The sequence below is a fragment of the Haemaphysalis longicornis genome, unplaced genomic scaffold (assembly GCF_048455015.1).
Source record: "Haemaphysalis longicornis isolate Haplotype H1 unplaced genomic scaffold, Haemaphysalis longicornis Haplotype H1 scaffold_1, whole genome shotgun sequence".
Taxonomy (NCBI): Eukaryota; Metazoa; Arthropoda; class Arachnida; order Ixodida; family Ixodidae; genus Haemaphysalis; species Haemaphysalis longicornis.
The window spans coordinates 347028015-347091145 of NW_027526203.1; the positions used below are offsets into that span (position 1 = coordinate 347028015).

The 63131-nt window shown below is 46.0% G+C and overlaps 1 protein-coding gene and 1 long non-coding RNA gene across 3 annotated transcripts; both read right to left on the reverse strand.

Moving 5' to 3' along the window:
• Positions 1-2702: 2702 nt before the first annotated feature.
• LOC144159823 (carnitine O-acetyltransferase-like) lies at positions 2703-56335 on the reverse strand. Its single transcript, XM_077691500.1, has 13 exons — positions 56186-56335; positions 53237-53323; positions 44301-44419; positions 37890-37943; positions 34033-34198; positions 29769-29943; positions 27143-27309; positions 25909-26009; positions 24218-24343; positions 22184-22306; positions 19116-19314; positions 17738-17875; positions 2703-3621 (listed from the first exon to the last, which is right to left on the reverse strand). Exons 1-13 carry the CDS (start codon positions 56333-56335, stop codon positions 3406-3408), a joined length of 1821 nt encoding a protein of 606 aa, XP_077547626.1. The 3' UTR covers positions 2703-3405.
• LOC144153671 (uncharacterized) lies at positions 5899-10155 on the reverse strand. 2 transcript variants are annotated; one of them, XR_013319353.1, is made up of 5 exons: positions 10043-10155; positions 8663-8804; positions 8325-8473; positions 8115-8237; positions 5899-7626 (listed from the first exon to the last, which is right to left on the reverse strand). It is a non-coding gene; the product is annotated as an uncharacterized LOC144153671 (long non-coding RNA). The 2 variants fall into 2 exon arrangements; XR_013319352.1 differs by having other exon boundaries at positions 8663-10121.
• Positions 56336-63131: the final 6796 nt, after the last annotated feature.

Consider the following 63131-nt stretch of genomic DNA (forward strand, 5'->3'; position numbering starts at 1 on the left):
AACAGGTCAATTCACTTACAGAATTTCACAAACATATAGCGGACAGAGAGAGAGAGAGAATAAACGTTCATTTAAATCAACAGGGGGGATTGTACTGAAGCTTGAAGGAGGCGTCCTCAGTCCAGGATGTCTTGAGTGCGGGCAGCATCGACAGCCCTTTGAGCCAGGCGAAGCTGGTCGTCCAGGCCGGTGCCCGCCAAGGCGCTTTCCCAAAGCTCGGCACTAGAAAGTTGCAGGTTGGGGGGAATCAGTGGGGATTTGTCACACCCTCCGACCATAGGGCGTAGCGTTCCGGGTTCTCCGCAAAATCGGCAAAGCGGGGAGTTCTGTCGGTTGAAAAGGTGAAGCCGGATAGGATGGGGGAATGTATTCGTCTGGAGAGCACGTAAATGACGTTCATGCTCTCGGGGTAGAGATTTGTGATATAGCGGAACAACGAGCCCTTGAGGCATGCTACCAAGATGTAAACATTTCAAGCAATTAAGACAATAGTGCGGCATGTGATAGAGCCAGAAAAAATAAGTTATAATATAGTATTAAATGCCATAGCATTTTAGATGGAACACTTTCAAACGTGTATAGTGGGTTATGTAAGGAAGTAGGCAAAAATGTAACGTTAAAATTCAATAACTTCAGTAGCATTCACGATGTGGTTAGGCTTCTCTCAGAGATGTGAAAGTTTAGGCGTCATAGAAAGTGCTTATAACGTAGTGCTAAATGTGATACCATAATTGCATGGTACTCCTCAGTGAAAAAGTGAGGCGTGTGAGCGAGTAACGGAGAACGTATACCATTCCCTGCGTCGGTGGCTGTTCCGATACGCGGAGCATGAGGCTTTGGAGGGAGTAGACATCAACGTGAACTTGTGCCCGTTAAATGCAATACTGGGTGTCCTCCTGGGCGTCTCAGGCAGTCCCGAGCTCACCCGAATTGTCTTTGGGATTGACCGATAAGTAATTTGTATATTTGAGCAGCACATGTTATGACCATGGGTGACATCCTGCGCGCACGATGGCTGTACATGAAAACTGCAACTATCGCTGCACAGATTTTAGTCTCGCTTTGCTATTTTTTGTTGTTTGAAGAATAGATTGTCACTACCGCGCGGCATTAGTGTATGTTTGTGCTTTTCTAATCTAACAACCGTATGGATCAAACAAAGTTAAAAAACGTGGCGCAAACTAGACGGGACAAGAGAGACAAGAAACACAGATACAGGCGCCTGTATCTGTGTTTCTTGTCTCTCTTGTCCCGTCTAGTTTGCGCCACGTTTTTTAACTTTGTTTGAACTATGTACCAACTAGCTCAGCAACAAGTTTTGTTAACCGTATGGAGTTTGCACCTGTATTTTGCACTTCTCGTGTTTCGTCTTTTGCGCAGTTTCAAACAGTTTCGACGCATAAGTTATGCTGAACGTACACCAACTCGCCCAGCCGTCCGTATTTCCAACGGTGCAGGCATATGGGAGTCTTTTAGGCAAACCGGACTTGGTGTATCTAGGCAAGGGGAGGGGAAACCAAACTAATGTCAGGAATACAAAGACGGTGTCCACCCCGCAGAGCCAATTTTTACGATTTAAGGAATGTGAGATGCCAAATTACGGTCATTTTCAGCTTTGGTTTGAGTGAATTAGCTTAATAAAACTTCGTAGCACAACAGCTTCGCTGTTCGACAACCATGAACTGTACAATGTTTCACAGCGCGTTTAGCGGACCGGAATGGTTTGGGAAACGTGGGCGTATTGTCATTTCTATTAAAACTGACTGCTATTTATCTATTGCACCTACCGGGATAAAACTATTCGTTATGGAGTCGCTGCAGTCAAGCGTTGGGCAACTTCTTTTAGGAAGCTGATGTAGAGCACGAGCTACAGCGGTTTTTCGGAGCCATACCCTTCCCACAGAATTGCGCACATCCAAATGCTTAAAGGTATACCCAAATGTTTAAAAATCGATGCCCAGATGTTTAAAACTACGTTGTGATCTAATCGCAAGTGCGTGACACTTGGCCCATTTGTAAAATAGTCTTCATGGTCTTTTTTTTTTTAAGATACGTGCGTTGCAATGAAGATTACAAATTTTGTTACAAAGTTGGCTTCGCCGCAAAGCGTATTATGCTGACGTAGGGTGGGAGGAAGAGAGAAAGAGAAAACATTTATTTCCCAGTCACCGACCTATGTTCAGGTCAGCTAAATGAAGGATCCTGAGGCATCACTGTCTTCATAGTAGTCCAGAATGTCCTTGGAGATATGAAGGCAGAGAGCCTCCTGGGCGGCCCGAAAGTCTGTTCCTGGCGGGGGAGCCTGACATAGGGTGGGAATTCCCAAACATTTGCAGCTCCGCTGTGAACGAACTATATTTGTCAAGTGCCTGAAACTCGGCGCTGCTAAAGAGATCCTTTTGGTGAACAAACGTGCTCTTTTTTTTTTTTTTCTGCAAGATATCTGCATGTAGCACGAGTTACATAGTTTTCGTTAAAAAAGCTGGCTTTGCCGCGAAGCGTGTTCTGTGGAAAATGGCACGAAACCGGAAAACAATCTCTTCACAGCTGCCCTGTAGGAAGGTACCAGAGTGAGCTTGGGTACCAAAATTAATTTATGAAAGAACAGCAGTGTGAAGAAGGAAACTAATTGAACTGCGCAGTTCACAGGCGGCGAATAGAATCCGGAGATGTTGGGTCAGCCGGTATTTATAATTCACCGCCATGCTTTCGAAAAACGTGAACTCAGATCGGAAGCACCGTAAATCGCGCCAGAACGATCCTTAGATGAATTGCTAACAAGGTATAACTCCTATCTTAAATAAGACAGCCATGCCTCCAGGCGCAGCCTCACGCCTCACGTCGGCAAAAACAAATACACGCACCTCGCGCCGAAAGGACAGGATGACCTGCCCGGCAGGGCAGCTGCAACTAAAAAAGGAAAACATAAATAGAGTACGTTTCGCAGCGCTAGAGGCTGAAAACTTCGCCAAATAAACACAAATTATCCGTTTAACTTCAAGGTACTTATAAACAAGATGAACACCCGATCAGCTCCCGCACTGATCAGGTAACAGTAACTAAGGCTTTTTACAGTCCTGGGCACAGGTCAGAGGGGGTCAAAGGGGCAGGTGCACTGTTGGCCTTCCTACACGGATGCCTGCGGGTGCAGTTAAAAATAAACGAGTGTATTCGTTCAACTTAGTTGAAGGACCAGGTAGTATTAGGAGCTCGGGTCACCGATGGTCAACGTGGCTCCCGACATTTGTTGTTTGCCCCGGCCATTTGTTTTTTTATTGGTGTGATCAGTCAGGCCCATTCAAATAATAAAGGTACACTTCATATCCTTTTGCTTTTGCTGTCCCCATTGCTGAACAAGAGAAGAATGTGGCGCCGCTGTCCCTGCTGGCCCTGCCATGCACGCGGTCAGAGCTTGGACTTCTGCAGCATGACAAGGTTGTTTCCCAGCTCCTGCAAGGTGGTGTGCAGGGCGTCCCGGAACTTGACCGCGGAAGCCTCCTTGTTGCAGTGTCGCGTGCAAATGCTGAAGCGAAACTGGTTGCACTGGCTGGAGTAGCAGACGCCGTAGCCCCCGGGCACCCGGTACCCGAAGGTGATGAGGATGTCGTTCCGCGCTGACACCTGGACGCGGCAAGCATGCCGGATGCGTTTGCTACAAGATCAAGCTCTGCAACACAGCCCCTCCGATCCCTTCTTTGGGCAAAAGAGTTCAGCGCCAGAACCTCATAACCCAAGCCACTATTTTTTTTTTTTTTTTTCACATTTCCGCGCTGCTTGCAAGCGAGTCTATAACTTCCCTCGTTAAAGTGCCCAGGTTGCGCTATCCGAACCAACGCCAATTTGCTTTTTTAATATACGTTTGTCATACTTAGTGATTAACTGGGAAGTGTGGATGGCGTTTAATTCATGAAGCAGATTTGGCGGGAAATAAGTGAAGTAGCTGCGAGCACAGGCTAAACAGGAATGGGAACTATTCCTTGATGTGCACGAACTAACAAACATGCGGAGCAACACCACTTCGGATCTATGCCGGCCATAAGTCAATCCAAGCACCGGCTCTCGCTCACAACCACCTTGGCTCTTTCCTACGTGCAGCCACTGCTCAGGCGTGTGTCTATTGGCTACGCTGCAAGCATACAAATACAACAAAACAATTAGCAACTGAAACTTGAACGCCGAAGCTACACCTGGGCTATATGGAGCGCCGTAGTGGAGGTCTCCTGATTATTTTGACGACCTGGGGATCTTCAACGTGCCCTGAAATCTCTAAACGCGGGCATTTTCGCTTTTCGCCTCCGTCTTAAAAGCGGCCACCGCGGCCAGAATTGAACCGGCGTCCATGGACTCAGCAGAACAATTCCTTAGACTAGAGAGGTTAGCGCTTAAAGAATGCCAGCATGTATCACTTTTGAAAAAGACGACAGGAACATCAGACGGGCAAGGGAGGAACGAACCGAGAATCATATCCCCACAAATGCGTGCTGCGCATGATTGCAAGGAATAATTTCTTTGTATTATTGGTTGCCAAGGGTATCATTGCTTATTGGAAGATGGTAGTCAACTTGAGTGACATCTTTCCAGTAAACTACCATCCTCACAACCAATTATTTCCTCTTCTCAAATTCCTCATCCGAACGCCTTTGTGGCCCGTCGTCTGCTTTTCGTGGTAACGGGTGAAAACCTATGCTCATACCTCCTCTTTCCACCTGGAAGAGCCCCACGCACAGGGGACGCAAGAGATCTCTATAACCTTCATTTTTTCTCATGGCCGAGCCCTTTTTGTGGCGGCATTAAAAGCTGCAGTTGTAAGGTAGCAACCCGAAACAGGCGCAGTAAGCGCTGCATCAGCAGCGCATCACGGAGCAGAAAGTGACCACAACTGATTGCTAAGTTTCTCGCGCTAAGTGGCCAAGTTTCCAGGCGAGCGCGAACTTGGAGTTCCGAGGTGTCATTTTCCATCACCCCGATCCACAAGAAAAACTTTCGCCTATCATCATCATCACCACTACTATCATCGTCGTCGCTAATAGATTACGATGCGCCTGAATTACAAGCGGCAGCTTGTAATTCCATATTTTACTTCTCATTCCATGCTCAGTAATGCCATTCTCTTAACATGGCACTATAGCAAGTGCTCAAGACCATGTGGCCATAGTGGCTAGAATAGGTAATGTGACGTAACACCTCGCTCCGTGCAGGCTGCACTCTTAATCTGGATCCACATAAGATCCACTTAGTAACTGGAACTTTTTTGCAAAAAAGTTCCACTTATATATTTGGAACCGTGTTCCACATATCCTGAAAATGTAAGTGGAACAGTGCACCACATATTTTTGCAGCTATATTATCTGGATCGGCGTTCCAAATAAAAATATACGGATCACTGTTCCAAATAAACTGGTAGTGTAAGTTACTGGAACACTGATCCACGTAAAATGATTATGGATTTATCCGGTGCGCCGTTCCAGGTACCTTCAGACCAGCTGTTTATATAAAACGGTGTTCCGATAGACGTTGAGAAGCTGTCTATGGGACTCCACTTTTCCAACATATCTGCTTTCCTGTTGGTATAAACTGAGGTAATTTGCCAGGCTGGCGGATGCATTGGTATCAGAAGGAAACCGCAAGCACCATTCTAACGCAGCCTTGACATATGGCCCACAGTGATACCAACAATTGGAAAACAGAAACCGCCGCAGCAGTGTGGTCCCTGACAGTTCCCAACAGTTGCCTATCGGAGCACAGTTCTATATAAAAGTTGGTCTGAGATACCTGGAGCGGCACACAGAGACTTTGGCTTCATCCGCCGAATCCTGTTCTGGGTTTTGGCTGCATGTAAAAGAAACAAGACTCGCATTAAAATACACACCAAACCAACTATTAGCACTGATACAGTGCTTTTAAAAACACTAAGGAAATTTTATTCGCTCGTATTATTGCGTACATTTGAGATACGGAGACATATCTGTTTCCACTTGGGCAGAAAATGACCAGCGTACAGGATCAAATACCAAAACGATATCAAGTGGCCAAAACGATCTAAGTGGCATTTTCCTACTTTTGCTAATAGTTACCATTCTTTTTTGCTAAAAACACGTGGGTAATAAAGATGGCTTTAACCGCAACCGCGTCACAAACAGACTTGTACATCTACCCTCGCAGTAACTCAAAAAGCATTACACAACAGTGAGCATAAAATATGCTGTTTTATGACATGAAATCAGGTACCGCAAATGCGGAAGTACCCACAGCGCTTGCCATACCATGTTTACGCATCCCGGTTCCAAAAAATGCAGTTTGCTATTAAAGTGTAGGGAAAAGTCAAAAATACTAGCCATACACGGTTGGGTTATCACAAGACCTGCAAGAGTGTAGGAAAAGAACACCGGAGCCGATACTAACAATTTAACATTTGCGCAGAAAAAATTACCGGAAGCATGTGGCACTATTGCATAACTAAAACATAAACCATATATCAATATCAAGCTAACTGTAATATCAAGCTAACTGTAGCCAAAACCGACTATATACGCGCCCTGAAAAAGCCTTTCACTGAAGCCGCGTTCTTTCCCCGACAATTTGTAGCTATTTAAAATAACTTATCCAAAAAAAGCTCATAGCACCCAGTGTGAATCTTACAAAATTTTACAAACCAGATAGCTCGGAGCATGTTACGCATTTTAAAATTTATCAAGCAGCCTAACTCTAAAGAGGTTATTAGTTCCCTCAAGAACAATTCAGACATCCCAAATAACCAAGCCAGGTAGCGTTGAAACATACAGGTGACCAATTTTACCAAGCGAACTTGGAAGCATTTTTCCAGCCGAAACATTTATCTGAGGTAAAATTCAGTTGCGTGCTACACAAACCCTACTATCATGACGACAGTATTCTTGTGACCAAAGCACTGCCTCTAACAAGCGAGAAATGCAACTTTGTCCAAAGTAAACAACTTTTTCAAGCCAAATATGTATATTTCGCATTCTTCTAGGGCTTAGGTGTCAGCTAAGATACAGTACAAAAATTGTTTAATAAAACCCCAAACCGTCTGTGTAAATAATTATTCTCACGTTTGCATCCATCAACAGCAGCACTGCCATGGAAAAAAATTTCGAGCTGCACTTGAATAATAAAAACGTTACAGTGCAGTGCCATTAGCTACATTAACAGAGTAACAGAGCAGCGGCAAAGGCAGCCTGCGCTTTGTGCCAATAATGAAAAATTGCAAAGGAAAGCACGACTTCACTTTTGCAGTTGACATACCGCTTGCATCTACCAATCATTTGAACCACGACATATCTTTCCGAATAGGCTTAAACGTCTAACAATAATTTAAAACCCCAAGTAGAGTGACCACATCAAGTCTTTCAACAGAGCTTTAAACTTAAATGACACCAGGCCACTGTTAAATGGCCAAGAACTCTCTGCAAAAGTCCCAAGAACTCTCCAAAGTCGCATAAGTTTCAGGAGATTAAGATGAAATATACGGCGAGGAGGATGACCACATCTTGATGCGACAATGCAGGCGGAAAATCCATGACGTGTTTCTTGCAGACAATATTTACGCTGCCATTCTCTTCTCTCAAAATAACTGGACGTCGAGAATAACTGGACCACGTCATGTACCTTTAAGGAAGGAACAAGAAAATTTTGTTAGACGATGGCTTTAAATGAGTGAGTTGCTTAGGATACCCCTTTTATAGCACAGTAATTGATTGAAATATCAGCGATTTCTTGGTTTCTTTTCTGGGAATGCTGCTAACAATGTACAAAAAATATTAGCACAGACTGTCAATGGCAGTTCTCTAATTTTGGAAAGCAACCGCATTGGGCGTGGCCGTGGCGCCGTATTATCACAGCAGCAACTCTCAATGTGAAAGCAAAATGTTTGCAAAACTTGAATGCAAAATAATAGCCTTTTTGTCCACATGTTGCAGCATTCGAAACAGGCTGAATGTGAAGGTATTTCCCAATTTGGAGTTCACGATTTATTCTTAACAGTAAGATTTTGCTACAAAGAAAACTACCACAAATTCAGTCCCGCAAAAATAAAATGCCAGCTTCAATAAACACTACCATAAATTGAGTCCCACAAAAATAAAATGCCAACTTACCCAACTAAAATTAAGATGCAGGCGTTCCTGGCAGGGCCTCCTCGGAGTGATTTTCCAGGAAAGTTTTGCCAACGTGTTCCCAAAAGCTCTTACTGTCGTTTTCACCTACAGGTCAAGTTGTCACTGAAATGGTGTTCCGAAGCCATTACGTATAATGCAACTACCTAAAAAGGGACCATCAAAGTTCCAGAACTGGGAGTGCGTACTTACTTGTAGAATGCAATGATTTCATCCCGGACAACGGCTTTCACGTGTTTCCTTTTTGTGAACACACGACTTCAAGAACGGTGAACACACGCCTTCAACCAGGAAAATGGCAGTATGCATCCATTGTTTTAAGTCCCGGTCCACCCTATTTCCTAGAAATAAAAACAGCATAAAAATATCGAAGCATAAATTTACGCTTCCCTCTAAGAAGGGAGTACTACAAGATCTCGTACAAGGCCTGATTAGTTGTGCTAAAATTTATTTTTGCATCATGAGCCCTGGTAACGTTTTCAGGCAAACCAATTTTAAATATAAAAATATTTGAACATTTTTAGGCTCACCTGTCATTGCTCCATGCGGAGTGGTGAACGTCTGTATAATACGCAACACTCAAGAGGCACTCTTTCGTGGCTTTATGACTTCCACAATGCATTCACAATCTGTCACACTTGTCACGACGACGCCTCGGCGTGCTGAAGATGTCTTCAGCCACATTGAATGCCACAGCCATGATTTCACAGGTATATGTAAGGAATGGAAATAATTCGTTTTAATTTCTGTTCTTCAGACAAAGGAAAACAATTGTCGCAAACTACCAGTGTAGAGACAAATTTCTCCACAGTCAGCCATAGTCTGCATCTGGACAGGTTACACAGATCGAATACAGAATGTAGCAATCTGCTTTCGCAGTATATTTTCTAAGTTCAAGGAAGCACAGAAATGGGTTAATGTTGGGTGCACATAGTGATGCAAGAACTTATCACCGGAGCGTTGTCGGAAATTATTTCGACTCTAGGGTTACCACCGACATTGACGGCATAAAAATGCAAGAGTGGCTTATTTATAACGCGGTTCGTGAAGTAGCAACCACTAATTATGGATATTGGATAATTATCCAGAAGTCTCAAGTTACCACTGACATTAACAGCATAGAAACGGCAGTACACTTTCTATATACCCGCTGCGTGTTTCCACATATTTCTTCCCCTCTACAAAAGAAACGTTTGTTACTGCGGTACTGCTAAGACAACCACTGTCCCTTCCATTTCTCTACACTTCAGGCAATGTAAAATAGATCATCTCAATTGGTCAAAGGAATTGGAAGAAACATGGAACTGCATAACACACTGCACAGATAAACGCAAGCTGACGCCTTGAAAGCACATCAACACAACTCGAAATAGCGTCTACCTTGCGCGCAACGGGCAAGGTCGAAGACTCCCGGTCTGGTAAGCACAGTAAATGGCATTCTACTCATCAGACTAACACAACGCCGCAATTACCACGCAAGTTTTAAAAATACCAATAAATCTAAGGACGGACGCTCCGACAAACTTGCTTGGAAGTTGTACACGTGTGCACGCGCGATTATCGCGAGCGACTAACCCGAGAAGATTCGCTACCGCAGACATACACAGCTACCGTCAATATACAACTAAGCAAAGCCACACAGTAAGGGAACATCCACTCATGAAACGCGCAAACCAGGAACTTCTGACGTACGCAGTCAGAAATGTCCAGCCGAGTCTGACCCACGAACACGGGAGTTTTGGTAAATTACGGCTGCAAACGTTTCTCCAACACAAAATGTTACACGCCGCGACCACAAGCATGAACGACAAACGAACAACGGGCATAGACGCGGTATGTTTATCGGACGCAGTTAACAAGGATGTCACTGAACAACAACCGTTACCAGCACATAAATAAGCAGCACTGACCTTTTTTGCGCCTCCTGGCAAAACTCCACTTCGTCGAGCAGGAAATACAGCCCAGGGATATGAAAAAATTCGCAGTTGCACGCCGGAATAAACCCAATTTAAACCGTTTAAACTGCTAACGGCGCTAACGGTTCTCGCCAGCGTGACCGAGAATTTCTTTAGTAAATATCACGCGCATCGCGCGAGCAATTGAGGAACCCGCTTGGGAGTGCCACTGGTGGCGCTGCATGCGGAAGACCGTAAAATTAGCGGAGGGAATCCTGGAAGATGGGAGCGCTGCTGTCGTTTAAAGTGTTGACGCAGTCCCGATTTTCATCCGTCGTCATCGTACCCGTTGCAGCCCCACTGTACCGTGAATCAACGCAAAAACAGCTCTGCTAGAGTGAACTAGAATATTGGAAGAGTGGCAAAAGCAAGGGCATTTTCAATGGGAGGCAGTGAGGCCGAAAAAGTGGAAATCCGCAAGGGGCGCTGCCATCGATTACTGGAGGGTAAATAGTGTAGTGGATACAGTCACCGCCTGCCACTCGTTGTCCCTGGGTTCGAATCCTGGCGTGTGGCCATTTTTTTTTCTTTTTTGTAAACCCAGGAACACGAATGGCAAATGATCTGTGCTAAACACCGACTGATTTAATGCTTGTGTTGATTATTGGGAGCGCAAAATCTGCAGAAATTCACAGAATTGTCTATTAATGCCTAGCGTTCTTGTGCTACTTGTGTTGAGTGTGAGTTCTTTGTAGCCAAATACGAGTATGAGTAGCGAAAGTCGTTGGTTTATTTTAATATTTTTAAGTTTTGTTTGTTTGTTTTCTCGATTAATGCAACTTTTAGTATTATAGTGATGAAGCGCCTTATAGCTGGCTGATAATACCTTTTTCCGGAGGTGCAAGGCGTACTGCAGAGTTGGAGCGTTTACGCTATTTTTTATTAGCATTTCTGACGTTCTTTTGCGGGCTTTTTAGTTTATTAGTCGGTTGTGGGAGGAAATCTATAAGATGCATATTTTTGATTTTGTGAAATAATGTTTGTGAAATTTTTATTTTTATTTTTTTATATTTTGTTTTTTGAAATGCTGTCCGACAAATTTTCCCCATTTACGCTATTGTAACAATTAAAGCTGTTTTTTTTCGACAAATCTGTATTTTTGTGGAAATGCAGGGGGTTACTGCGTAGGTACTCAGCAAAGAATGCTAATATATTTTGGGCATTGAGAGTCGCATAGTCTTGCTCTCGGCCAAGTGGTTTAGTGGGGCGTAAGCAGGTACGACGGTTGTACGCTTTCCCCAATTGCCAATGCCTCTATTCCCCTACCAAAGGCGCCTACTTGTAAGAGATATGGAGTATTTGACTGAAACACGTGCTTGAACCCGGCAATGGCCTAAGGAAACAAGCAGCGGTGTAACGTGTAGGAGACTGATCGAATGCATTTGTAACCGGAAGGTGGAAGGAGATCGCGAAACAACCTTGGGGCGGTTAAAGATGATTCAGAAAATAAGAAATAAGAAGCAGCTTTCGCTTCTCAAAGTTGCGCTCGGAAGAAAATTCATCCTCAAGACCTCGTATGACAAGCTCTCATTCGGGATAGCCTACATTTTCTGTGGCATTCCCAATCTGCCTTCCTTCTCGTGTTGAAACAAAAATGAAGTGGAGGGAAAGGAACACTGGGCCGCGCAGCCTTTTTCGCGGGAATGGTGGCTCAGGGCACACGCACGTTCAGGCTTTTGAGCTATTGTGACATCCCATAGCAGGCACGAGCATTTTTTTCTTCAAGGACAAATACACACAAAGCATGATGAGCTCTACCTAATGGATGGTTAGTTTTGCAGGGGTGACGGGTCATTCTGTTTCCCGAAATTTTTGGTTTTCTCGGGGGTGGATAGAAGAATGACACGCCCATCCTTATGACGACCGAGACTTATTTTTTTTAAATCGATGCAACAAAAGAGAGCTTAGACTCCTACTTCCACCACAATTTGATCCGTCATCGTACAAAACGTTCTTGTTAGCGGCGCCAAGATATCTGCGTGAAGGAGTGCCAATGAACGATCCGTGTTAAGAAAACATGACTTGAAAAGCACATCGACGGCATAGCAAAGTTTTTATCTAAGGTTTAAATTGATTTCATTTATAGTTTCTCGTTTTAATTCTGTTTAAAATTATTTCTTATTTTCTGAATCATCTTTAACCGCCCCAAGGTTGTTTCGCGATCTCCTTCCACCTTCCGGTTACAAATGCATTCGATCAGTCTCCTACACGTTACACCGCTGCTTGTTTCCTTAGGCCATTGCTGGGTTCAAGCACGTGTTTCAGGAAGCTTCGCGCTTCAACGCATTTGGAGCCTCTGAAATAGGCGCACAGCCATGAACTTCTCGCTTTTTTTGACGCCTCGCGCATTAAAAACATGCGCATAAAGTTGGCTTTGCCGCATGGCGTCTTGATGTGAGGGCATCGAGAGAGAGAGAGAGAGGGAAAATAGGAAGAGGAGGGGGGGGGGGGGCGGCGCGACATAGGGCCGCCGCGACATGCAGTGCCCGCGACGAAGGGCACCGAAAAACGTATGAAAGCGTAACGTAATACAGCTACGCTATGAAAAGGGACATATTATCCTGACCTTAAGTGTGATTTAGGCATCTTTTTCGTGCGCCCCATGCATAAGCAAAAAAAAACCAAGTTGGCCCACACCGAGATTCGAACCCATGAATGCTGATTGGAAGGCGGACACTCTATCCACTACACTACGTCCCGTCCAGTATTCCGCAGCAGCGCCCCTAGCGGATTTCCGTATTTCTGGCTTCAATTTCCCTGTGCCGCTTTTGTCACTGTTACAATATTCTAGTTCACTGTAGCTCTGCCGTGCTGCTGCTGACGCATGCGCATTGAATGCGCTACTGGAGTGGCGGTCTTTTCCTCATGGCTTTGGCGTACTTTCGTTCTCGCGGAGGCTTTGGAGATGCGCCTGCATAAGAACTCATACAAACTCGGCCCACGTGATGGCTTTTATTGGATTCGGAAAACGGGCGTATGCGTCTAAGCGGACGTTTACGCCCGCTGAGGCCGAAACAAAGCTCAGATAATAGCCGCGTTAGCGCGTTAGTACTGGCTAAAGTTGTTTCTCGCGGAGGGCCGTGAGTGCGTGCGATATCCGAGCTTAACTTTGCATGACAATTTCTCCGTTACTGTTTACAATGAATGCAAAAGGGCGTGGCTTCATTTACTGCTTTTCTTGACAACAAGCCTTTCCTTAGTCAATAAAATATACTGCGACGCTCTTAGATACCCACGTTATATAAAGCTACTTACAGCTAATTAGTAAGTAATAATACATCGGCCCGTTTCCGAGCCCTTTTCCCTCCTGAACACCAATACTACAGGAAAACAGCAACTGGGGAAGCAGCTGGAGAAGGCGGGTCATTCAATGAACTTCCATTACTATGACAAGACACAACAGCAAGTTAACTCTGCGTGTTTTTGCCGTTACTGCACAGCATAATTAGGAATTACAATGTCATTTCAGCATTAATACATACAAAATAATGCAGGTATCACGTGGTATATCTAGGTTTAGTTCCGTTCACCCAGTCAACCCCTCTTTGCAAAGAGGCTCTTGTTTTTGCTTGTGGAAATTAAAAGGGACTCACATGTTAGCATTCCTATCGGACTTACTACGTCATGACCAACGGACTTTAAAAAATCGTGCACCAATACGAATAGATTTACAAATACATACCGATATTCACAACGGCCTAGTTTGCTTATTTTAGATATATGTCGCTTCTCTACTGAAACAAAGAAATAAAACTCTCGCATGGTGAGACCGCTAGCACCTTCCAGTGAAGACTGGATAAACCAAAATGCGTTTCTTGTTTTTTTTTTATCTCTGCAAAGAAATGATATACAGCAGACTCCCGTTAAGACGAACCCGAACGGACCGTAAAAATGTATGCGTATTATCCGAAATTCGTCTTAAGCGGAGGTGTATTGCATTGTGGACGTTACAAGAGAAAAATGTTGTGGTTCTTAATCAGTGTTCGTTTTAACCAAGTTCGTCTTAACGAGGGTCTACTGTATTTCTAGAAGAAGCAAACCAGGTCGTTAGTGTCACTTCTGTGAATTTGTAAAACTTCTTGTATCGGTACATGGTGCTTTTGAATTAGTAAGTCTCATGAATTTGCGTCATGAATTAGTGAGTCCCATATGAATTGGATCAGGTGAGTCACCCTTAATAGCATGCACGAGACGAAAAATGCTAACGAACATCCAAGCATATATAACTGCATTCGTGACTTGCTGCGTGCAGTGTAAAATGCGGCACAGTCGGTTAACACTATGTATATACCGCATCAGGGGATAAATAAAGTGGACTAAGTACCTATTTTACAGCAGATTGTAGCCATTCATACGTTCTTGTAAAGCACTTAAAATTGTGCACGTACTACAACACAGCGAGCTGATGGCTGAGCATTGAGCAAAAAACAATGTTTCTGCGACGCTTTGTGAACCAAATGCAGAACTTGCAATAGTCTCAACAACTATATATATTTCTTTATGAGGTATCCACAAAAGCCCAATGAATTCTTCAGCACTACCACGGCTCTATCCCAAACGCAGAAGGAGAACCTGGGGACATCTGGTCCTTCTGAAATTCAAGTCATTGGTGATTTCAAACGTACTGCGCGTCTGCAATTAGCAAAAGACGATATTCACTAAAGCGGTCTGAGCGCCGCAGACAACCTGAAAGGGGTTCGTGAAATTTCTATTTTCGCTAAGATACCCTTTTCTCGCACCTTTAATGCTTTGTACGGTGTTGTTATAGCAGTGGACATATTGTTTTCTGTCAAATAACGTCACTAAAAATACGTCTTAGCCGTCTTATATAAGTAAACTGCTCTAAGACAGTTCGATAGATATCGACGAAGTTTATTAAATTTTATGTGGTGCGTGCGTGTGTGCGTGTGTGACTGCATGCATGTGTGTGTGTATGTGTGGGTGCGCGGGTGTGCGTTCGTGTCTGTATCTATGTCTGTGGGCGTGTGCGTGCAAGTGCTTGTGCGTGCGCTTGTGCGCCAAAGCGCGTCAAATATATATGTAGTTCATTGTTCCAGTTAATGCACGATTCAGTGCATACTTCACTGCAGCGCACAAGTTATGTGGAACAAGACACGAGCAAAAAATATACAAAAGCACTGTCCAAAATTTTTACTGGGACATAAGTGGAACAGTAACTGGAACGGCCGACAGCGCATCCCCTCATTTATTCGGTTCCACATAATAAACACAAACCTAAAGAAAACAAATGGACAGTTCCAGATAAGATCCACTTATATCTCTCGTTCCAGTTATTCTTCGTTTGGATCCAGATAAAAATATGTGGATTGCCCCGTTTAACTGGAACTTACATGGAACCAGATTAAGAGTGTGGGAGGAGGTCATGCCAGCTGGTAACGTGAACTGCGCTCTTCTCTCATCCGCTTTCTCTTTCTCTTTCCCGCGTCTCCTCCACGCGCGCTATTTCGAGCGCACGGTGGACAGACGGAAGGCTGCTTCTTTACCATAAAGTTGACTTTGCCGCGGAGCGTCTCCTGTCGAGTCGATACATTCCCCACTGACGACCTCATAACATCGCAGCTGCGCTGTAACACGAGCGTAGCGCAAAGTAAAGACCTGTAAGCACGGCACTGGCACCCAATCTAGCGTCGCGAAATAAGTCCGTGTTTTCCAACGTACGGATGAACAGCGAAGAGTAACCTTCCAAGGCCCATTTCTCAGAATAGGTTAAAAAAAAACCTGTACAGTGAAAGTTCGCATACCTCCAACAGCGCTTACACGCCGGGAACCAAGAAGCGCCTGTTTCGTTCTTCTTTCGTTGTCCCCGTCGTCGTGTTTCTTTGTCGTGTTAGCGCTCTTTGAAGCATGCAACCCTGCCAACTAGCTCGGCTTTCTTTACTGCTGCAGTGACAGCTCGTCAATTCTGACCGATAATCTGAATTTGTGGATGATTCAAACTCTAGGATTAGGTCCGTCCAAGCTCCATATATTCGCGTGTGTAAAAAAGCGCGGTAATAATTCGGGCGCGAGGGGATTCCGCCTCTGATAATTCGAACTAAGCGTCACCCCGTTGGCGGCTTGACACCTAGCGCACGGCCTGAGAAAGACACCCGCTGCCTACACACGAGAATGTGTCACCTCCGGAAGGGAGATAAGAACGGAGAGAGAAGGCAAAGCCAGGTGAAAACAGGTAAACCTAATATAAAACGCCAATTGCGTACGTTTCTGAAGACATCTTCTTTGCGGACGCCATCGATGTAGACGCGAGTGCAGCGGTACGTGCGTGGTGCGCTGGCAGATAAGGGCATCATTTCTCAAGAAGCGCAGAAGCTGTCGCTTGCCAGTGATGACGACGAGGAAGAGGAGGATGGCGCACCAGTGGGACCATCCGCTTTGAAGTCGATTTCGCCCGTCCCTTCAGTTTTCAAAAAGGCCAAGGGAAGGCCTTCCGCTACATTCGCTCGTAATTGCAAAAAGTGCTGGCTGTCGCCTTCAACGACAGAATGTAGATGACAATCAAGGCCTCTTCGCCGATCAAACTGTTTAGATGACCTGTCGCAGTTTACTGTTGTTATTCTCCCCTTCTTTAGTTCGAGCTTTCACGGCTTTGAGCTGAGTTGGCTCCTCTTGCTGCTCGATTAACAAGCCTTTACTGTATTTCAGCCGTCCTTGAACAGGAAAAACCAAGGTTCCCGAAGAGCAAATGATTTTCGCAGGGGAAAACTGATGTCCTGGAGGTATTATTAGGCAAAGCAGCTATATAAAGGTTTGAGTGAATAGTTTTCGTCAGTTGTGAGCTCTGGAGGCTTCCCGTTTTTGAAATAAGAAATGTCAGAATATTCATCGCATGAAATTATTTCTGCTGAACTTCGCGGTTTGAAGCATCTGAAAGCTCTCACAGCAGTAAATGACCAGCCTATTCGAACGCCTCCCTTGATTTGCTTGTTGTGTGAAGCGCGAAAGCATCTCATATATTTCATGGCTTGAGTGTCTGGAGGAAGATGCCCCTGTATCGCACAAGCCGCTCACAGTGTAGGCGCGATTTTCTTGATTTTGCACTCATTAATTTCGAGCAATATTTGCATGCACCCGAAATAGTTCAAATGGAGTTGCTTTTATTTGTTCTTTTTTCCAGTAATGTGATCCAGCACGTGCTCAAAAAGTTGAGCGATATGGGAGTTTGTGGGGCTTCCTGAAAAAAAATTACTAGCAGACTGACAAGTGCCCAGTCGCAAACGACACAAACTTCGATAAACGGGAATCTCTTTCAGGCAGAAGCTTAGGCAACGATACACACCGATTCAAATACGATCAAATAAACACACAAAAAAACTCCGCTGAGGGTAAGAAAAGGAAAACACGGAAACCTCTAGCTATGATGCAGACGCCATAGAGCCAAAAGTGCGCTGTTTCGTAAAGATGTTCAAGCAGCTTTGACGGTGCTAACACTGTGACGTCATAGCATCTTCGCTGACGTTATCGTAGGACGTCGCATAGTACTTCCGCGCAACATTCTTGGCCTGGGAGCGGAACTGGAGGTTTATTCATTGACTTAATTCTGCCTGTTGTTGATTGAACCAAGACATCATGCTCAGCGACGTTAGCAAAAGTAAGGGAGACCGCATACCGTATACACCTCCCCGCGAATACCTGACTGGTGGACAGCTGGTAGGTGATGCTCTTGATGAAGCCGGGGTCTTTGAAGAGGTCCGGTAAAGGCCGCTTCAGCTCCTCGCAGACTTTTCTGAGTCCCATTAGAACACGGTCCACGCCTCGACCATACATGGCCTGCCGAAACAGTATGGATGGATAGACATAAAACTGGACCCCTGGCATGACGGCAGCATAATTTGCAACATGTTTCTAAACCGGATTCAAGATTCCCAGTGGCGATTTTAAAACAGTATATTCGAGCCAAACACCTGCACCAAGTATTAACAGCTACGCGCAAAATGAAGCCGCCAAATTCGAGGTTTTCTATTTTATACACAACTCAAAAGGCACCAGGCTTTCTTTCTTGCGGTCGGCCCTAAAGGATGGTCATTTTACCTTGTAAACCGGGCCAACACACGACCAAAAGAAAATTCTCTTAGCCAAAAGTTATGTTGCATCAGACCGAAACTAGAATACGCAAGCATACCATGGGACCTCTATACAAAATGCAACATTGATGAACTAGAAAGAATTCAACGAAAAATTGTTTGCTTTATGTTTTCTAAATTTCGTCTTATGGACTCTCCGTCGGAAGTAATGACGGCCAACCACATACCAACGCTTCAGTCTAGAAGAAGGCAGCTTCTCTTGGACTTCTTCCCGAATCCCCCTGCCTAATCAGAACTTCGCTATTGACCTTTCATTGTATTTAGCCCCCCCTCCCCCCCCCCCCCCCCTCGTTAACAAGAAATACACGGCACCACCAGCCAAGATCTTCAGCTGTTCGTGTTGAAACGTGTTCGACGCTGGTTGTGATTATACATAAAAGCCCTCAGCCCTCGTCTTTGTGCGAGTCCGTCAGTGCATTTAGGATAGGGCTCGACGACGCTACTCTGTCCGTTTGAGTTGCCATGTTATTGCACGCCGGTGCGCTTGTGCTGCCGTTTTTCTCTGCTCGCCATGCAGTAAACAGTTTAAGTTTGACTTTTGCTTCTTCGTCGTCGGAACGGAGGCAACTCTCTTAAAGGTTCGTACATTTGAGCGCAAAAAAAGGACAGGGACTGTGAAAGGATACGAAACAAGTGCGCCTTCACAGTACCTGTCCATTTTTTGCGCTCAACTGTACGAAGCATGGAATACCAACTAGGCCAATCGATCACTTTACTAAATCGTATCTCTTGAAGCCGCTCGCCAGTCAAGCTACCTGGACAAGACGGGGGCCGTACTCGCACGCCTCGGTCCCGTAACACCCAGCAGCCCACTTGCCCCTTGTAGGCCAGATGTGACAGAACAGCAGGAGTCATAATCGCGATATTTCAAGAGCCCCTTAAGGTAAGCGGTGACAACGAGCGAGGGAGAAAATAGTTTCGCTCACATTATTGGCGTACTCCTTGTGGACCGCGATGGCGTTCCTGAGCATGGCGTCGCGCTCGGCCATGTTGAGATTTCCGCCAAGGTACTCGCGGCAGAAGGCGTCGCTTTCCTTCGACTGCGACCGGATGGCCTCGGTGCGGCCCAGCAGGAACATGCGCGTCGACGCGCTCTCGTATGTCGACGGGCTGTGGCCGTGTAGGCTGCGCGCGCGACATTTCCACCTCCAGTCACGCTTCTAGGGCACACTAGTTGCAAACAGAAACTGTGCCCCTTTTGCCCGGCCACAAGGGGCGCAGTTTGACCTTTGTGTTTTGACTGGGCATCCAGAGGAAATTCTTGCATATAATTTTTTTTGTGACAGGGCTAGATGTCACGTCGTTTTATGGTAGTACGGTAGTAGAATGAATCAATGAATGGTAGAATGAATCAATGAATGAAATTATTGTTATAAACCATGGAAATAAAATTCCACCAGCAGGCGTAGTTTGTCTCCCCTAAGGGTGGACACCGGAACGCCTGCTGGTCTGGGGGTGGGGACAACAGACAGGCAGGAAAGGGAGAAGAAACAGTGAGCGAGGATACATACATTGCATATATACGGGACAATACACTAAAAAACAAAGAAAAACAAAAAAATAAAAACACGGCCACAGTCCTGTTCGCTACCGGGAGAGAAGGCGGAGCGCCGGGAGGACTCCTGAGGCGTCCAGGCACGAACCCAGGGACTCATGGACTCCGTTTAGTTTCAGTCGTGACGTAGTTGCACTTGCCAGGCCGCTGACTAATTGATGTGAGCGTCACATCTGATCGTCTGATTACAGCCAATCAGGTCTCCCTCGAAACGGACAATTTGAAACGGACATGAAATGGACACAACGGAATTCCGCCCCTGTTCACGCCTCTTTCGACCAGAACTGAGCGACCACCGCCGGCCGGCCAGCGTCGGTGCACGAATAGCGAGCGTTGATTGGCTGATACGCTTTACCAATACGCCCGCTTCGCCCGCGTCGGTGGGTCGGTGCAAGAACGGTGCGGGTTGAATTGCTTATAGGCTTTCGTTTCACGGAACTGTTATACTGGGTGTTCAAGATTAAGCTTTGCGGTTTTCTTAAAATTATGCGCTGGGAGGCACGCGACGACCACCTGTGCAAATCAGTTATGTGGCCAATGGGGCACAAAGTGAGGTGGTAAGTTTCGCTGTCAGCAGCTCAATTAACTAAAACTGAATACAGCAACTTTTTGTAAACTACAGTAAGTGGGTATGTTTACATGGAAAGTTAGAGGCAGTCGTGTTTCTACACAGCATCAGTTGGAAGAATTCTTCTAGCGTGTCTGTGCTCCGAGATATCCGACTCCAAATTTTAATTGTCGTTCGCATGATTACGCATACAGGAGAGTTAGGATCGGCGCAAAGCTCCTCCCTGGTGTGACGCAGCTGCTGCGTGCGGCGTTTAGTCTGACAACGGAGCGGAGGCATCAGCAAAGATGATAAGTGTCCACCTTTCCCTCTCGGCTGGCGAAATCAAGATATGACAGCGCAACAGCCGCAGCAGCCGCAACAGCTGCGTCACATCAGGAAGGATCGAGCTTTGCCCCGATCCTAACTCTCTTGCATGCGTAATCATGCGAACGACAATTAAAATTTGGAGTCTGATATCTCGGAGCACAGACACGCTAGAAGAATTCTTCCAACTGATGCTGTGTAGAAACACGACTGCCTCTAAGTTTTCAATACAAACATACCCGTTTACTGCAACCAACAAAAAGTTAATTATTATATTTTAGTTACTTGAGCTGCTGACAGCGATACTTATCATCTCACTTGGTGTCCCCCTGGCCACATAACTTATTTGCACAGGTGGCCTTCGCCTGCCTCCCAGTGCCTAATTTTATAACCGCAAACCTTAATTTTGAACACCCGGTAAATGCTCCATACAAATTTGTCTAGTCTGCCTTCGATGGGAACCAGCCTGAATATAAACGAACGCAAAGGAAGAGGGGGATACACGACACACTGCTGTCTCCGTCTCCCTCTTCCTTTGTGTCCGTTTACATTCAAGCAGATTTCCATCGAAGTTGTACCAACTAGCACAGACCAGAGCCAGTCTAATCTGCCGTTCAGGGCCAACCGCCGTGATCTTTTCTTGGCTTAATTTTAAACTTGTGGCCCTTTTTGGAATTAAAAATTGGTGGCACTGCAGTCAGCCGGCGTCCTGTAATACAGTGAAGTAGAATATTGTACGATATTCCAGTTCACTACAACTACGATATTCTGGTTCACTGTAGATAGGCTAAGAAGCGTCCAGCGTGGTCATCACTTTGGAGGGAGACCGGCCCCGGAACGTATATAAGGTTCTAAACTTTTGAACGACATTTTCAAAATTTGTTTCACGACCGAGGTCAAGCTACGTTCATTTTTTTATTCGTCCGCTTTTATTTCCTAGATGCTCCAAGCGAATTAAAATTAAGGAAAACGCCTTAAATGGCCCATTGAGGGAAAAACTAAGCATCCGGGGTCCGTAAGAGAACGTCGGTTTCCCCATCGCGAAGCGAACACTGAGTCCCCACAAAACTTGTGCCCAGAAGAATATGGCTCTGTTAGTTTGTAGAGTGCATTAAGCGCGCATGAAGTCAAAATTACTTCATGCTAGCGGATATGCAATCCGCATTTTTGCGTACGGCGCTTCGCAGATTTAGCTTCGCTGGAGTTGCAAGCTGCATATGCATGCACGACTACCGATTAGCGCGCTTGTGGAAAATCTAAGGTCAGTTAAAAGTAGGAGAAGAGTCACTGATGTTAATATCGGGACTAGAGAATTAAGGTCAACCGAAGCTTTTATTCTAAAGCTTAAAGGTACACTAAAAGCACTTTTCGCGCTGGGTGAACCCATGGTCTGCGGCACGAGCACACATTTGCCATCACTTTTCCTGCCTTGAATGACGCAGTCGCTGGTGGTGATCAGCTATTCCTGGGGGCTAGGGGGAAGCTCACCATGCATGCACTCGGTATAGTCACCTCGATCAATGAAATACGGCACCTTGTCGTAGCGACAGTAGCTGCTGACGTACCGAAAGAAGGACAGCTGTAACGCCATCTGGATGAAACTGTCAGGGCTCATCCTACACGACTTGATGAAATCCTTGCCATACTCGTCGAACCGATGGTCTATAACGTCCACGTCTCGAGCCAGCCTTAAAGAGGTCGTAAGGAGAGGGAACGCCAAAAGTTCACAGCTTGTCTGAAAGAGACAAAGCACTGCGGCAGTGGCGTACAATCTAGTTTTATTGGGCGTAAGCATTCTCAAATACTTGCTAGAGCCTAACAGTACATTCGCTATATTACGTCGTGCCGTCGGTACCGATCTGAAGGTTTAATAAAAGCTATAGAGCAAACCAAAAATGTTCTCAGTTTACTCTAAGCCACATACATTGCACCCGGCAGGGATATGCAGTCAACATTCTGTTACACTGATCAATCAGCTTTCTAGCTTGCCTCTTGTTGTCACCGAGGATTACACGGTTGTTGCATTTTCGTTTTCAGAAACGTTCGTCTTTGCACTAGAACATTCAAACTAACTGTCACACGCAAACAGTGCAGCAAAAAACAAAAAAAAAAACACTTGTGGGAAATGGGAGGGGGGGGGGGGGGGTTCAAATATATCCGATTCACCGTCGATTACTGTACCTTTAACAACAGAAGATCACGCTGCTCCGAGACGACTTTCAACTTCACCGTAGCCAAACCGCGGCCGTTTTGACCTTGATCCTCTTAGTTTGGTCCAAGTAACAACTATCTCACTTAAATTGTATGATTGAGCCCAGTGTAAAACTCACCAGCCCGAAATATGTACGGAGTGACAGTTTGCGCGCACACACCGCGGAGCAAACACATCCGTTAGCTGCCCGGCGCTGCGTACGCGATAATGCGGCGCACTGGCTAGAATGATTTATATGGGGCTGATGGAAAGGCTCACGACGCACGTGCGGTCCTTGTAGGTGTGCGGGGCAGTATTGAGCTTTGTTTTTTGCACGCTCTGCGGAAGGTGTTTACCCGACGAAAGTTTCACATTTTTATCGTGGGTAACTGGGCCACGGACGTTTCACAAGTACAGAAAGGGGGTGGGGGCGTGACAGTGTAAAAGAAAACAGGCGTACGGGAAGCAGCGCTGTGACGTTGTTTCACATGAAGTCGCAGACAGCGGCGTAGCCAAAGGGGTGCTTCGGTGTAGGAACACCCCCCGAAATTTTTAAAGTGCTACATTCTCTCCTTCCTTTCAAGATTTTTTTTTCTCCCACGCTATTTACACACCGCATTGATAACTTACTATGTAACAACTAAAATAGGAAGAGCGTTGGTTTCTTGACAAAAATGGTTCGTCAGAGCCTGTGGGCACCCGTATTTTTAGTAGATATTACCGTGAGAGAAACAACTATCCGTGTGGCTTTATTAGAACAGAAAATGGCTAAGATATTGTTTGCGTGCAGCCTCTCTTTTTTATTGTTTTACCGGCGGCGTATAACACGACCCGAAAAATATTTCTAGCTACGCCAGTGGCCGCAGACACTGTAATAAAGATTATTCGTGTAGTAATTATTATTATTATTATTATTATTATTATTATTATTATTATTATTATTATTATTATTATTATTATTATTATTATTATTATTATTATTATTATTATTATTATTATTATTATCCGTCAGTGCTGACATTGCTGAATTAAAGTGGGGTGTTGCTGAGTTAATGGGCGACGTACACCCCAACCACTTCCTCGAGCACGACATCCTGGAGCTCTCGTTATGGAAGAAAAAGACGGCGAATGAGGTAGTGGGCTCCAGTTACACTAACAAAAAAATAATGGGGGGGGGGGGGGGGTGGCTTTCGCGTGGTGCACGAATTAAATAATAACGAGTGTTACCGTACCTTCGGTATCGTTAGTTATTTCTCCTGTCTTTTGTGCGCAGTGTTATGCACACATCGCTAAAGCATTGTGCGCGCGCAATTTCTCGTTACGACAAGGTTTCAGCTTAACGCCTTTAGCAACTGGTTTAGACGACGAGTTAGATTATATACGGGAGGATTGCAAACGTGGAACCAACGCCTCTATTCTGGTCTTGGCGCGAGCGATGTCGGCCAGGATCTCATCGGTCAGTTTAAACTCCAGCTTCTTAGGCCTGTCTTCAGGGCAGCTTGGTGGATCAAGCCCATGCTTGGACGTCTTCTTCCTGCGTAAATTGTTTTCGGTGCACTTGAACGCACTATATTGCTAATAAAGCCCATTTGGCTCTAAGTTCAGTGAAAGTATGTCGCGTGCTCGAAACGAGAACAGTGGTGAGGAGAGGTTTGTTTTCATAGCGCTTCCCCTTACTTTGGCCGTTGGAGGTTGCTGATGCAGCTCGTCAGAACAAATGCAGTTGGTACCAAAGCATTAGTGTGTGCTGTTTCTTTGCCCTTGTCTTCTGCCGTGCTAATTTAGCCTTGCATTGCAGCTTTATCATGTCTTCGATCGGTTATAAATAAATGGCGCTCCGCTGTCACATTTCGTCGAAGCTATCGGCCCGTGTTAATTTGTCTAAGAAAATCACTTAGGCTGAAAATAAATTGAGGAATCAAAAAGCATGCATACTAATACGAGTAAAGCAAAACAAGTTTCGGGGTTTTTTTTTTTTTTACGTTTTCGCCTGCTGCCCGAAAGGCACCAGATAGTTTCAATACACCGTACTTATCCATGCAATTTTGCGTATATGTAGCTCTAAAGAATGTGTGAACATAAAATATACAAAATTTTAAATTCTTTCCCTTGCGGTATTTGTTTACCAATTAAAACATTTTGCATTCATACATTCATTTTTTATCAAAGGTTCGCATGTTCAAGTTAGGTTAAAATCACGTAAACCACACGTTAACGTTGCAATGCACTTTAAAAGCACGCCTGTGGTACTGCAAGTTATGCCGGCCTTACAGCGGACAACTGATGAGAAGTTTTCAAGGCTCAAGGTATTATTTGTCGATAGGACAACCACTCGTGTTCCATGTCTGTTTTGCCCGCCTCCACCATGACGTACGCATCCCGGTTATAGATTGAGAACTCCTGATTTAAAAGGAGAAGGAGACGTATAACGTCGTTTTGTATGATTTCACCAGTCACGCGCAACGAAACACACTCATTGAGCAAGAATCTTAGTCCTGCACATTAGTTTTTTTTTTCTTTTTTCTGTAATCAGTGAAATCCAGAAACCGAACTAAATCAGATAAATCTATAGTGATAAGTAAAACTCGGCTACTTTCTCCTAGAAAATAGGTTGCCACAAAATGGGTCCGACAACTCCCGGCGAACATGTACGCAGATAGTATTTCGTATCGAAAAAGAGCCAGATCCTGTTGTTCCACGGATAAAAATGAGCTAAATCAATTTTTCTGATGGAAGTGTGCTTTTGGCTTGACGCCATATATAACAAACATGGCAGCCTCCTCGCGAGATCCCGCCTGACAGCTCGGACTGTCATTCAGGATTAATTAATTTAAGTTATATTATTAAATGATTATTTAAAAATAATTAATTCGTTAACTGCTCTTTTTTGCCATTGCTTTTGACCGTGAACTTTCCCTTGCCGACACGTATAACATATCCCATAACAACGCTTCACTGTTTTCTCAAATTCTATTTTGGTAGATTTGACTTATTGCGGAAAAAATCTCCACACAAGTGCCACAGGCAATGCGAGGTGAACGCTCTGTCCCTCGAGCTTCTAGTCTCTTCGTGCATTAGTTTCCGGGGAACTGCGCTTACATGTAGGTGCAGCAGTAGTCCGTGAGCGGCACCAACACCGTACCGTCAATGGGCGCGTGCTCCATGACCATGCCCGCGTCCCCCTCCGCACTCACGATCACCTGCGCACACAAAGCATCGTCGGCTCTCACGCGCCGCCAATCACACTCTTCTTCACGCACGCCACGTATCAGTCAGTCAGTCAGTCAGTCAGTCAGTCAGTCAGTCAGTCAGTCAGTCAGTCAATCAATCAATCAATCAATCAATCAATCAATCAATCAATCAATCAATCAATCAATCAATCAATCACTCAATCAATCAATCGATCGATAGATCGGCCAATCGACCAATTAATCAGTTTCGTTTTCTAATCATTCCATAATTGATCAGTGAGTGGTTAGGCCGTACCACTTGCTGTACCCCGAGTGTCTGACTTCCTAAGATACGAAATGAGGGATAATAGTTATTCGTCGTTTTTCGGTGGGGCACGAAATAATTATTTTCATTTTATGTGCATTTTTAAGCTAATTGGTATCAATGTTTGATGATTTCAAAGTATTTCGTGTATACGAGAACAAATTGGAGAGCAGCTAACTCGGAAATTTTCCCAGAAAGGTAATTCCCAGCTCCTCTTATCTACCCATCCCGGGCATGCGCAGTCACTACCACTGCGGGGGAGCGGTAACTTGCTATACGCTTTTGCTATAAGCTTTATCACTGATTCGTCCGTGAGTGCCGAAAACGCACTGCAGAAAGGCCAACTCGTTGATGATGATGAAAATTCAAAACCTTTGGAGAACGTAATTCGTTTCCACTCAGCTTTCCCTTAGGGTCTCAAAAAAAAATTAAAGCCGTTTCCTTAAAAAAAAAAAAAAAAAAAGATGCTTGAACACAAAGCTTTCTCCCATGGAAACTGAATCAACGTAGAAGTCCAAAGCCAAAGACCACGCTACGGACCCAAGAAATGCTGATTGACCCGAATCAAAGCACCTAACAACCAACACACCGCATCGGGTCGCTCAGCCTTTCATTTTGTCCGTTGCGTGGTCTTTTGTCTTTGGACTTTGATTCAGTTTACATAGAAGAAAGCTTCGCGTTCAACCATCTTTCTTTAAGAAAGGGGCTTTAATTTTTTAATTAACTTCCACAACAGGAGTCATTTCCGCCACTGGCGAGCAGTACAATGTTTATTTTGTTTATTTGCTGCGCACCCAGCTGCGACCCACAAGTCCTGTCGTCGGAGAGGAGCGCGCACCTGTATGATCTTGTCGTACCAGCGGTTTCCGGCGCACTGGGCGTTCCCGCCGCCGACGAGCATGTGCAGAGGATTGCGCACGTCCCACGGCTCCCGCTCGCCAGCCGCCTCGTCGAGGCAGACCACCATGATACTCCGCTGCAGCACGTCCACGCTCTCCGCGTTCTCTGCGGTGCAGAAGCGTTGGACGCACAGCATACGCTCTTCTCACACACACACACCGCCAAAATGCGGCTGTTGAAATGAACTTGACGGGCGCGTTAGTCCTGGCCAATGCGTGGCCCGATTTGTCCTCGCATACACCCCGCTTGACAGCATGTGTGTCTGGTATCCGCGTAAAGCTGTTGGGCCAGGATCCCACCCATGAGATATCTGCTATACATTCCAATAATGAACTGTGACTGATTCCTATACGACACCGTGTTTATTCTTTCAGCCCCGAGCTACCCACTTCTTTTTCCTTCTCTTCCAGTCGGCGGCCGTCCTCGTAGCTTTAGTAGTGGATTGGCCGCTAGCCGGGCTCTCAGCTCTCCTTTCCCAAAACTTCGCCCCTCTATACTGAGGAGGCGCCCAGCGAGACGGACCAGATCGTCATTGAAGACGGGGTCTCGCATCCCCAGTAAGCCAGCCCAGCCCGACCGTGCTGATGCAGGCCTCTCTTGAAGACGAGCCATCTTCGACACGTGAAGCTTTGGAGAACTTAGCTCCTATGGACAGCAGCCAACAAGAAGGCCCCGAAAATCACCGGAGGCAACCAAGCCCCCATTCCCCCAAGACCCGTTCAGAATATCACTAGGGAACCTGCGTGCAGCTTGACCACATCAACGTGAGGACATATTCTGAGGACCACTCGGAGCTCTCTCTGTCGGCATCCAAAGGTACCCCGAAGCAGCGAACAGAAGCGTTGGTTCTCACGCTCATCCCTCCGAGTAGGCGAAGCAACTCGAATCACAACACCGACAACCCAAGATACCGTGAGGCCCGGAAGTCTATTGGGTGTACTTCAACTTCTCCAAGATGGCGGTGAAAGATCACGTTTCATTCACTGCGACGAGTGACATGAACAACAGAAGGGAGTGCTTCTTGTCTTTGTCAGAACACGAGAAGACGATCGAGATTTACACCACGAGCAACTGATCCACTAACGATGCTGAATTCTCCGCTAAAGAAGAAGCTATAGCTACGGACCAGCCCTACCAGGCTGACCACAGGGACATGCCGGAGGGAACCAGCAACCACGCCGCACTAAGCGTCCAACCGGGTGACAAAAAACTTGAAGAACACAAGGATGCACTTATCGTAGACGAGCACGTTTCAGCAACAGTTGCCAGAGCAGACGACGACGAATGTGTGGAAGGCAAGACGCTGAAGAACAGGCGAACTCACTCAGCAAAGAAAACATGAAAGCTTGAGAGACGGAAGCAGATTTTGACAATATATATACATAGTAGAATGCAGAAATTCCAGTGTACACGCCACCAGTCACGCTCAAATAATTTCTTATTCGCAAGCAATGTCCGATGCTCTTCAGCGTAAAATTTCAAATTAAATTCTACAAGCTGATGCCCAAGCAAGTAATTCGCCCAGGAACAGGAGCGGATGGGAGCTGTCTCCAAATCCTCTTCCTCACTTTCGGTTTATCTACGGGTCATCATCTTCGGGCATCTATTGTTTTTACTGGCGATAGCCGATCAGACTAAGTAAGCGGTGAAATTTTGGTCCTTTGCCCTGCCCTGCCCTGCCCTGCCCTGCCCTGCCTGCCTGCCTGTCACACGAAAAGAAAATTGTTGGGCCGAACCATGCATATGGTCGTGGATTACACACCGAAGCTGTCTCGGTTTCATTGGGTTGCACATATTCATGAAACAAAACACTACTGACCGGGGCAAAGTGCATAGGAGTGCCTGAGAGTGCTGCGTCTTGCCGCCCGCCATTTTCTGCCGTACATTTCCCAGCTCATGTACCCCCTTCCGCCCCCTCCCCTCCCTTGCAGACGCATGTGGATGATGCAAACAGGGGATAGAAGGGCGGGTGATGCCTACAGCTAAATCAATTTCGGCAGAGCTCATTGGGGGACATTGGACCCGCGTCCGATGCGTGAAAAGTGATAACTATTGAGCCACTAACAGCAATACAGGTGATTGTAAGGCGTTCAGGGCATTGACTGGCGCTTCTGTTGAACGTCACCGTGCCGTAAGACGCTATAGCCTTACCCGGGACGGTGCTGGATGTGCGCCTTATTCCATTAAATGGGCGGAGCCACTGGTGACACGCCGGTCCCTCAATGAAAGATGCCTGTATACTGGACAGATGTTCCTGTTTGAAACTTCGGCATGCTGTTCGCACCGCACACCGAGGCGGGCGGGCGCTGCGCTGCTGTCAAACTGGGGTCCCCCAGGTCAGCGAGTAGAAACTAAATTTGAATTCTCGGGTGGTGTGCGAAATGCGAAATCAATGAATGATTTAATGAGCATTACGTGGTGACAATGGCTGAAAGGCTATTGTTCCATCTGGAGTGACTGAAGCAGACACGCCTGCGCGTACCAAGAGATCGTGGATTGTTTGATAAAGCGTCGCTGAAAATGTGCGCAGAACGCTGCCAACGCACGCCACGTGCTCGACTCACCGGAGGCCAGTCGGTGGTAAACGGCGGCCCACGAATCACGGTCGTCGCTCGTAAGCACGCCAATTGGCGGTCCGGCTTCGCGGGACTGCTCCACCACTGCGGCCAGTTGAGGGTATAGGTCGCGTTCCCTGTACGGCTTGTGGCTGTGCTGGTTGTACGCGTTCACTTGAAAAATCTGCGTCATCACAATTTGTCGTTTTACTAATCATGTTCAGGGTCACATCTTGGCTACATTACTGTGGGGAATACTTTTTTTTTCTGCTTAAACCACCTATGCAGGCTGTGGCGTTCAAAACTTCGCCCCGAATGGCGCAGGAGGCGTTACGTATAGCTTTCCCAAGCGCACACGTCTGAGAAAGCCGGGAGCCGGGCCGAGGGACGCTTGTGCCCATCTTTACCGGTTAGGGTCCTGCGGTTGGTTCCGAACCTGCCACCTTCCACAGCCGAGGCGAGGATATATACAATGGCCAATTTCCACTCTTACACCCTGGTGCGTACGAACGACAAAAAAAAAAAAGGTCTCAATTTTTTCTCTCTTTTTGTTTTTTGTGCACTTGAGAGACACGACCATTTTTTTTTCTCCTGCAACAACAGCAAAGTGTCTTCCCGTTCGAGAGGTTAATATGTCCCGTTTTACCGTCAGTTTCTGCGGCGTATATTTTTATTCTCGTCATGCTTGTACACGGGGATGAGTAGAATCAAAGTCTGCAACACGCAACCGTCACTACTACAAAAAAAAAATGGCAACCCTCCCTCGATTTTAGCGTAATGGGAGGTAAAAAAGCACTAGACGCGCGTCTTGAATAACCCCAGGCAATTTAGCCCCAAGCAATTTTGGCGACGACCGCAGTTATCTTCTGTCGTGTGAATTGTCCGAATATGCCTGGGGTATTTTGCCGAGGACTGCGCGGTGACTGGCTAGTTCGCCACCGGGCGCAAGCTGTGGAGCAACCGCGTGTTCGTGATACCGACGATCGATTCCAGCTTCGTCGCATCTGCTAGTCATTATTCTTGCCGGCAAGCCATACAGCCCCCGGCACGCCTTCTTTCCGGAGACCGTTTGCCGGAACGGTTTACTCGCCAAGAACGCTTTTGCGCGGCCAGGCGCAGTGCGCGCACTGATGTAAACAGCCGGGGGTGGAAAGGCATGGGGACATGACCGCTTCCTAATACCCCGGAGGCTTGCATGACATGAGCGTGCGAATGCTCTCCGTCACTCTTCCTTTTGTAATCATTCCACAGTTTACAGTGGTAGTGGTGCGAGGCGAGGGGGGGGGGGGGGGGAGGGGTGCTGTTGTTCGCTAACAAATTTATTTCGCATTTTTATGCCTATATACGGACGGCTGTTGTGAAAAAATTAAAAGAAAAGAGATTAAAATAAAAAAATCATGCACCCCTCCGTCAAACGGTGACGGTGGTTGAACGCGAAGCTTTCTCGTGATGTATTCTTTGGTAGTAGTATGAAGCTTTAATGAGCCTTATGAAGTAGGAGTGGCTCTCTAGTCCGGGAATCCAAGTGATGACCGGTCGACCGACGCCCTATAGATGCCAGTAGTTGCTGGACGTCCAGGTGGTCGCTGGTAATCAGGTTCTTCCACAGCTCATGGAAGGGGAGGGGGGAAGGAAAGGGTGGGAGGTCAGGGTTATGCGCACACTCTAATAAAATGCGGACAAGTGTGCCAGGCTTAGAGCAAAAAGTGCATTGGGCGGGAAATTGAGTGGGAAACATGTGGTGTAAGCGAATTGGATGGACGAAGGTATTCGTTTGGATGCGACGAAGAGTCGTTTCTTCTGATTTGGACAGCTTGGAGTGAGGTTGAGGGAATTGTCTGTCGAGTCGATAATACTGTGTAATGTCCTGAAATGTAACCAATGGTGTGGACTCCGCTTGTTCTTCTGGGGCCTGGGAGGAGAGTGCGCAGGCTTGATGTTGCTGTCTGAGTTTCCCGAACCGCTTCTACCATGTCGAGATGGAGCAATCGGATAGACGCCGGCTTCTAACGCAAGGTACCCGAGTTCTATTATGACCACTGCAAGCGTTTTTCTTCTTCTTTCACTTCAATCACGATCATTCATCATCATCATCGTCAGAGAAAGTTGGCTTTGCTGCGGGGTTTTTTTGAGTTACAGACGCATCAGTGAGAGCGCTAAAGCTTTGCTTTAAAATACAATAAGGGTAAAAGTTGTGTCATTTGATCACTGGCTTCGGCGTGACAGTCTGTAGCTCCGGCAGTCCGAGCCGTCCAAGCCGAGAACCGGTGGCAGGAGCTTCACGGTCACCCATGGACTGGTTCAACGACCGGCAAAGCTCGTCGGCGACCGCTGGAGTAGTACCCGGGTGTGGTGTCCCCAGCTCTGGAGAGAATTTGGCCTTATCTCTCTCGGAAGTGAGGCAAGGGCCCAAGTTCCGGGAGCCGAGTACAGTGGGAACAACAACAAAAGTTGTTGTTGAGGTCGGCCCGGGTGCCGCATGGGCTGCACATTCCAGTGTTGAGCTGGTCCAGGGAACAGCGGCAGTTTTGTTCACACGCGCGTTCCCACACGTTTGTGTCTGCTTGAACAATGCATCTGCCTTCTGAGAAGATTGTTTACGCTCGTGTGCGCTGCTCATAAGGTATGACCTAGCGGTGCACTCAACTTTCTAAATTACTATTTGAAATCAACTGCCTGCAGTATAAATAAATAAATAAATAAATAAATAAATACCAATTGCTTTGAGTCTGAATCCAAAGTAAGCAGTGCGCTACACTCATCCTAGGTCTGCCGTATCAGCTTGGAAGTTGTCACTCGCTTGCGTTTCACGTGGGGCTCTAAACTAGTTGCTTTAGAGAAAATCAGAAAAAATACAACATTAAAAGATTTATTTATTTATTTATTTATTTATTTATTTATTTATTTATTTATTTATTTATTTATTTATTTATTTGCGTAGTGATTGATTGATTGATTGATTGATTGATTGATTGATTGATTTATTGATCTAAAGTTTTATAAGGCGTTGTCCTACGGGTATGTGCTACTGCGCCTATGTGCTACTACGTGGGTATGCAACGCCGTGCTAGGCTTCATGGTACGCGCGCAGTCTCCAGAGCGCACATGTTTATTGCGGTTGACTTTCCAAGTGCTTGCGCACTAAACAAATTACGCGCGATCACTCCAAGGGAATATTCCCACCAGCGACAGCTGTTGTGGTGCAGCTACGCGATTACAATACTTTTTAGGAAAAATATTTCGCGCTGTATGTCCTACGGTGGTAGCTTTAAAATGAGAAATCAGAAACCGGTCGCAATGATCTGTCTTGTGTTGATAAGAGTCCGTGCAAATAAGTCAGTAAGGTATTTGCATTGCTATTTTTGGTCAATATTCCGTGTGAATGTGAGCCGTGGTCATGGGTCTGCAGCTGCACCGGCACGTATGAATGGCCTTCATTCCTCCAGTTGCGCCGAAACTTACTAGCCATGATGGAGTTTCCATGGTCCTCCATACCCCTAAATACAGGCCCCAGGACTAGTACAATTAAAGTCCCGCAATCCCGAATAATCCGCGAGGACTTGTAGCCGAAGATGCATGATTCCCGGATCCGAACCAGGGCGGCGTGGATTCGGACACCCAAACTACCGAAGTGGGAAAAGCAATTCGTTTTGCCATCTGTGAATGACAGCGCATGCACCAGGCTAGCAGCGACGACGCTTACTCTGATGTCCACATGGCGACACACACAGGGCCACGCACACACACCAACGTATACACACGCCGAGGAAGAGTACACCCCAGTTATGCACCCCATACTGAACTATAGGCCACTTCCACTGTCAAAAACAAAAAAACAAGAGAAAACATAATAAAGATAGAAAATATTTGTAAAAAAATAGTTCAAAACTGATTTCAGTCTACATGGCCTTAAAATCGTACGAAGCCTTAGAAGTTTTGTTCTTCTTCAAGACCACTGCAGAATGGCTAATTGTCGTGGTGAAAGCACACGTCCAAGCCGCTTGAGCTTGGTGCATCGTGTGCAACGGACGAGCAGTTACCGGTAGTCGTTAATTGAGGAAAGGTAGAGGCTTATTCCGTACCCTCCTCCCCCCCCCTCCTTTCCCTTGCGTACGCCAGCGCATGTAGAACCCAAGTGTTAGGCGAAAAGACATTGGGGAAACCGCAGAGCGGGACTCGCGCACAGGCCTTCTGAGATGAAGGACTGGTGACCAGTTCCCCGCATGCATGCATTGCATGGAGGACACCGAAAGACGCCGCCGGCGGTACTTGCGTGGTTGTTGTGCATCACAACGATGTGGGAGGGAGGCCGGGGATCGTGAGCGTAGTGGACGATCTCGTCACGGTTGGGTTTCGGCACACGATGCAAAGAGAAGAGCTTGAAGTACATGGTCATGTCCAGCGGGATGTGGTGAGACGTTTCCGGAGGAAGCACCTGCCTGCGTGCGTGCGACATGGCGCGGCATTCAGTGCTATGGCAATTCGGCGGCCAAGTGGCGGTGTTGCCTTCTTCGCGCCGAGTCTATGGGGGCCAACATTGGCAGGAATTGTGTGAAAGTAAAGCTTTTATCGCTTATTAGTAGCCTTTGTTTAGATCATAAAATTTCGCTATCTTGTGTTTCTCATTTGAATCATGTTCGCCAAATGTCAGATCATTGTAGCAGTTGTATATTTAAGTTACTCTTGTACCGTTAAATCATCGGAACAATTAAAAAGGCCACGAGACAGGAATGTGATAGCGGCTAAAAATTCACTTTTCGCTTTTTACTGGTGGTTTTTGGTATTCAATACTTTATTAAAACCTCCATATTTCCTGATCGAGTACGCTCTATTTCGTGAGATAAAAATGATCAACAATATTAATAACTATACTCATAATAGAAGCCAGGTAGACAAAGTGACAGTATGTCTGTGCGGAAATTACAAAATGCGAAATATTTTGCCTCGCCGCATAGTTTGGACTGCGTCCGTTCCCGAATCCGACAGGAAGAACGGAGAAGTGCCGAATATATGCGCTAGCGTTGTCGCATTGGAGATATTTTGAACGGAACCAAGCTCTACACAAAATTTATTAAACTCTTTATTTCTAAAGATTTGAAATTAAAGGGAAACCTCCCTTCCTCCGGACAGACAATCGTTTTGATGAGCTGTTTGCGGTTTGTGTTATTAAATCTTATTGTTCTTGCTGTTTTTTATTGTTTTCATGATAAACTTTCTACCGCTGTATGTTTTATTAATTGATTCATTAGAATTTTCAAAAAGGAAAGAGGGCGCAGGCTTAAAGGCACCCCTCTCTACATTTATGACGGTTATTGCACGATTTGCAAAAACCTTATGGCTATCTTGTAGTGGTCGCTCACTCAACATGGAGACTGTTTTCATACGCAACGACCAGGGCACCGTGAGAAGAACGCACTACCAGCCACCGCATCTGCGTGGCTACACACTTCGACCTTTGTCTTGAATGTGCCTAGAAGACGGTTCGGGAAGTGTTCCTAATTTCAAACTCCCGCGACAGGTTGCTGGAGTAAAATGGGATACAGCGGACGCCAAACACGGATGGGGGAGGCGGTCGGCCGCTAGTACCATAAATGGTACAGTATTTAAAACTTTCTAATGCCTCCACAAGTATCAACATGCCCATTATGAATAAAATCACTCTGAGCCCATAGCAACACGATTGTAGTACGAAAACTCATTGGAAGCTATGTGGTAATCAAACGTTTTTAGCTTCGCATCAACAAAACGCCTTGCTTGCCGCCGGTAGCAAATGCATGCGTGATTCTGACGACAAGTTCGTCGCCAAAAAATCCAATGCCCCCCCTGGCTGAACAATCGCAGGGCTGTCGTTAAGGAGGACTCCTTATGTGCCGTCGCTTTATGCGGTCTGAAGCTGCCAACAACGCTATGACAAAAAAGCGCCGGACAACGTGCCAACCAAAAGTAAGCCAATACTATGAACTAAGATTTTTCGAATCTCTCCACACGCTTATTCGACGCTTTGTCGTCGAATACTGAACACAGCGCTTTCTCATTAACAGGAACTGCAAATTGATGTCAAATTTTGCCATTTTGAAGACAACAATCTGGCTTGGGCTACCTAAACGCAAAAATTTTGCTCCGTCCGTCCGTCTGTGTATGTATGTATGTATGTATGTATGTATGTATGTATGTATGTATGGATGGATGGATGGATGGATGGATGGATGGATGGATGGATGGATGGATGGATGGATGGATGGATGGATGGATACATGTATGTATGTATGTATGTATGTATGTATGTATGTATGTATGTATGAATACATGTATGTATGTATGTATGTATGTATGTATGTATGTATGTATGTATGTATGTATGTACGTACGTGAATTCAGCCTCCCGGACGAAAGTTGAAAATATGCTTGGACAAGAACTACAGGCAAAACTTTTCCAAACTACTAAACTGGTGGCATGCTTCAGACATGCCAGCATTGCTCCAGAACAGAAACACATTCGCGGCAAAACAGAAGCACATGACCGGCACTACAGCAGTGGCCTTTTATTTAAAAATAAGCGTCAACTTGGTTTTTCGGGATAGTAAATAAAAAAGCAAAAAGCAAAAAAGACACGTTGAGAATGGTGTCGCAAGGGAGGCGAGATAAAACCAAAAACTAAAAATTGCGCCCACCTCCCCGCGAGGGGAACCCTGTGTAGATGCGACGCATCGTGGGGTTCACTTGGTGTTTCCGTTGGATTGATTCTGAATTCGCGTGAAACGTGTCGGGAACGCGTATGATTATTATGTTTTATGATTATTATTATGTTTTATTGGCCAATCTTGGTCAATCTCTCTAAGTGGTATGCTTGGGGCTTCGCTATCGCAACGACCTTTACTCCATCATTGTTGCTGTAAGTGGGAGCTTCTTTTCTTTTATTGCAAGTGTTAATCATTGCCCCATCATGCGTTGTATCAGTAGCTTCTTGACGTAGTTTGAATGAGTCAAGGATATAAGGCGCGTTCGTAGCATTTGATTCTGTCTCGGTTTTGTGGCGCAGTGGGAAGAGCACCGTGTACCTCGCGTTCCGCCCACAGGGTCGTGGGATCGAAACCGGGCGCCGCTAACTATTATTTTTTTTATAGTGTAGGGAGAGGAGTGTGGACGGACAACGTCGTATGGAGGGACAAGGCGAGTAAATGAGATGCAGTCGCATCTAAAAAAATAACTCGAGCTCGCCCTTGAGGCGTTCCAAACGTAGCAGTAAAAAATGTACCAACCGATTGCGCGCGAGCAGCGCGAAATCGGGAAAATTGAATTGAGCAAATCACTATCGAGTTTGTTATAAGAGGAGCGAGAGAGAAGGGGAAGAGCGTGAAGTGTGGCAGGGGAAGTAAAAATAGGGTGTTACGGGGCAGGAGAGGCAGGCGACTATCACTTTTCGGCGATATTTTCAGCGAAGCAAGCTGATACGCGTCCTTTTTTTTACTAAAAATCAAATCAAATGAATATTATTGTTTTCCTGGTTATTCCTGGAATCTTCTATATATTTCCGGGCACACTTTGGCTTATTTTCGAGATGAAAGTACCTTCGCTGGTTGTTGTAAGGGACTTGAAAGTTTCTGTGTACCATGCATGTCGCTTTCGGTAGGCGAGGGATGCCTTTGTGATTGCAACATGAATTTGTACGTATTGTTACATTGTTACAAAGCCCCTTTCTATAACCAGGAGTCACAACGGTCCACAGCCTTCCAGCGCATTGCGCCCGGAACCGAGTGTACGAAAAGTACACTCCACAGGTCCCGCGATGCGTTAACAGAAACAGGTGTATGCTATGCCGGAGAAAGGGAGGGAAATGAGGAATCCGAGGGACGCCAGAGTCAGACACAAATAAAAGCACTCTTTCATAGCCTGAAAGGCGATGAATCAGCTGCCGCCCCCGACAGCGGCTGCTGGAGAGGGCTCTGTCCGCGCCGTATTTTCGAAGTCGCATGATCGCTGAGTGTCTTCCTTCTCCCAGCATTAATGCTATGCGGGAAAGCATCTAGGGGCGCTGTCGCGCTGTGCGCTGTCGAAGCCCGCGCACCATGTCAACGCCCGCACACACAGTCGATTCGTAACAGTTTTAGGACATATAAGCTTTTTCCGTACCTGTCGATTAAATCCTTGAACTCCAGGACGGCGGCCGTCATCTTGGCAGCGAATCTACTCACGCACAGGAGAGAAAAGATCAATTAGTAAACGCCCGTGGGAATTACAGAATGTTGCGCCATTACATTCTGACACATGGTCGTTATCTATAGCTGTTGTGTGTTTTGCTTCACCACAGTCGCTCCTACGGACTTTATCTGCGCCCAGCACGCAACTATACTACGCTCGCCAAAAACATCCTTTAAGTGTTCCTTTAAGCTAGCGTGTTGCCCTCGGTCTAAAATACGCCCTTTTTTTCGTTCCCCATTCGATATATAACTGCTGTTAATATAGCGTTTGCAGCTAGAATAAGCCACAGTCTTGCTCGCGATTTGAACTCTCCATTATCTAATAAAAAATGAGCGTGAAATCACACGAATGTTTCTGCTTGATTTGTTAGTTTTTAAGGAACGAAGTTACCTCCCGTCGCTTTGCGAGAGCTATAAAAGACCCGGTCTGAGTTTTAAAAAAACTTCATTTGGCTAAAGGTCCCTTTAGACAAACGCCTGACATTGAGTGACATTGAGTGGCCTAGAATAAGTGCAGCCTGACAGCGACACATCACAACATATCCTCGTAAGGAAACACGCATCCTATCACGTTACATGGCGTTACATGCGCGATTGATGTTTTCTCGCCCCCAATACTCGGTGCGGAATGCAGGTTGTCAAACAACAGCTCAATAACCAAATCTTGGGGCATGAAAGCAACAAACATCCCACCAGTACTCCGAAGGTGCGTTTCTGGTTCGCCGAAATCGAGGGCGCGGAAGAACATGGCATCCAAGAACATCGGGGGCACCTAAGCTATGTCTTATGATGTGAAAATCCGTAAGCATCACTTCTCGCTCAGTTATGTCCACGAGTTTTTCTACCGTTTCATCATCCTTCACCCTTTTTTATTTGCGTCTTTCCTTCCTCCTCTCTCCGTTACCGTGACTAAGAGCCTCGGACGCCCCCCGGCTCTGACGTCAGCTTAGGGACACGCGCCGCTGTCGTCTGCTACACTCCGCTTGGGAGGGGCAGCAGTACCTGTAATAGAAATCGCCCGCTTTGATGCCTTAGGGCATTAAAAAAGCGTATTTCCAGTAATTCAGTTGTTTTGCCAGCTTCTGACACCACTGAATAATGTAAAGCTGTACCCCGCACAAGTTTGCAGCACACGAGGAGAGAGAGCACAACTTTCTTTAGAGCATCGGTCAGAAGATCGTAACTCGTCCTTTCTAACTTATTTGCAAAGTCCAGTGCTCAGAGCTCCTCGATAAGTATTGGAAATACGCAGGCTTCTGTAAAGTATTTTTGAGATGCTGTAATGAAGACTCAACGTTCTAATGCTACGCGCCAAGCAGCGAACCCCTACACGCGCATCGCACAGCAGGAAATATAACAGCTGTCTTCTATTTCTTTCGGCATTGTTGATTTACATCGGGTTAATGCTTTTTTCTGTGCCCAACACACTAATTTTTCTGCATCGTTTGGGGATGTTTAGAGGGCTCACAAAGTTCGTGTGGATATTTTCTTCAGGCTGTAAGGCATACAGTACCTACTTCACAAACTGTCTTTCGTTATGGCTGCGTGCAAGGAGTTGCATATCTGCAGCGTGCGTTGTTTATTATTCACGTGCAAATACAATGAGAAGGTTTGTGCTACGCCACCGCGAAACGGCGCAGACAACGCTGTCCGGAGTACTCGAAGGCGGCTTTTGTGCTCCAAATTTCTATCGTAACCATCGTTATCATAATGAAGGATCATACGTTATCATAATGAAGGGTTGAGAGTCACTAAACCCGAACAGCTATGACATGATTACGGTGTGAAGGCTTGATATTCGTTTTAACGAACGCAATAAGTAGCATACGTGCCGGTTTCCGGTATAACAAGAATCAAAACCGATGAATATGTCCAAACAGCTCTTTATTGTTTTCCAACACTTTCAGGCGTAAAGAAAAAATCCTGGCCTACTCTGGATGACGTTCTATGAATTGAAGAAAATTATTCTTACTCTCTTGTCCTGGACAGAGGACCCCGCCCACTAATCAGCTCGATAAAGTTTTCTCCTCTTCCTCCTCTTGAGTGCAGTTTTACTAAACGCATATCAGAATATTGGGAAGATATGGCTGTGGTAAATGTACCGAAATATCGCTCCAGGTCTGAACAAACATAGTGTTACTGTATTTTTACCGTGCACGTGACTAGTCTTGCTCAATAAGCCTCCATACTGCTTAGAAGCTTGGTATAAAACCAGCACGCGCCTATACACGCAGTAGGTTATTTGGAACTCAACGCAGATGTTTTGCGACCCATAGCACATGTCAGCATACTTTCATGCCATGACAACGTACAGTGATGTGGTACAATACTTTCGAGCGTTCGGCATGGCTCCAAAAACTGTTTTACCTTACATACGATTACTGGGTATTGTTATGCCTTCTTCCAAAGCCGACAGCCCCGATGGCGGGAAATTTGTTTTGGTCTCGCATTTTCGTTGTTTCCTGTTATTAGCAGCTGGCTGTTCCCTTTGTTCGAAAGATTGCTGAATACAGAATCCGGCGCTTAGCTCCGACTCTTCGCGCTCCGCACAGGACCGGCTTCGCAGGGAATAGGGCGAAGCCGGCAGTTTCTTCCGGAGCGGCTACAAAAACCGTATTTTAAATTACATTTAAACTATTGTATGCGATTTTAAATGCACGAGTATGGATTCCTGGGCGAGTTCGTGTCGCATTGCAGAAAAATTCACAGCGCATGCGGACGACGACAAGAAAAGAGGACAGAGACACCACGGAGCGCTACTTTCAACTGAGTTGAAAGTAGCGCTCCGAAAGTACCGCTTGAAAGTAGCGCTTCGAAAATACCTCGGAAAGTAGCGCTTCAACTCAGTTGAGTTGAAAGTAGCGCTCCGTGGTGTCTCTGTTCTCTTTTCTTGTCCTCGTCCGCATGCGCTATGAATTTTTCTGCGATTTTAGGTGTTTTATTATGATAAAAAGTTACGCACACGCAAAATCTGGTGCGGGTAAATATCAAAATTCACCCGAGCGCAAAGAAACATCAGAGAGAGAGAGAGAGAGAGAGAGAGCCCGCGTGATGCTGAGGACAAATGCGAGAATCCCTAAGCCGACGTCACGGAGACGCGCTTCGCAGCACTGCCCGTGGTCGCGCTCACCGCCAATACAGTAGAACCTCGTTTATAAGTTCCCGGTTCATACGATTTCCCAGTTACTATGCTCTCAATTGTGAACACTAAAAATACCCCATGGCGTTACGGTGATTTTTTTTTCCTGTTCCTACGTTCCTAATTAACACGATTTCCCGGCAAGTACGCTCGAAATTTTATTCAACTACGACCGTATGATACGTTTTACCGTGAACAAAAAACGTGCTGACGTGCGTGCGGGCCTAGCCTCAGCGCGCGCGGCGCAATTAGCAGGCGCCGAGCGGCGGTCGGGCCGCCTAGGTCACCGTGGCGGCTTTCCCGCAGTGCTGGGCTTGCCGGAGTCACTTGGTAACGCGGCTGTACGCGGTTTACAAAGCGGGGGCCTGGGCGCAGCCATGTTGAGCGACGTGGCTTCACTCGGGATTGCTGGCCTTTTCGGAAGCGTTTCTCGCCGTGGCCTTCAATGGGCCGGGGCGCATCGGCGAGCGAAGGAGCGGATTGATGGGCGAATTGTGCAATTGTTTTGGAGTGTCGCTTTGAACGAGGACTTATCGGACGCGTAGATATTGCGTGCCAACCTTAAGATACTACTTAGTGCCGAAAAATGGCGAATAAAGTTTCTTAAAGCGCTGTTCCGACTGGCGCCTATCACCAAACTCCTGTTCACGTGTTTCATAGCTGTTTGACGGCATTTTTTTTTCTCTTTCAAAGTACTGAGCAACCATGTACATCAGGGGTGTCAACCTGCGGCCCGCGGGGCGCACGCGGGGAAGTATTATGCGGCCCTCGGCACCACATCAGAATTCCTCTCCCCTTGTTACTTCTGAAGGCCGACATGGCAATTCTAACCTCGAATGGGGTCAAACGGGGACAAAGCAAGATCGCTTCCATTTGGGGTTGCTTCCTATTCTCACTCTTAGCCAGATAACGTCTTCACTTCCTTCCTTTTCACCGGTCAAAAAAAAAAAAAAAAAAAAACCAACGAGGTTCTGCTGTATTCAAGCTTAACGTCAGGTGACCCCACCGTTGAGCCTAACGACGTGCCAGGTAACGGCATAATTACTGTACGTCGTGATGCGGGCACCGATTGACGACGTTAGAGCTCAAAGCGTGGCGTTAGGCCTAACTTCGCCCCTCCCCCTTTTATGCGCCACTTGTTATGGTGGTTATATTTCGACATTTTTAGACCCACCCGTTTCCTTCAGCCATATGACACGTCGCAGCCAGTGGGGGGATCGGGCCAACACATACCCACGTTCTCAAACAATCGGAACGTCAAGCCGGCGCATGTCCGCATTCACAGCCAATGAGGACGCTAGGCCCACGAACACCTCCCTTCGCAGCCAATGGAATTTTTGCCGGCAGATTCAGGCTTCACTTTTTGCTTACGGAGGACCAAGGGGAATTTTTCGGACAGACTCAGACGACACGGATCTCGCGAAATTAGCCAAGTAGTGCGTGAGAGATGCTCGCGCATTGAAACGTCATGCTCGTGGTCCTAACACTGTCAAGAGCGTAAAGAGAAAGTGAAAAAAAAAAAAAAGCCTCTTAACGAGGGGGTATTGGCATTGCCGGCTTCAAATTTCAAGTTTCTTTAGTCTGGTGTTACGCTTGAAAAATGAAGCAATGTTCCAATTGAGGCTTTACACGTCGAGGCTGCACCTGTCTTGTGAGGCGTACTTCATTGGGGAACATGAGAATAATGCACAAAACCTTGCGATATTTAACGCGTGCCGAAGTATCGACACGTAGGCGTTCGTGCACCAAAAGCTGGAAATGCTAGCCTGTCTTTGGAGTCTTCTAACATTACGGGAAAACAGCGTTAACGGACGAAGGACTAACATAAAACAGTCACACTAGTCATATAGAGCGAGTTGTTCCATTAAGTCCCCCCTCGAAGCACGCCACGCAAAAAAAATTTCACACAGCATTCGATATGGGCTACATTTCTCCTTTTCAAAACAATGACCCGTAATCAGTTTACAGAAACGCAATTAGCAAATAATATTGAGTTAATATGTTAATTACATCAATTAAGACTATCTACAAGTCGAGAAGACATAAAAGTAAGCGGAAGAACTTTAAAATATTTTCTATAACGCCGTCCCTGAGTTCATTGTGTGGGATCGCACCTCCGTTGATTTATTTATTTATTTCGAAGCATGCGATGCAGCACGAGAGGCCTGCCAACCGTCCGATGTAGATTAGTGATAGCTATAGCATTCTTCTTCACGTTAAATGGGAGAAAAACATGTCAACTATCCAACATTCCGAATATGCATCTGTCCGTTCAGTCTGTCGGGGGCTGGATGCGTTTATTACCGTTTCAACATGGTGCAACAAAAAAAGTTAAAATTTTCGGGATTTTACGTCCCGACGCTACACCTGGCGTGCCGTAGGGGAGAACGCCGGATTTTATCCTGCCACCTGAGAATCGTTGAAATCTCGACGCACGGGCGTTTTAGTTTTTCTCCTCCATCACAAAACGGCCGCCGCGGCCAGGATTAAACCCTCGTCCTTTGGCTCAGCAGCCCAACATCTTAGCCACTGAATTATTACGGCGGGCAACGAAAGAAAGCGTGAAATACGAGCATGAAATTTCGCAGGTTTGGGGGGCAACGTTCTCTGCGGTAAAAAAGAATACTGCTGTCATGAGGCCCGCAATACTATAGGCAGCGCGCTAAACTCATTTTTCAGTGCGTATGTATTTGTGGGGACCTCCCAGCGGGTTTTTCAGTGCAGCAGCAGGTAGGTCTGGCATGCTGGGGAGAGATATTATCTGGATACTGTTCCTGATCAGATCGTCAATTCCGAGCGGGCTGATGTGAACCTCGCCCCTGACCCTCCCGCAATACATATTCAAAAGCAAGCTTATCCCTCTTAGCACCCACTCTGCCATGCGCACAAAGTCTTCTGAGCGTCCCAGGGATTTAAAGCGAGGGAAGGCCGCCAATATGCTTGGCGCTTCGGATTCTTGTCTATAATGGGGCCACTCAGATTACTTCTTGCTTCAAATTTTTATGGCAAACTCGGCTGAAACACCAGGTGGGTAGATTGAGTCCTTTCTTTTTGTGTGTGTGCGTGTGCGAACTGAGTTTTTCTGCTCATTTAACTGTTGCGCCACGCCACCCCGCTTCTCGCGATGTCGCACCGAGTTCAACACGGCAGTAACGCGCACATCGTGACAGCCAAGGAGCAAGACAGAGCTGAGGTTGGACCCACAGTAGGCATTCTTCTTCTGAGTTGAACTTCTGCCTTGGAAACAGAGCCGCTGGGCTGGAGTGCACCGGTAACGGCATCCGGCAGTCCAAGTACGCCGACTCCAACCACCACTGATCCAGCTGCGAGTAAGCAGTCGATCAATGATTGGTCGATCACATGGGGCGATCTGGCGTCCCACACACGGAGCTTTCACAGCCCAAAAACTGCAGACCGAATGAATTGCTGAGCGTCGTAGTTCGCGTTGTGATAGGCTATTTTCACATACTACTCCTTTCGAAACCAAATCACTCGATACTACTCGCGTCACGTCTGGAGATCCCTGGAGACGTCTGGAGACGTAATATCGTCAAAAAGCAGCATACATTACTGATTATAAAGCATTGTCGAATAAACCTCTGCGTGTGTCTGCTGCTCTGTGGATATCTAACACTCTGCTGGTAGGCATTAGAAAACGCGCACAGATTCATTGTGGCCGAACCTCCTAGTGCTTCCGCATTGAGAAGTGATTATTAATAATGAATTATAAATGCTTCGATTGATTGATTGATTGATTGATTGATTGATTGATTGATTGATTGATTGATTGATTGATTGATTGATTGATTGATTGATTGATTGATTGATTGATTGATTGATTGATTGATTGATTGATTTACACGACCGACTTGGTCTACAACACCTGGTGAGAATGGCCAGACTCTGTTCATTAAATATATTTCCTTGGTACTGTGTGCCCCGTAGCAACTATGGGAAAGCCGACAATGTCACCCACAAGGCCAATGCCATCTTTCGGACACGTCTTGCAACACGCGCGAGATCTCATATTTTTAGGGAAGTACCTCGTTCCGTGCCTATACAGCATGACCTGGCGAGGCTCTGAAGAACCACAAATGTTTGACCATGGCCTCGCCGCCGGCCGCTGAACGCGGACCACGGTTGCACCACCGCCTAATGAGTAGCACTGCTAGGAAGCATTAGGAAACCACACCAGGAAAGCCCAGCTTTAGACAAATGCCAAATGCAATGAAAATTTCATCCTCTTGAAAATTTCATTTCCGTATGTTCTTCTTGAAAGGCTACAAGATACAAAATATCACCACTGCTATGCGCGCTCACACGGAAATAGGTGAGCGAAAACCCGAGATTTTGGATGTGAAGTTGAGAAGAGCGCGGCCACTGCGGCAAGGCTGAAGTGACGTTGCAGCCCACCTGCGCGCGGCCGGTCAGCCAGCAGCGTGGCAAGAAAGCCTGCGAGCAACCTTTTCGTGCGCGGGGGCGGCGGAGCACCGCGCCTAGCTGGGCATGACCGCTTCTCCAGCTGCGACTGGCGGACCAAACACTCGGCCGGCCGGAATGTCACTTCCGCTCCATGGCTATTTGCGAGGTCTGCCGGCAGGTGCAGCGCCGTCTGCTACGGGACTATTTTTAACGATTTTAACTTTTTAACGAGACACTTCACGGTACTACCAGTCATGTCCCAGATCATTTGGTGATACGTACTTTATGTTCAAAATATAATTGGATGAGGTGCAATTTCGGTGCAGTTGGCCTTTAACATCGCAAAAGTTCGGGCTCAGCCAGCTTTAAGAACGTGACATCATTCACCACTGAAATTTTTATCCGCTCTGCCGTAACTTGCTGAGCGACTTATACAATTTTTCTGGCCTTACTATGCGTGAGAACTCAACAAACGACAGAAAATTGTGTGCCAACCTTCTGGTATATAAAGCTTGATTAAGCCTTGCATTGATTGGTATCTGGTAGCATATTTTTCCCGTTCTTGCCACTCGTCCAGTACAAAATCGACCAACGGCCTTGTTTGTACGTCTGCGTGGTGGCCTACATCCGTAAAGTTTAAGGTTTTAACATCATGCAATATCTCAAGCAATCCCGGATACTCTAAAATATTTTCTGGACGCTTTCGTTCTCAGTGCAAGTTAAACACTTTCCTGTGGTCACATGATTTTAGAAATATGAATGGCTGCAAAGCAATATGCGCTTGCGTTGGTCCACCGTGTTGAGCTTTTGGTCGCACACGCGGGTCTAAACCCGTGACGAGATACCGCAAGCACTCGGTGCTGCATTTTACTTTGCGCTGATGGCTATGCACTCGTGTATAGTGCCATCAACTGATGGCATTTGCTTGTTTGTGCGCGTGAGTTTTCGGACATATGAACATACCTGCTGAAACTGCCATGGAGGAGAAAAAACTGCATACGTGCACGAGTTGCGTATTTCGCTCGCGGCCCAGGATGGTCGCGATTGGGCGATCGCCTAATTATGCAAGTGGTCTTCTATCCACATCCAAGAGGAGCTATCTATTAGAGTGAAGCATGGACTTTTCTTCTTTCAGTGTTCACGAATCACTGAAAAAATGCTGCCGGCTTACGTCTTTGAAAGACCCCACAAGGAGACCTGGCAGTTGCGCTTCACGCCTGGAGTACGACTTTTTTTCGGAGACTGCACCGGAATGCCGCCTGCTGGTCAAGCCATTTAGTTGGCTCCTGTCTTCCCCAATGCAAGCGAGATCCACGACTGCCTTTGTTCCATTTCCGCTCTCCTCCACTCTGTGCGTAAGACGGCCACGAGCAACAGTGGAACGACGACTCCTTGCGGCGAATAATTGATCGTCCCAGTTCTTCCCCCCTGAAGCTGCGCTTCGCCTCTACGCCGTAAAGGACGGTGCTGTGTGCGGTAGGCATCTTCGACCTTCGAAGTGTTCACAATGAGCCTAACGTGGCCACTTGGGCGTAGCTGCGATCGCGTCCAGCATCGGAATTTCTGGCCAAATGTGTACCGCTCTGTTAAGAGCTACGCAACCTCATGTAACCTCTGCCAACGACCCAAAACCCCTGCCGTGGTGTCAGCTGGTGTACCTTAGCCCGTTGACATCCCGGTCAAGCCAATTTACCGCGTCGGCCTTGATTTGCTCGATGATTTTCTTATATCTTGGCCTGGCAAAAAGTGGGTCGCCGTCGTCACAGATTACGCCACCCGATAAGCCCTTTCTAGGGCGCTTTCCACTTGCAGTGCTACACCGACGTTGCAGGTTTCCTTCTTCATGCGTCATTCTCCTCCTTGGTGCACCCTGCCACATCTTCAAGGTTCGAAATAGGTAGTTCCGCTTCCGAGTAATAGATAACATTCTGCCTTCCTGCGCCACTCAACACAAGCCTACAACAGCATACCATTCAAAAATCAGTAGGCTGACTGAACGCCTCAGTCGTATTCTCACTAACATGTCCCTGATATACGTATCACCTGAACAACGTGATTGTGACGTTTCGTTACCCTGTGTGACCTTCTCTTACAACTCGTAATGGCATGATGTCGCGGCTTGTTCACCTTCATACGTCTTGTATGGAGGGAACCAACACTGCCATTGGATATGTTAGTGCCTTCTACGACAGGATTGATTGCGGAACCCGCCAGAGATTCATTTGCCGGAATCGGATTATCGTGACAGATCCCACGTGCGAGCTCCAAAGACTCTCAAACTCGCCTGAATACTGCCTACGACTAGGGCCATCGTCCCGCACAACATGTCCCAAGTTCCCTCCCTCGTCTCTGGTTTGCCACTCGCCAAGTAGGACACTCTTGCGAACGCGGGTATGTGCGGGCCTGACGTCCCTGTTGGCTGCGACGCGTCAAGTGGCTGAAGAAAAAATGGTATGATGAAGCATGCTCCGGTCTAACATTCCCATTTGCTCGACTGCAGTATGTGGCTGAAGGTATAAATATAATCCGCCGAACTGCTGCCACAAAGAAAGGGAGGGGGGAGGGTTACGCGACGGCCCGGCGTTAGCCCTGGCGTCACGCTTTCAAGGGGCCATGAAGAGAAAATAAAACCGTTATTTTCGAAGAAACTAGGCTTCAGAGCCTCACTCAGCTCCATTCCAGCCACTAAAATTGAACCTAAAAAACGCAAGCAGTATTGAAAAACTTTCAAATTTCGCGCTACAGTGACGTGTTATCGGCAGAATTGACGTCATCTGGGCCATCATTAAAAATAAATTTCAGCATGCTAATTGCACGTTAGCATTCAAGTGATGCGATAAAACGGAACTAGAGGCCCCACTGCAGACGCCCAGTCATGTGTCTTAGCGATGGGTTAGTTCGTCGACCGCCAATTTCACAAACAAGATTCTGTGACGAAACAGAAAAGTCCCCGGAAAGTGGATAGAAAGTCGACACTGATTTACGTGTTTTCTTTAATAGCTCCGTTATTTTTTCGAAGCTTGCGATAACATTGGTACCATTGTTATTGGGAGAAAGCAGTCCTTTTAACGAACTAAACATTGTTTCCCCTTTTAAAGTCTAACATCATCAAAAGGTGCCCGCAGCTTGGCGTTGAGTGGCTGACGTTTTTAGCATGTGGTTAGCTTAATGTTACTTAACTGCCTGAATATAAGTCTAACGAGGGCGATTGGCCAAGGCTCTTAGCATGGTAACGGAGAGAGGAAGAATAGGACGCAAAAAAAAATAAATGGTGAATATGAGAAGGTAGGAAAACTAGGGGACATAACTGATCGAAAAGTGAAACTGGTGCATTTTCACATCATAAGAAGAAGAAGCTTAGGGGCACCTGTAGTTTTGCCCAGTTGTTTTCAATGTATTCTTACAAAACAGGTTCGCGAACAGTTGTGCTAAATAATATAGTCGAACCGCAACATAACCGGAAAAAAATGAAGCCCCATGAACCGGTATGTTTTTCAGTTGAATACCCTGATTAGAAGACATACACCTCCTAAAGAAAGTTAACAGAGTTGACTAATTTTTTTTCGAGCCGTTGACCTGATAAGTTTGTGTGTTTAACCATTGTACAATGCACTATCAATCACTTGAATATGCGGGCCTTTTTACACGAGTTTCTTCTGTTCACTAATGCGTCTATAACGCAAATTATTAGAATTCTGGAATCGAGTAAGGGTGCTTCAACGCAACTTTTTTGTGGACTTAAACTCTGCAGTTACGCATTTCTTTTAATGTGCTCGTGGTGGTTTTGTTTGCCCAACATTTCTGCTTTGTGGGGAGTAAGTGAGTCTTCACACTGCGTGTGGCGGCTTTCTTACAGCGAAACTGTTAGTGTCGCTTTGGTGATCAAAAATCTCTCCACAATCCGCATATACCCACTCGATGACAGCGGCCGCCATAAGAGGTAGAAGTTAGGGGCTCCACATACTAACGATGGTCACGAAAGCTTTCGCGAGCGGCAGTGCCGATTTGTATAACCCACGCGCTAGTACTCCCATACCCAACTCAAGGGGATTTGCCAATAACAATAACTGCCGACGAAGGAGTTGTCAGCTTCGCTGGACCATGAGTGATCAAAGTTCACAGTTTTTCTTTTCTTTTCAGTCTCTTCAGATACTATACCTCTTCAGACAAATATACCTCTCTATATCTGTGGAGGCGAAAAGCAAAAACGCCCGTGTGCTCGAGATTTCGGCACACGTTAAAGATTACCAGAGGGTCAAAATTAATTTGGAGCCCTCCACTACGGCGCGCCTCATCCACTGTGTAGCGTAGGTGCGTTAAACCTCATAATCAATCACCCTCTCTATATCTGTATATTTGTTTAAAGAATCATTTATTTGTCGTCGTGCGCGACGCCCCAGCTGCAGTACTGCAGCTTGGGCGTCGCGCACACAGGGATGTCACGAATGTATACTTATACATTGGTGACATCCCTGTAAAGGGTGCACAGCCTCACTACTAGTAGTACTGCGGTGAAGAGCTACTTTTGCGTGGCGTGGAGGACGTCATCTTTGTTTGTAGATGTACAGGTGCCGCCAGAAACAATTGAAACACGGGAGTTGTGGCCGAACCACATAGGAGCGCCGTGTAGCTGCACCGGCAGTAAATGAAAGGAGCAAAACACGCATGCGCGCCTGCCGATGGTGATAAGCAGTCTATACATCCCAATACACTTTATCTAACGTGGCCATGAGCATTCTTCTCAGCATGCTGCTCTCGGTGATGACGCCACCGCCAGGGGTAGCATTCCTGAAACCTGACTTTCAAAAGCGCTAATGCGTCTTCACAGGCTGTTACTTGTAACACAGACTTAAGAGCGCACCTATGTAGCGTTCGTACGACCCACGCTCAAATATCCACCATGTGGCCCCACAAGCCCCTCGTGAGTATGCGCGCCCTTACTGCGTCACCGGCGTGGCTGGGCACGTGCTTTAAGGGGGACCGACACTACAATCGAGGCTGAGGCGTCGCTGCAACTGAGCCGAGTGCGTCACGGTCGAGATGGTCACGTCGTGGTCAAATTCTGAAAGACAGAAACGCCCTAGAGGCCCCCTGCGGTTTAAGTTAATCCGTATTCCTTCAGTACAGCGTGCCTCACAGACTAGGTTTAGCTTTGGAGCGTGAAACACCATTTAAGACTGTTTTTTTTTTTTTTTTGCTAACGAATACGCCGCTTGTTCTATTCGCTACGCATTCAAATGTGAAGTATGCATGGGTAAACCCTTTCCGGCTGCTTGAGAGTGATCTTGGCTTTTGGCGTTAATGAGGAGCGAGACGCATGCGCGCGAGCACACACTCGAGGCCCTTCTCTAGCAGCGCAAACAAGGCCGCCTGAAAGCTCCATAAATTGCGACATACAGTACCACACCTTAAAGTCACGTGGAACTTATGCTTTATAAACCAGGGTTCGTAACGAGTGGACTTCTTCATGGTACTAGAATATACTTGTTTTATTCTGGGCCCACGATAAATAAACACCAACAAGTAAAAACGAGAGAAAGAAAAAAAAAAGACGTTTCGATGTCCGCACCACTAAAGTACATCGGGGTTGACGCAATTGTGAAAAATGTCGACCAAAGTAAAAGCTACATTTAAGCATTTTTTAATGCGTAGCATTCATTGCCGAGTAACGACCCCCCCCCCCCCCCCTCCAGTCAGGACCGTGTAACGCCCTGCATTCGCGCAAAAATGCATAGCTGGCGGAAGCAACACATGTAATAGTTATAATAGCGTGAATGTAAGTAAGTGGTCGAACAGAATTTCGATAAACCAAAAAATAAGAAAAATAGAAAAAAAAATTCGCGAAAATAAACTGACGAAATCAAAGATACGCATCTTATACCAGTCCTCCAAAAAACGAAGAATAAACAAAAAATGGCAGGTAAAGAACGTCGGCAATACGAATAAAAAAGAGCGAAAACGTATTAACCCCTCCGTACGCCTTGCATCTGCGTAAAAACACATAATTGGCGAGGTAAAAGCGTTTAATGGCTATAATATGGCTATGGCTGTGGCTATAATATAATGGCTATAATATAACGTCTTTGGCTACTCATAGCCGAATCTGTCTGTAAAGAACTCACACACTAGACCAGCGGCATAAGAATGCTACACATTAGTAGACAATTGTCTAAATTTCTGCAGACTTCTTGTTGAGAGGAGTTTTTGAGCGTTGTGACCCGTCGTACTTAATTATGCATATTATATAAACTTTTTGTTTCCAAAATTATAGTATTACAATGGGTAGTGTGTCGTATTAACATTCACCTCACTTGGTGTCATATTTATTTATTTATTTATTTATTTATTTATTTATTTATTTATTTATTTATTTATTTATTTATTTATTTATTTATTTATTTATTTATTTATTTGCAACTTACGAAAGGGAGTTCAGCCTAGTTGAATTTTTATGAGTATTTGTTATATTGCTTCGGGTAATTATTTTAAAAACGTCATATAATAATTTTTTTTGTTTTCTCTAACAATGGGAAACGTTTAATACAATTCCAGTTCGTTGAAGAAATTCCCTTCATAAATTTCTTCGTCAACCACTTCGACTATGGATTTAGAAAATTTCAATTGTTTCAACAATTTTCGCATTTTTTTTGTTTTGAAGCTAGCAATTTTTCTTGGTAGATTTTTAAAAGTTTTAGTCTAGTTGTGCTAACTGCTAAATAGTGTTCAAATGAATCAGCAGTTTGCCCGCACAAGCCAGTTTCGTTGTCAATAACTCTGAACGGTTTTGCAGGTTAATTATAATCTTCCATGTGCGCTCATTGCTTTAGTTGTGTAGTAGTTCAATGGGAAAATATTGGAAATGAGCTCGACATTTAACCGACTGAGAGGTACGAGACCTTTGTGCCTGAGTTCTCTTTTGTGTTGTTTTTTAGTAATACTAATTGTTTTTCAACTGCTATTTTACAAACCTGTTTATTATGGCTACCTAATCTTTTGCTGTCGTTACTTCCTTGTCTAGACAATTCATCAGCAGTTTCGTTGTCATTTGCTTCTTCCTGTGTTTTGTACAGGTAAATTTTGTATGTTTCTGAAAGAGCGAGGTTTTTTGTTGGTTTTGAACTGATGCATTTGTATTTAGTGGGTTTTTAACCCATTTTATATTCATCTACTATCTGCAATCGTTTTATAAAGTTTTGTACTTCCTAAGGTAGAAATATAATTCACAGCTATTGTTTCCGCTTAAAAACTGCTTGGCAGTTTCATTAGTTCAGTTTCTAATATTTGGATTGATTTGTGAAATGCAGCAAAGCATCTCCACAATTATTTTTCTTTGATGTTCGAGTTAAGCCTAATTTGTAACTTTTCCGCTGGTTGAAAATATTCTGCGCCAGTCACACAGCCTGCCTTCCTCAAAAAGAAGGGGGGGGGGGTTGTAAAAATATTTTTGCGTTCTTACAGAGTGCGCCTATTGTTTTTTGCTACTGCAAGGCTCTCGCAGAGAACCACATGGTAGCCGGCATTAAAGTCACTTTTAAGCTACAATGCTTTTGACGGAGTATTCGTAACATCTCTACGCTTTTCTGCTAATTATCCACACCTTTTGTTCCTTCAAGACGCACAGAACAAAGTGAGGGCAAAGCAGACGCTGCAGCACAAAATCACGTTTCTCGCGACGGCCTGCATGGCTTGTAGAAGACTAAGCACGAGCGCAGACGCACCCAGTTGTCCAAGCGCTTGGATCTGTACGTGAGCATCCTGTGCAGGTACTCGCCTTCGCCTCCTCTTTCCCCAAATTTGTCGATCGCCTGGAATAAAAAGACAAATAAGAAAATATTGGAGAGAAGGAGAGAGAGAAATGGGATCGCACAGACCATCCAGGAGCCCATAGAGCAATCTTTTTCTTTTAGGTGGGCCAACTTCCTTTAAAACGGGTCATCTTTTTTATTAGTTCAATATTCAGCCGTAACTCATAGAAACAAGGTTTAAATAGGGGTGTATACCAGTACGACACCACCAACTCTGCCTGTCATGAAATAATGGCTGCCAATTACCATGGGCGTCGGGTGGGGCAAAGGAAGCGCTTGCCCCCTCCCCCTCCTCCTCCCCAAGCCACCACACCAGAACAATTGTCCCCTTCCCCCCGCACTCTCCCTTTCCCTCGCAATGCAACGGGTTTGGCGCCTTCAAGGCAAAATCCTGCCAACGACCATGCAGATTACCGACAATTGAATTTTGATTTTTTGTTGACAAAAAGACGCCGTTTTTTGAGATGCAATTTCAATTATTGTAGCGTTTTCCTAGAGAGAATTCAACAGAAAGTGTGTGCTGCAGGTGACTTGAAATTTTGGTTATTGCTCTGAATGTGCTGCACTGAAAGTAACCGAACATACCTTGTCCAATAAAAGCTCTTATCTTCCCTTGTTGTGCCTCAACGTAGTCCCCCAGCGCACTCGCCCGCGTATTTTCTCTGCTCGCAAGTCCTCGCATAACTTGTCGACACATATATACCATCGTAGTACTAGTTGCTGAATTGACGCTTATAAAATGCAAAAAAAGCGAGGCACAATGGCCAAAAAACCGGCCAATGGCGGACGGTTTTAGGTACGGACCGGCAACTGGGTCGCTGTTTAAAAAACCGGTCGGGCCGGTCAAAAGCCGTGCAGAAGGCAACCCTAATCTTACGGCGAAAGATTAAATGCCTTATTGTGAGAAAAGCCATCGTTGTCGTTGTTGTTGTACGGTGCAGAAAATAGCACGCCGCAGAAAAGAGTAAATAAAAAATTGGCCGCGTATCTGCTCCTTTCGTTGCAAATGTGGACGAAAGACGAGACATTTGCCAAGTAGACGCTCCCTTCGCTTCCCCGCTCACCTCTCATGCTGTTCCTCTCCCGTCGCGCACTCCTTCCAAGATAAACACGCTAGAGGTTTGCTCGCCAATTTAAACTTACCGCGTTCTACTGCTTCAGGCCGGGTGCCTCTATGCCAGCGCTGCCGTACGGCGGAGACGCGCGTGAATCGAGGCGCCCTACTTCAACAGTTATAGAACCACATTTCCTTACTTCACGTGCGTTCCAAGCGGAACGTGGAACCTATCTAGTGGAACCTTTCGTAACTGTTGCCGTTTGATTTCTTAAAATGCCGCCAGATGTTACAGGGGCGCGGGTGACGGCAGGCGACACAGGGAATTTTTTTTCCTGCAGTGGACATAGTATTTCAATTGCTATCGCAAAAATCAAGCACCCATAAAGGAACACTGCAAATATCCCCTGTGTATTGATTTTCTGCATCATATTTGCGTAACGTTTTGTTCTTGTTCAACAATGTTGATAAGTATGGACATTGCCACCGGACTTAGACGTTTATATTTGGCTGTGGGTATATAAGACTATTGCGCAGCATCTGTTTCACTTTAGCCGGCTGGCTGAATCGAGAAACAGACAGACAGACAGACAGACAGACAGACCAAAATTTTCCCGTTCAAGTAGCCCATTTCAGTTCGTGCGGGATTTGAAATCGAGTCGGCAGGGTAGGAGCCTGCATTACCACCGTGCTTTCCCCGCAAAGCCTGGTGATCAGTATCACCAGGCTTTCGTCTTCGAAGCACGTAAATTCGCTTAAGTGCCCCGAGGAATTCCGCTAATGCTACAGCGTTTAAAGGGCTAACATAACCTACAAGTTGCTTTGCCCGGCCCCTAGCCCGTCCGCCTTGGCACCCCTATTTCAAATGTCCTGTCTTAAGAGTGTAGAATAAGTGGGTGAAGCGGGAGCGTTGTTAATTCAACGACTCTTCGACAACTCTTCGGTCGAACTAACCTCTGAACTGCTTCAAAGTGCGACCTACTTTTTAGATGGGGAGTGAATTTGGAAATGCCACATTTAAGTAATCACTGACATTCGAGATGAACAGCATTAGCCCCGATAAAAAGGGGAATTACAGCCGCACGTGGCTTGCTGCGTCATTGGCCAGTTTGAATTTGTACTATATTTGTGGACTCCCCAAGCGCACCTGCGTGGAGGTCGCACTTGCAGACGCTATATACCTCGATAATGAAATGACAAAAGGACAGCCACACATATCCCGAGATATATGCGGCGGGAGAAGTGGACTTGCGAGCATTTTTTTTTTTTTTTCTGGAACGAGCGAATATGTTTTGAAGCTTGGAAGAGTCCACCGCTGCAGACCGTTACGCCGTTCATACACGGAATGGGGGAATAGGGGGGGGGGGGGGGGAGGTGGAGGAGCTGAAATTACGGGTGTGTACCTAAAGCCTTCCTCTAATATCCTCTAATGCGTGCCTGTGTGCCAATCACTGCCATTGAAGCCAGCGTCCGGCAGTTCGAGGCCTAATTGTACCATACTTTCGTTCTCGTCATTTGCTAAGAGCTGACGATGCGCGGGGCCGATGGCTTGGGTGCTGATGGACGGGCTAGCCCTATGGGCTAACCATATGGGCTAACCATATGGGAACATTTTTGCCGCATTATTTTTTAGCGGGTGCAGCCTCGAAGCTCCCTCGCTGTGTCTCGGTGGGCAGCAGTGCGGAAGCGACGCCCACGCGTCATTGTACTCGTCAGGCGGCCCGCTGCGGCCCACGTGGACCCGCAGGTCCTGTGTGCGCATGCACTCGGCTACGCGTATGCAGTGCGCGTAGCCTAAGAAGGCGCACCTTGCGGGAGGCCTCTCGTTCCTTATCGCTGAGGATGGGCTCCAACGAGAGCCATAGTCGGTCCAATGTCTCATTGAGATGGGGCACGGGCAGCTTGGGTAGCTCCGTCTGCCGGGACAGCATGATGCCCTTGGCAGCCGGCACCGCCATGGTTGCACAGGGCCAGTGTAACAGGCCGGACCCTTGCGGCACGTCACCGCCACGATGACGCTAGTGGGCGAGCTGCGCGCACTCCCCGTCGCCCCGCCTGCCCAAGCCGCGGGACAGCAGGACAACGCGCACCACGCCGCCTGCGTGGTGCACCACGCACCACGCCACCACGCCGCCGTCACCACGCCGCCTGAGGCGACTTCTTCGTCGTCCTTTTCCCAACTGGTGTCGCAAAGAAGAAGTTGCGCTGGGCTCGCGTGAATGAACATTCTTAGGGAAGCGACGACAGGAAAGAGCGACTGCTTGGAAACGAGTTTACGGTTTTGATGAGAGCTCCTTCGATCGACGCCGTCACTGCGCCCCGCATTGGCGCGGGCCGGCAGGGCCTCGCGTGGTCCCTGACGTCAGTTCAACGTGAAAAAATTTGAAGCAAAATGCGTTGGAGGGAAATCCCGCCATTGCGAACGAACCGAGTGACCGAAAAAGCATCAGCGACGAATGAATGGACCGACCAACTAACCCGAAACCGACCATCGGCTTTATTTAGTGACTGGAACGATGGATCTGTCTCCATGGATTTAGTACGAAACAAAAAAAAAAAAAAACGTTCACTACGTCGCTGAGTCGTGAATTTCCGTCCGGTTACGATAGTGTAAGAGAGAGACTTAATTATTAATCGAGCAGAGGCTGATGTTGTGGGTCCCGCCCCGTGCAAGGCACCCCTGATTCCTTGGCTTGGCTGTCCTCGCTCGGGTCACCAGGTTGAACTGGGTATCCGCGTCTGAGCTGGCCAGGGAAGCCCCCCACTGCCTGGAGGTGGGTTTGGGAGGTTCGGGCACATCTGGGGTGGTTTAAAAAATGCGCAATGATTTTGGCTCGGTGCGAGATCGGTTATACAAGGTGGTCGTACGATGTTGAACTGTATATTGAGGTTGAACTGTATATTCGAAACAAAGCCGCATTCGTTGTCCGCGCTGCAAAACGAAACCAACCGTTCGCTGTGCCAGTATCAGGTGTAAACGAGGCGACAAACGAAGCGACTTGTGCCTGACCTATTCGGAGGTGAAAGTGGTGACATGCTGCTGCCGCCGCCGACGCCCGTAAGAGCGGCCTAAAAGCGCGCAGAACTGCGTCACCGTGCAGCTCTTGTTGGCCTTCAACCACGTACTCTACCAAGACGCAGCAGTTTTTTTGAAATGCCTTAAACGTACTATTTGCTTACAAACATCACCATAACAAGTCGTTTATGACTCGGAAAGGCAAAAAGAAGTGAAAGAGAACCAAAACACTGCATGAGCCCCTATCAGCCACGCAGCGCTCCTCCCGTAAGTGCCGCGGAGAAGCGGCGGCAGGCGGCGCAGCGATCGCGAAGAGGCGCTCCCCAAAAGCACCTTCATCTTGCCGTTTTGCCGCACGTTACCGGAGCAGTGCGGGAAAAGCCCGTCGCCGCTAGTCGAGAACAGCGGTGCATCGTGTTTGAGGCGGTCGATCGTGAGCGCTCAAAGTGCGATACATCCGGTTCCCAACTAGTTCTAACTCGTTGCCGAGAATAGTCTCAGCGTGTTCTAGAGTGGGTATTTTTCATTTTCAACAAGGAACAATTGCATGTACCCGAGTTCATTGAAAAAAAAAACTGTCCCCATACGCAAGCAATTTCGAACTTTAAAATACCTCGAATAATTTTTCGAAATTTTAGAATATTGCTATTCGATTGGAAGCCAAGCAGAAAATCATGTTATTTGCTTACATATTTGAAAGTTTTGAATATTTGCACACTCCTACAAAATATCACCTATGAGAATACAAAAAGGCAGGCACATAAATTACTGAAAATGTACACAGAATACACTGTTTGACATTTTATTCTGCAATACTAGACAAAAACGTATAATAGGACCCAAATGTTGTCATTCTACTGTAGGTTTTATAAAGTAATTTGTAGTATTGATAACAATTTAAGAAATTTGCACTCAGCCCCACCATCTCTAAAAAATATACCCAAACATCGCGCGCAAAGAGCAATAAACTCTATCATGTGGAGTTTGCGTGTATCAAGCAGATAATAATATTTTCTTGTACCCTCACAATTAACAACCAGAAAATGACCAGAAAAGACCTCAGTAATTTAGGCAGACTTCACAAATATCCCAGGTGAAAATATGTTTTCTTCTAGCAGGAGTATTGAACCAGAAATTTCCTCTAGCTAGAGATATTCTAGCTAGAGATATTCTAGCTAGAAATTGAGTTTCTAGTTCATTTCTAGCTGGATTGAGATTTACTTCCAGTTAGCATTTGTCAGTCCAGCTAGAAAAAAAAAACCCGCAAGCTGGAAATAACCGTCTCTAGCTAGACGAAGAATTTTTCTAGTTAGAAGCTGTCGATTCCAGCTAGAATATAATAATCTAGTCAGAAATATGATTTCTTGCTAGAAATTCTCTTTCCATTTTCACGGGGGATATCAGACGTAATCGTGATTAGCTGTTTGGGAATTTATTTCTGCAGTGCTAATGCATCATCATTTATTAGGCTACCCATGAAATGTTATTTGCTAATTTGGCGTGTATGTGGTTCCTTGAAAAAGGAAGAGCAAGAATGTTTCGTTTCTCTTCCTCTCAGTTTATATATCAGGAGCAGGATAGAGCTCAACAGTCTGTACTCCCAATCTCTAGATTTGCATGCTGGCACCGATTTTTTGTGATGCAGTATGTTGATCAAGAGAAAAACTTCCATTCTTTGGAGAACGAAGAAAAAATGATTTTGCATTACCTCCTTGTATGAACAAAGGGGCTACAGCGTTTTTTAACACGAAAGTGTTTTATTCCCGGATACACGAAGATTTCGCTGACGTCATATCCGTCACGGAAGTGAGGCCAGTACAACGAAGCAAGCGGCCTGTAAAGCTGCACCCCTGCACACAAGGTCTTCTTGCGGGGAAGCAACCTTTAGTACTAAAGAGCACATTATACTTAGGGTTGTTCGTTTCTGGGTTTTATATTTTAACACGAAAGTGTTTTATGCCGCGATACCCCAAGATTTCTCTGACGTCATATCCGTCACAAAAATTAACGCCTGTACACCTTTGCCGAAGCGACCCACCAGCAGCACGTCGCTTGCCAAGCACACCCACAAGACATCCGCCGACCGCAAATTATGCTCAGCTGCAGATTTCGCTGCACATTTGATCACTTTCGTGTTTTACTGATTCCTATGACAGGAGAACCTACCGCAGTTTTTTTTTCTTCCAGTAATTTCTGTTATTGATCACCACCGCACATTACTATAGGCTATGTTATGTGTGTAGATAGAAACGAGGAAGCAACATGTGCACAAATAGCTATATGTATGACACAATAACGTACCATTTCACCTAGATACTTGCTGAACGGAATTCCTTGGGCACTATAGCAAAACAAGCCTTACAAACTCATAAATTCTCAAGTAGATGGCTCAGCTGCTCTTATTGAGTTCTTTTTTAAGCCTACAAGTTTATTTGCAATCCTCAAGGTTTTTACAACCAAGAAACTTGTGAGAAGCCTTACACCTTAGGCAGGCCAGGATGTTCTTTAAGCATGTAAAATTTGTTTTACAGTGGTGAGTATTACAGCTAGAATTTGGGCCACGCAATATAATTTTACCCTACCACCAAAATTTCTTTAAGATGTTCATTGTTCCTGCAGGCACTGGTGCACCTGCAAACCATCTCGCACCCCAACAATTGGGCCATCCTAGCTGCACTAAGGTTATTAAACCTGTCTCGTTTGCATTGTAGTCACTGCCAGGTCACATATACAACATGGACATTAAAAAAATTCACAAAACAGAATGTTAACACAAACTCACGCTATATGAAGAGCTGCTCCGAACTGACAGAAGAGTTTAGCCGATCTGTTAGGTATAGAACATTGTGAATGCACGTTGAAACCACGTTAACCCAAAAGTTGGATTGCTTTTGAGTCAATTCTAAGGTTTCTGAAACCCCAAACTAAACCTTGATGTTTTTAATGTGTTTTACTTCCTTATTTTGTAAGCTTCCCAGCTGCATTGTCGGCAACTTCAAATATTTTGTGAAAGTTTGGGACTGCTTTACATTTTTCTCACTAAGAATTTAGAAACAATACAACAAATTGGAAACCATTCAGTGTTGCACACTGAATGTGAGTGGACATATGCTCCCGCACTTGTTGGCCATCTAAGAACTGAAACTGGAAGATAACCTGCTTCAAGGAACATTTCACCACAAGATTGGCGTGGCTCCAGTGCAACTCACATTTATGCCAATTAACAAAAGTTTTTGCAGTGTTCAAGTATCAAATAACACTTTCACTGCAAATGCGTAAAAGTTCACCCAGAAGATAACAACTTTTACCATTTTTTTTTTAAACTAACGTGCTCACTAGGACGCTCACTAGGATGCTCACTCCCTCACACAGGAAATGATAGAGGCACGAGAATTGTGCACGCAGGTGATGTTTAGTGTCGCTTCACTATCGTTGTTGGGCAAAGAATTTGCATTTTTTGATGGGGTCTAATCTGTTGGAGACGGCATGTATGTCATGGTAAAAATATGTTTTTTTTTTCCTTGCTTTTTTCTAGTTTTAGTTTTGTATTTTAAACTTCTCCCGTTTCCATGTCATGATGTGTCTACTTGATAGTAATATATATGAGTGTGGAAATCAACTCAGTCTGTTAGTCTGCGTTGTGTGGTGTACGTGTCTTCTTCTGTTCATCCTGTTCTAGCTATTAGAGCAATTTTATTTCCATCATGTCAGACGAACTAGCCCATCAGATTGCTTTGATTACAACTTCTTTATGAAGTCTGGCCACAGTTTGTACAAGGGTTCACCATGCGCAGCGTGCTTGACCATTTATTACATGATGTGGACGAAATAAACGGCTCCGAATCAACAAAAAAGCATCTGACAAGTCACTTGGCTGAAATTAGAAAGCCGAATACCCTACTACATCACAGGTCTCTCAGCCATCAAACAGGCTGTATTTGCTGGAAATCGAAGCCAAATAGTACTTGAAAGTGGTACATAGAGCAACCTGCACTTTGAGTTGCTGAATGTTTGACAGAACTTTCCACTTTCATTGGTGTCACCCCCTTGTTGATGGTGGTCATGGAGCAGCCATATCGCCCTCACACCCCTCCTATGCAGTGAGTGCTGGTGCTTCACACCGAACAAGTCAACAGGAGACCAACAAGCATGCACTGTAAGGCATCATCATCACTGAAGAATTACAGCAGCGGTGATGACTGCCTGGTGGCAGTGGTCGGTGGTGCTAGCAGTTGTACCTGCAGTACTGCCAGTGTTGGTGGTGGTAACATTCTGCCGGATCTCCCTGAGGATGATTTCAAGGAGGTGAAGTGTCGACATCATGCAAAGGCATATGTGAGATTTGCTAAGGTAAAGGCTGTACCCCAACAGCCCTTTTCTGATTCTCTCTTCATCTCCAGGCTTGATGAAGAGAAAATCAGAAAAGCTTGTTCAAGGATCCCTAGGAATCCTTGAACATCGATTCAAAACACGCCCTAGGGGACAAAACAGTCTAGTGTGTGAAGCTGCACACTAAGTACTCCTCTTGCACCTCATTCCACATTTCTGGCAATGATGTGTTTGCCACTCTAAACTCTGGTTGCGTTTGGCCCGAGGGTTTTGTATTTCCCCAGACTTTTGGAAAACTCGGCTAGTTTCTTGCTTGTGAAAACTGGAATGGTAGCTATAGCTGGAGATCAGTCACTTCTGTTTCATTACTGAAATATCAGAGGCCCAATTCACAAATGCTAATGAATTTTTTAAATGTGGCCTCCTGTTTTGATAAAATGTGCCTAACAGATTGTTTTGCCAGGATTGATACAACTCCCAGTTTTTCAGAGACCAGTACGCTGTTTTCTGGCGTGATTGAAATTACGAGGCCCCTGAACAGTTGTTTGGAGAAGGGGTCCTTACAGCTAGTGTCAAAAGTGCTCAAAAGATGCACGACAGGTGTGTATGGGTCTAAATACAGGCTAAGCAGTGCAGCCCAGGGATGTAGCCAGATGGGGGGGTTAGAACTTCCTCTGAAATGTTTTCCAGGTAGCGCGTAAGCAAGGCTTACTGTTCCTCTCGGCAAAACTCCTCCCTTTCTATAACCCATAACCCCCTCTGAGAGAGAGAGAGAAATAACTGACAGCCAGTTATCCTAGACGTCGGCCGAAAGCCCTTGGGCTCTGGCAGCATCTTCGGCCAGCTGAATGGCCCAGACTTGACCCACTGGGTCCGAGCTGAGCAATACGGTCTCCCATTGCTCTACACTAGCGATTTTGCGACCTAACGTTGACGCCTGTGGCCAGGCCCACAGCATGTGTGCAAGGTCTGCCCTTTCCCTACCCTGGTGACACTTTTCAGAATATTGCCCGGGGTAGCAATGGCTGTACGCTACCGGGTTGGGATACGAGTTTGTTTGCAAAAGTCGCCAAGCACTAATTTCTGGCTACGGCCCTGGTGCAGCCACCTTGCAGGTAATTACTTCCAAGTCTGTGTGAACTACGAGCACGATCACAGGCTTCCCACAATATCTCCCTGCACCTGTGCACTGAATCTGGAGCCAAATATCTGTCTGCCTAAGCAAGTTGCGGAAACATTCTGCTGGTTTTTTTGAACGCTTCTCATTTGACACCCAGAATATCAGCACACTATGCAAGCACTAAGATTGAAGATTAGACCACAAACACTGATACCTACGCTTTTTTCACGGTCACCATCTTTTACGTCACAGAGGTGATGAACAAGCTCAGACTTAAACAGCCTATGGG

Excerpts from the sequence above, each read along its gene's own strand:
- LOC144159823 (XM_077691500.1), bottom strand. The coding sequence starts at position 56,335 with ATGGCGGTGCCGGCTGCCAAGGGCATCATGCTGTCCCGGCAGACGGAG. Across the intron at positions 26,010-27,142 it reads GGTACGACAAGATCATACAG|GTGATCGTGAGTGCGGAGGG; the intron begins GTGCGCGCTCCT and ends TTGTGTGCGCAG. Across the intron at positions 19,315-22,183 it reads TTACAGCTGTCCTTCTTTCG|CCTACACGGCCACAGCCCGT; the intron begins GTACGTCAGCAG and ends TCGCGCGCGCAG.